General features: G+C 41.2%; 1 protein-coding gene and 1 long non-coding RNA gene across 2 annotated transcripts; one reads left to right on the forward strand and one right to left on the reverse strand.

Moving 5' to 3' along the window:
* The first annotated feature begins 1,240 nt into the window (after positions 1-1,240).
* Positions 1,241-30,475, forward strand: LOC140723850 (uncharacterized). The gene is made up of 2 exons (XM_073038409.1): positions 1,241-1,277; positions 26,343-30,475. Exon 2 carries the CDS (start codon positions 26,735-26,737, stop codon positions 28,190-28,192), a length of 1,458 nt encoding a protein of 485 aa, XP_072894510.1. The 5' UTR covers positions 1,241-1,277; positions 26,343-26,734; the 3' UTR covers positions 28,193-30,475.
* Positions 30,476-45,009: 14,534 nt separating this feature from the next.
* On the reverse strand, positions 45,010-47,073 carry LOC140723844 (uncharacterized). The gene is made up of 3 exons (XR_012097985.1): positions 46,961-47,073; positions 46,794-46,829; positions 45,010-45,098 (listed from the first exon to the last, which is right to left on the reverse strand). It is a non-coding gene; the product is annotated as an uncharacterized lncRNA (long non-coding RNA).
* Between the last annotated feature and the right edge of the window lie 25,016 nt (positions 47,074-72,089).

Consider the following 72,089-nt stretch of genomic DNA (forward strand, 5'->3'; position numbering starts at 1 on the left):
TTAAAATCTAACCCTGCCGCTCCCCCCTCACTCCCTCTGTGATGACAGTTTGCAACTATTCAAAACTCGGTCAGAGAAGAGATTTCCCTTGAATTTCAAGGAATTATATAAATCTAGAACACATCACAAGCCCTTCAGCCCACAATGTTGTGCCAACCAGAAACTGCCTACAATTACCCTACCGCATAGCCCTCTAATTTTTTTAGGGTCCATGTAACAATCTAGGAATCTCTTAAAATACCCTATTGTATCACACTCCAACACTGTCACCGGCAGTGCATTTCACACACCCACCACACTTTGTGTGGAAAAACTTACCTCTGACATATCCTTTGCAACTTCTTCCAAGCACCTTAAAACCATGCCCCCTTTTTTTAGCCATTTCAGATTAGCTTACTGTGGTTTTAACGTTCTTCAGAGCTCTGGACTAAGGTGGTTAAACTCCTTCTTCCCTGCTCTTTTCAAAGTTTTGTGTCATTTTCATTCATTTCAAAGGATTGTGCCTCAGACAGCTGGGTTGTTGCAATGCGCCTCCAAACTCTGACAGCAGACTAGAGAGTGAATTTCCAATGGAACAGAGTCAGAAATCAACGAATTGCCAGCCTGAGTCAGGGCTTTGGGGCTCCAGAAAGAGATAGGGTTTACGATTTACAAGGAGTAGGAAGAAGAGGAATCAGACCAGCAGGATGTGGCTACAAATGAAAGATCCGAAACATTTTGAAACTGGTCGATCGAAAAGCAAAAGGATGGTTAATTTCTGCAAAATACTGGTGGAAATTATCAGATCAGGCAGCAAGTGCAGAGAGGAATAAATAGACAACGTTTAGGCTGACCCCCTTTAGCATGTCTAGACTGTGTACTCCTCTGCTTACCTGCTGCCTGAACTGCAGAGTTCCTCCTGCATTTTGTGTGTGTGCGTTTTTATATTTCCAGCAACAGCAGAATCTCCTGTGTTTCCAAACTGCATTTGTAAGAATGTTCTCCTTCGGCATTAGACATGCGGAAAGGTTGCTGTTATTAAGTACATTGTTTATGGGAGCTGTATTTTTGCGTTAAAAGAGCTGCTGAGTTTTCTACACAATAAAAAACCTGAGGTATAGGCATGGAACCGGAGCTTGCAGAAACTTTTAATGGCACCGTGATTACCCAGAATGCTCAGCGTCACAATTTTCGCCGTCTCTGAAGCACCGATCGAATGCGCAGGCGTCAGGATTGCGGGCGGCTCCCGAATATCGCGCATGCGCAGTACACAAAAGGCCTCAGGATTTCGGCTCCAGGTAAGAAAGAAATCGTGGCGCGTTCTTTCAGCCCCGAATTCGGGGCAATTGCTCTGGACTCCGGACCACCGTAACCCTGGGACAGTTCTGTTCTTTTCCCTCTCTCTCAGCCCAACGATCCGTACACGAGCCCCGGGGAGCTTCCAGTTGATGAGGGAATGGGAACCGATGGATCTCTCAGACAGAGCTGAGCTCCAGCTTTCTGAATGCAAGGATTAGATAGATAGATAGATAGATAGATACTTTATTCATCCCCATGGGGAAATTCAACATTTTTTCCAATGTCCCGTACACTTGTTGTAGCAAAAACTCATTACATACAATACTTAACTCAGTAATAATATGATATGCATCTAAATCACTAACTCAAAAAGCATTAATAATAGCTTTAAAAAAAAAGTTCTTAAGTCCTGGCAGTTGAATTGTAAAGCCTAATGGCATTGGGGAGTATTGACCTCTTCATCCTGTCTGAGGAGCATTGCATCGACAGTAACCTGTCGCTGAAACTGCTTCTCTGTCTCTGGATGGTGCTATGTAGAGGATGTTCAGGGTTTTCCATAATTGACCGTAGCCTACTCAGCGCCCTTCGCTCAGCTACCGATGTTAAACTCTCCAGTACTTTGCCCACGACAGAGCCCGCCTTCCTTATCAGCTTATTAAGCTTATTAGGAACTCGGAGAAAGGGAACAACATCTTTTACATCACCAGTTGAGAAAATCACCTTTGTTCTACCTCCAATCACAAACAAGAGAAAATGTGCAAACATTGAAAATCCAAGCAACACATCCAAAATGCTGGAGGAACTCAGCATTAGTATTCTTTCCCATAGATGCTGTCTGGCCTGCTGAGTTCCTCCAGCATTTTATGTGTGTTGCTTGTTCTGAACTTTTCTACCGGTGAGAACATGTTTTGATCCATTCTGTCTGGGTACATAATGATATCAAACACTTTTGCCCTGGGCAACAAGTATCTTTCACAAAGCTGCCAGACTCCAGACAGTGCCCTTCCCTTCATATTCACTGGCATTGCCAACAATGAGTTCAACACCGTCAGGTGGAGGGTTCAGGGGAAATATTTATGTACAATACAGAAACCTATGAGTATTGTGGGGATGCAGAAGTTGCTGGAGAACTTGTAAGTGGGAGGAAGTGGAGTGATACTTGGAAATCTGACTTTTTAAATCATCATTTAGCAAGCAAATCAGATATGGATGGTGTGCAAAAGCTGGAGTGAGAAAATCCTTTATTATCCTCTGCAGTCCTGCTACACAGGCTGTGTGAGAGTGCAGATGAACTCAATCAAACCTAGAGGAGATCAAAGTTCTGATTAACAGTGTTTTTCTAGCTGTTAAAATAAATACTTCTCTATTTAAAATTCAGTGTACACATGTTGTCAGTGGGTAAAAATTGCACAGCACAAGATTTTTCGACATTACAAATTAGAGGGGACATTGGTGGGAAGGTGGGGAGTCCTCCAGTGTCCCTGATGCCCTCACCTACAAATTGTGCATCCAGCTGCAGCTTGTAGCCCTGCACGTTAGGGAGTTGAAACTTGAAATGCATGAATTCCAGATCATCCGGGAGTTGGAGGGGGTGATAGATATGACAAGAAGAGAGATGAGTTGCACCCAAGGTGCAGGACACAGGGAACTGCGTGACAGTCAGGAAGGGGATAGAGGTTAAATAGCCATCACAGAGTACTCTTCTGGCCATCCCCTGTAACAACAGGTAGAACACTTTAGAAACTGTTAAGGGGGATTACCTCACAGAGGAATGTCAAAGGGCTGATAGCTGATTTGCTTGTTAGGGAATTAAAACTAACAGAGGATTAAGATCCTGGTGGTAAGGCTTGCTCGTGCTAGTGTGTGCTGTGGGGTGGGGGGGGGGTTAAACTAAAGTGGAGTCAGAATGCCAGAACAGAGAGTGGAGAGGGTGAATTGAAATGACTGATTCCCTTCGTATATCTGAGGAGTAGAAATCTTTATGTTACTTCTCTATCTAAATGTGCAATGTGTAATATATAGTAATTATAGTAAGGACAGTCAATACAATTGTATCAGCATAAACTAATCAGTCTGATAACTTGGTGGAAGGAGCTGTCCCAGAGCCTGTAGGGCCTGGCTTTTATGTTGTGATACCGTTTCCCGGATGGTGGCAGCTGGAACAGTTTGTGGTTGGGGTGATCCTTCAGGCCTTTTTGCGCAACTGTCTTTGTAAATGTCCTGAATAGTGGAAAGTTCACATCTACATTTAAAGGTAAAATTTTGAGGGTACAGAATCTTTATGTTCCTGTTATATTATCAATGGATAATATAACCCGGTTACTTACGGTAGTATAATTCATTTGGCACAAAAAAAGAGAGGAAATGAGTGTGGCAGTTGCTTTGGATGCAGAAAAAGCATTTGATAGATTGGAATGGGATTTTTTATTTAAGGTATTGGAAAAATATGAGTTAGGAAAATCTTTTATACAATGGATTAAAACCTTAAATACTAATCCTCAAGCTAAAGTAGTTACAAATGGTCAGATTTCAACACCATTTTGCTTAACGAAGTCAACTGGACAAGGCTGCCCATTATCACCTGCTTTGTTTGTATTGGCAATAGAACCATTAGCTGAATTAATTAGAACAGAATTAGACATTGGGGGCTTTACAGTTGATCAAGAGGAATATAAGATTATTGTATTTGCTGATGATGTTTTGATTTCTTTAACAAATCCATTGCAATCTTTGCACAGATTATCTTTTAGATTGGAAGAATATGGGAAAGTATCAGGGTATAAAGTAAATTGGGATAAAAGTGAAATTTTATCCCTTACCAAAGGAAATTATAATCAATGTTGATTAGTAACTCAATTTTGATGGTCAATAAATGGGATAAAATATTTAGGTATTAGAGTTGATAATGATGTAAAAAAATTAGATAAACAAAATTATTTTCCATTATTAAAAAAAATAAAAGAGGATCTTGATAAATGGATGATGTTACCAATAACATTAATAGGTAGAGTTAATGCTGTAAAAATTAATATATTTCCTAGATTGCAATATTTATTTCGAACTTTACCATTACAATTTCCTCAGAAGTATTTTCAAGAACTGAATAAATATGTAAGGAAATTTCTTTGGAAAAGAAAGATGTCAAGAATATCATTGGAAAAATTGACATGTAAATTTGATTTAGGAGGGTTACAACTTCCAAATTTTAAAAAATTATTATAAAGCAAATCAACTTTGATTTATTGAGTCTTTTTTTGATGAAGAAAAACCGGCATGGATTTGAATAGAATTAGATAAGATAGGAGAAAACATACCAGAAGATTTTATATATAAATGGGAATCCAAATGGATACGGGGGAAAAAAATCTCCTATATTAAGACACTTGATTGATTTATGGAATAAGGTAAATATGGACAATGAGATAAAGAAATCCCTATTAGCAAAAAGAACTTTAATTCAAAATAGGCTTATTCCTTTTACAATGGATAATAAACTTTTACATAATTGGTTCCAAAAGGGGATTAAATATATAGATGATTGTTTTGAAGGAGGTATATTGATGTCGTTTGATCAATTAAAAAATAAATATAAAATATCAAATAACACTCTTTTCTGTTATTTTCAATTAAAGGCTTATTTACGAGAAAAGTCGGGTCAAACAATGTTGATGCCAAAATCTAGTGAAATAGAAATATTAATTCAAAAAGGAAAAATTTAAAAAATTACATCTTGTATGTATAATTTGATTCAAAAACAGAAAATTAAATCAGGAATTCATAAATCAAGACAAAAATGGGAATCTGATTTGAATGTTAAAATTGATGGAAAAATCTGGTCAAGATTATGTTCTGATAGTATGAGAAATACAATAAATGTTCAACTTAGATTAATACTGTTACGTATACAGGCAACAATAAATATAGATGAGATAGGCAAGGGTTTAACAACAAATAACATGTTTATTAAACACTGAAACAAACCCCCTCAAAAGTAAACAAACCCAAACGTAATCGGAACTCAGCTGCTGGGCAGCTGCTCAAACAGTTCTTAATAGCTTTGCAGTCCCAAACAGTCTTTAAAGCGGGGTTGAAAAAAAAAGTTCTTTAAAACGGTATGCCGAAAGAAAACAGTTCTTTAAAGCGATATGCCGAAAGTAAACAGTTCTTTAGAGCGATATGCCGAAAGTTCAAAAGCTCACAGTCCTTTTAAAAGGAGAGACTTTTAAAGGCGATTTAAATTCTCTTCCACGTCGTTGTCCTTCGATTCCCCGGCGTCGAACTTTCCCACGTCGAATTTTATTAAATATAACGGTTTAAAAGGTACTGACCTTCCTTCCACACTATTCTCAATCTCCCGCTATTTCCAGCGGAGACTAACACGAGAATAGTAAACGAAATCCTTCCGAATGAGGATCAAACAAGGTCGAACTTTTCCACCTTCGAAAATCGATTCTCCTCGATCTTTACCTTCCAAACTTTTGTTCACTCTCCATCAGCAAAGAAACCGTTGGCAGTGACCTTTTAAACTTTAGGCATTATATAAAACTTCATTTTTAACTAAGCTGCGTCATCACATTAAATCACGCAGTGTCATGAAGTCATCTTAGCAAATTCCGCCACGAACTGCCCCACCTGACAGGGTGGGTCTTCCTTTTATACCCTGTAGAAAAAACCTGTCACATGACCTCTACTGGCGGGAAAATGACATCACTCCACCATCACAAAACCATTACCTCATGTCCAGTATAACTTCAACCCCAGTCACGTGACAAGGGTACCACTGTCACGTGTCACGGGTACGTAACACCTCCCTCCAAAAAAAAAACATTTTTGGTCTGACAAGAACAAAAATTTTAACAATCACTTACAAGAAAAACAAATGTATAAATTATATAACATACACAATATACAATACAGTAGGAGTGTTACAATAAAAAAAACCACTCCAAAAAAAAATATTACATTGTACATTCAACATCGAGATAGACAATCAGCAACCACATTATCTTTACCTTTAATATGAGTTATCACAATATTGTACTCCTGTAACATCAAACTCCAATTTAACAATCTTCTGTTTTTGTTTTTCATCTTACTCAGAAAAACTAACGGATTATGATCAATGTAAACAATAAGTGGTTTTTGAGTTGTACCAACATATACCTCAAAATATTCTAAAGCCAAAACAAGAGATAACAATTCTTTCTCTATTGTTGAATAGTTTCTTTGATGCTTATTAAATTTCTTAGAAAAGTAAGCTACTGGATGATCAACCTCATCACCCTCATTCCTTTGCATCAATACTGCTCCCGCAGCTTCATCACTAGCATCTACAGCTAATGAAAAAGGTTTTTCAAAGTCAGGTGCCTTAAGCACAGGTTGTTGACATATCATTGTTTTCAATTTTTCAAATGCTTCCTGACAAGACACTGTCCACACAAACTTTACATTCTTCTGCAGAAGATTAGTTAATGGAAGGGCAACATTAGCAAAATTCTTACAAAATTTTCTATAATATCCTACCATTCCCAAAAATCTTCTGAGAGTTTTTTTCCCCGTCGGAGTGGGAATCTCTAAAATTGCCTGAACTTTTGCCTGAACAGGAGCTACCTTACCTTGACCTACAACATAACCAAGGTAAGTCACAGTGGCATGTCCAAATTCACTCTTGGCTAAATTAATAGTCAAGTTAGCTTTTGAAAGCTTTTCAAACAATTTCTCCACCGCAATTATGTGTGCTTCCCAAGTATCATTTCCTGTCACTAAATCATCAATATAAGCATCAGTATCTTTCAATCCCTGAATCACAGAATTAATCATCCTCTGGAAAGTACCTGGGGCATTCTTCATCCCAAATGGAAGAACATTATACTCATATAACCCAGATGGAGTTACAAATGCAGAAATCTCTCTACCTCTGTCCGTTAATGGAACACACCAATACCCTTTCAATAAATCAATCTTTGTAAGGAACTTTGCTTTCCCAACTTTATCTACACAATCATCTACTCTAGGAATTGGATATGCATCTGTTTTCGTTACAGCATTCACCTTCCTATAGTCCGTACAAAACCTAATACTACCATCAGGTTTTGGCACCATAACACATGGCGAACTCCAATTCGAGTTAGAATGTCTAATAATATCATTCTCTAACATGTATTCAATTTCTTTCTCAGCAAGTTCACATTTTTCCATGTTCATCCTATATGGATGTTGTTTAATAGGTTTGGCATCTCCAACATCTACATCATGTGAAGCTATAGTAGTCTTTCTCGGAACATCTGGAAACAAATCCTTATACTTAAAAATCAATTCCTTCATCTGTTGTTTCTGCTCTAGCTGTAAATGTGCTAATTTCTCATCCATATTTTCCAAAATGGTCGAATTAGGTAACCTAACAGAAACAATGTTAGATTTAGAATGAAAGTCAGATGAATCATCTATCATGTTCCCAGTTAAATCAAACTCATTCTCACTAACCACAACAGTCACAGTACCAGATTGTTTCTCAAAATATGGTTTAATCATATTTATGTGGCAAAGTTGTGTTGACCTTCTGCGATCTGGAGTTTTTATTACGTAATCCACATCATTGATTCTAGACACAATTTCATAAGGTCCATGAAATCTAGCTTGTAAAGGATTTGTCTGCACTGGGAAAAGAACCAACACCTTATCTCCAGGCTTAAACATCCTCATCCTAGCTTCCTTATCATACCAAGTTTTCATTTTCTCCTGAGCCAACTTTAAATTTTCCTTGGCTAAACTACAAGCTTTATGTAACCTGTCCTTAAATTTCAAAACATAGTCCAACAAATTAGTATGCACTTCCTTACTAATCCACTGTTCCTTCAATAAAGCTAAAGGTCCTCTAACTCTATGCCCAAACACAAGTTCAAATGGACTAAAACCTAAAGATTCCTGTACCGATTCCCTTACTGCAAATAAAAGTAAGTTTATACTCTCATCCCAGTCACTTTCATTTTCCACACAATATGTCCTAATCATATTCTTGAGAGTAGAATGAAACCTCTCCAAGGCACCTTGCGATTCTGGATGGTATGCAGACGAAGTGATTTGCTTAGCTCCCAATTTATAAACTATCTGTTGAAACAATCCAGACATAAAATTACTACCTTGATCAGTTTGTATTTCCTTAGGCAATCCAAAATAAGTAAAGAATTTTATAAGAGCCTTCGTCACAGTTTTAGCTTTTATATTCCTAAGTGGTACTGCCTCTGGAAACCTAGACGAAGTACACATGATAGTCAACAAATACTGATAACCAGTTTTTGTCTTTGGTAATGGACCAACACAATCTACAATAACCTTAGAAAACGGTTCACCAAATGCTGGAATAGGTTGTAATGGAGCTACTGGTGTAACCTGATTTGGTTTACCCACAATTTGACAAGTATGGCACGTCTTACAAAACATCGCCACATCTTTTCTTAGACCAGGCCAGTAAAAATGTTTTAAAATCTTGTCCACAGTTTTCCTTACCCCTTGATGTCCACCTAAAGGCACACTATGAGCTAAAGTCAAAATCTCATTCCGATAAACTTTAGGAACAACTACCTGATAAACAACATTCCATTCCTCACTTGCAGGAATTGTAGGCGACCTCCACTTCCTCATCAACACTCCTTTTTCCAAATAATATCCTACTGACACCTTCTCAATTTCACTACCTAGTAAAGCTTGTTCCCTCAATTTTATAATCTCAGGATCTCTATTCTGCTCTGCTATCATCTCCTTCCGAGACAGAGATAAATCTTCATAGTCAAACTTACTCCCAGAACCTTGTTCAAACAACGAAGGTAAGAAAGTCTCTGACACATCCTCAAAACTCACATCCTGAGTTGAACAGTCATGAGTAACAACCTCATTCTGCCCATCAATTTTTTTAGCCTTAGCTCTAGTCACAACACAGGAAGAATCTGTGTTAGAATTCATCTCTGGTTCCTCTGATTCCATTGTCAAATGCACTTCAGGAAAAACTTGTCCACCTGCCAAGTCATTACCTAACAATAAAGAAATACCCTTCATAGGTAAGCTATGCTGTAGTCCTACTTTAACAAATCCTGTAACTAACCCTGACTTTAAATTTACTTCATGTAAATGTACAGGCATAAAATCACTTCCAACACCTCTTATGTAATTTACCTCACCAGTATCACTCTCTTCATTAAACTTCAACACACTATCTAACATCAGTGATTGAGAAGCTCCAGTATCCCTAAGAATTTTTATTGGCACCAGAGTAGATCCTTCTTTCAAGGATACAAACCCTTCAGTTATAAAATGATCATATCCCTTTCTAACTTTGTCAGACTCTAACAAATCCTCATTTGTGTTTACCCTGTAACTTTCCAGGGTTTCCAACAATTTGAAACAGTTAGCTATTACATGGCCAGGCTTCTTACAATAGTTACAAATAAGACCAAACTGTCTTTCCTTCACAGGTTTTCCTTCCTCCTTACCTCTCTCATTAACCTCTGATTTAATTTCTAATTTACCTGGAGTCTCCATATTATTTTTCCTCTTGAAAATTCTACCCTGAGGAAATTTATTCTTATGGATTAAAACATACTCATCAGCTAATCTAGCACAGTCCTGCAATTTATCAGTATCCCTCTCATTTAAGTAGGTCCTTACTTCAACAGGAATGCTTCTTTTAAATCCCTCCATCAAAATCAGCTCTTTCAATGTCTCATAGTCCTCATTTACATTTTTAGAAGAAACCCATCTCTCAAAACACATATGCTTTGAGAATATTTGTTTTCACAATATCATAATCTAATGCTTGCGCAGCAGTTAAAGCTGTGTAAACCTGTTGTGCCTTGCCTTTAATCACACTCTGTAACAACACTGACCATTTATCTTTCGGCCACTCTGACATCCGAGCAATAGTTTCAAAATGTTGAAAATATCTTTCCACTTCTGTTTCACTAAATGGAGGGACCAATTTAATTTCTTGACTAGCAACAAACGGTTTTCTAGAATCAGAAGACTGATTCCCAGACCTTAAATTCTCCATTGCAGATTCAAACTCTCTCTTTTTCTGGTCAGATTCTAATTTATAACGCTCCAACTCTGCTTTACTTTGTTCCAACCTCATTTGTTCAATTTGCAACTGCATCTCCAGATTACTTATTGGAAACGATTCTAAAATCGATTCATCAAAACCACCCGAAGCCACAAAATATGATGCGATCTTTCTCTGTATTACAGCTTTTGATGTAGTCGCCAAAATACCTTTAAGTTGCAATCTCTTAGCAATCTCAGATACTTCAGTTTTTTTCGCCGTCGCTAACAAATCCGCGTCTGGCGAATCAAGAAACTCATCAATATTCATCGTTGCCGAATACCACTCACAAGCCAATCAAACAAAAAAAACCGAGCAAACCCCGTTACCAAAACACCGATTCAAAATTCAAAAAGCACTTTAAACTCAAACGATTCAATCCCGGACGAGCCCCCATAATTAATGTTACGTATTCAGGCAACAATAAATATAGATGAGATAGGCAAGGGTTTAACAACAAATAACACGTTTATTAAACACTGAAACAAACCCCCTCAAAAGTAAACAAACCCAAACGTAATCGGAACTCAGCTGCTGGGCAGCTGCTCAAACAGTTCTTAATAGCTTTGCAGTCCCAAACAGTCTTTAAAGCGGGGTTGAAAAAAAAAGTTCTTTAAAACGGTATGCCGAAAGAAAACAGTTCTTTAAAGCGATATGCCGAAAGTAAACAGTTCTTTAGAGCGATATGCCGAAAGTTCAAAAGCTCACAGTCCTTTTAAAAGGAGAGACTTTTAAAGGCGATTTAAATTCTCTTCCACGTCGTTGTCCTTCGATTCCCCGGCGTCGAACTTTCCCACGTCGAATTTTATTAAATATAACGGTTTAAAAGGTACTGACCTTCCTTCCACACTATTCTCAATCTCCCGCTATTTCCAGCGGAGACTAACACGAGAATAGTAAACGAAATCCTTCCGAATGAGGATCAAACAAGGTCGAACTTTTCCACCTTCGAAAATCGATTCTCCTCGATCTTTACCTTCCAAACTTTTGTTCACTCTCCATCAGCAAAGAAACCGTTGGCAGTGACCTTTTAAACTTTAGGCATTATATAAAACTTCATTTTTAACTAAGCTGCGTCATCACATTAAATCACGCAGTGTCATGAAGTCATCTTAGCAAATTCCGCCACGAACTGCCCCTCCTGACAGGGTGGGTCTTCCTTTTATACCCTGTAGAAAAAACCTGTCACATGACCTCTACTGGCGGGAAAATGACATCACTCCACCATCACAAAACCATTACCTCATGTCCAGTATAACTTCAACCCCAGTCACGTGACAAGGGTACCACTGTCACGTGTCACGGGTACGTAACACCTCCCTCCAAAAAAAAAACATTTTTGGTCTGACAAGAACAAAAATTTTAACAATCACTTACAAGAAAAACAAATGTATAAATTATATAACATACACAATATACAATACAGTAGGAGTGTTACAATAAAAAAAACCACTCCAAAAAAAAATATTACATTGTACATTCAACATCGAGATAGACAATCAGCAACCACATTATCTTTACCTTTAATATGAGTTATCACAATATTGTACTCCTGTAACATCAAACTCCAATTTAACAATCTTCTGTTTTTGTTTTTCATCTTACTCAGAAAAACTAACGGATTATGATCAGTGTAAACAATAAGTGGTTTTTGAGTTGTACCAACATATACCTCAAAATATTCTAAAGCCAAAACAAGAGATAACAATTCTTTCTCTATTGTTGAATAGTTTCTTTGATGCTTATTAAATTTCTTAGAAAAGTAAGCTACTGGATGATCAACCTCATCACCCTCATTCCTTTGCATCAATACTGCTCCCGCAGCTTCATCACTAGCATCTACAGCTAATGAAAAAGGTTTTTCAAAGTCAGGTGCCTTAAGCACAGGTTGTTGACATATCATTGTTTTCAATTTTTCAAATGCTTCCTGACAAGACACTGTCCACACAAACTTTACATTCTTCTGCAGAAGATTAGTTAATGGAAGGGCAACATTAGCAAAATTCTTACAAAATTTTCTATAATATCCTACCATTCCCAAAAATCTTCTGAGAGTTTTTTTCCCCGTCGGAGTGGGAATCTCTAAAATTGCCTGAACTTTTGCCTGAACAGGAGCTACCTTACCTTGACCTACAACATAACCAAGGTAAGTCACAGTGGCATGTCCAAATTCACTCTTGGCTAAATTAATAGTCAAGTTAGCTTTTGAAAGCTTTTCAAACAATTTCTCCACCGCAATTATGTGTGCTTCCCAAGTATCATTTCCTGTCACTAAATCATCAATATAAGCATCAGTATCTTTCAATCCCTGAATCACAGAATTAATCATCCTCTGGAAAGTACCTGGGGCATTCTTCATCCCAAATGGAAGAACATTATACTCATATAACCCAGATGGAGTTACAAATGCAGAAATCTCTCTACCTCTGTCCGTTAATGGAACACACCAATACCCTTTCAATAAATCAATCTTTGTAAGGAACTTTGCTTTCCCAACTTTATCTACACAATCATCTACTCTAGGAATTGGATATGCATCTGTTTTCGTTACAGCATTCACCTTCCTATAGTCCGTACAAAACCTAATACTACCATCAGGTTTTGGCACCATAACACATGGCGAACTCCAATTCGAGTTAGAATGTCTAATAATATCATTCTCTAACATGTATTCAATTTCTTTCTCAGCAAGTTCACATTTTTCCATGTTCATCCTATATGGATGTTGTTTAATAGGTTTGGCATCTCCAACATCTACATCATGTGAAGCTATAGTAGCCTTTCTCGGAACATCTGGAAACAAATCCTTATACTTAAAAATCAATTCCTTCATCTGTTGTTTCTGCTCTAGCTGTAAATGTGCTAATTTCTCATCCATATTTTCCAAAATGGTCGAATTAGGTAACCTAACAGAAACAATGTTAGATTTAGAATGAAAGTCAGATGAATCATCTATCATGTTCCCAGTTAAATCAAACTCATTCTCACTAACCACAACAGTCACAGTACCAGATTGTTTCTCAAAATATGGTTTAATCATATTTATGTGGCAAAGTTGTGTTGACCTTCTGCGATCTGGAGTTTTTATTACGTAATCCACATCATTGATTCTAGACACAATTTCATAAGGTCCATGAAATCTAGCTTGTAAAGGATTTGTCTGCACTGGGAAAAGAACCAACACCTTATCTCCAGGCTTAAACATCCTCATCCTAGCTTCCTTATCATACCAAGTTTTCATTTTCTCCTGAGCCAACTTTAAATTTTCCTTGGCTAAACTACAAGCTTTATGTAACCTGTCCTTAAATTTCAAAACATAGTCCAACAAATTAGTATGCACTTCCTTACTAATCCACTGTTCCTTCAATAAAGCTAAAGGTCCTCTAACTCTATGCCCAAACACAAGTTCAAATGGACTAAAACCTAAAGATTCCTGTACCGATTCCCTTACTGCAAATAAAAGTAAGTTTATACTCTCATCCCAGTCACTTTCATTTTCCACACAATATGTCCTAATCATATTCTTGAGAGTAGAATGAAACCTCTCCAAGGCACCTTGCGATTCTGGATGGTATGCAGACGAAGTGATTTGCTTAGCTCCCAATTTATAAACTATCTGTTGAAACAATCCAGACATAAAATTACTACCTTGATCAGTTTGTATTTCCTTAGGCAATCCAAAATAAGTAAAGAATTTTATAAGAGCCTTCGTCACAGTTTTAGCTTTTATATTCCTAAGTGGTACTGCCTCTGGAAACCTAGACGAAGTACACATGATAGTCAACAAATACTGATAACCAGTTTTTGTCTTTGGTAATGGACCAACACAATCTACAATAACCTTAGAAAACGGTTCACCAAATGCTGGAATAGGTTGTAATGGAGCTACTGGTGTAACCTGATTTGGTTTACCCACAATTTGACAAATATGGCACGTCTTACAAAACATCGCCACATCTTTTCTTAGACCAGGCCAGTAAAAATGTTTTAAAATCTTGTCCACAGTTTTCCTTACCCCTTGATGTCCACCTAAAGGCACACTATGAGCTAAAGTCAAAATCTCATTCCGATAAACTTTAGGAACAACTACCTGATAAACAACATTCCATTCCTCACTTGCAGGAATTGTAGGCGACCTCCACTTCCTCATCAACACTCCTTTTTCCAAATAATATCCTACTGACACCTTCTCAATTTCACTACCTAGTAAAGCTTGTTCCCTCAATTTTATAATCTCAGGATCTCTATTCTGCTCTGCTATCATCTCCTTCCGAGACAGAGATAAATCTTCATAGTCAAACTTACTCCCAGAACCTTGTTCAAACAACGAAGGTAAGAAAGTCTCTGACACATCCTCAAAACTCACATCCTGAGTTGAACAGTCATGAGTAACAACCTCATTCTGCCCATCAATTTTTTTAGCCTTAGCTCTAGTCACAACACAGGAAGAATCTGTGTTAGAATTCATCTCTGGTTCCTCTGATTCCATTGTCAAATGCACTTCAGGAAAAACTTGTCCACCTGCCAAGTCATTACCTAACAATAAAGAAATACCCTTCATAGGTAAGCTATGCTGTAGTCCTACTTTAACAAATCCTGTAACTAACCCTGACTTTAAATTTACTTCATGTAAATGTACAGGCATAAAATCACTTCCAACACCTCTTATGTAATTTACCTCACCAGTATCACTCTCTTCATTAAACTTCAACACACTATCTAACATCAGTGATTGAGAAGCTCCAGTATCCCTAAGAATTTTTATTGGCACCAGAGTAGATCCTTCTTTCAAGGATACAAACCCTTCAGTTATAAAATGATCATATCCCTTTCTAACTTTGTCAGACTCTAACAAATCCTCATTTGTGTTTACCAAACCCTGTAACTTTACAGGTGCTTCAGTATGTTGCACACAAGCATCTGGAACTGCTTCCTTCTCTTTCTTTTTCAATTTGAAACAGTTAGCTATTACATGGCCAGGCTTCTTACAATAGTTACAAATAAGACCAAACTGTCTTTCCTTCACAGGTTTTCCTTCCTCCTTACCTCTCTCATTAACCTCTGATTTAATTTCTAATTTACCTGGAGTCTCCATATTATTTTTCCTCTTGAAAATTCTACCCTGAGGAAATTTATTCTTATGGATTAAAACATACTCATCAGCTAATCTAGCACAGTCCTGCAATTTATCAGTATCCCTCTCATTTAAGTAGGTCCTTACTTCAACAGGAATGCTTCTTTTAAATCCCTCCATCAAAATCAGCTCTTTCAATGTCTCATAGTCCTCATTTACATTTTTAGAAGAAACCCATCTCTCAAAACACATATGCTTTGAGAATATTTGTTTTCACAATATCATAATCTAATGCTTGCGCAGCAGTTAAAGCTGTGTAAACCTGTTGTGCCTTGCCTTTAATCACACTCTGTAACAACACTGACCATTTATCTTTCGGCCACTCTGACATCCGAGCAATAGTTTCAAAATGTTGAAAATATCTTTCCACTTCTGTTTCACTAAATGGAGGGACCAATTTAATTTCTTGACTAGCAACAAACGGTTTTCTAGAATCAGAAGACTGATTCCCAGACCTTAAATTCTCCATTGCAGATTCAAACTCTCTCTTTTTCTGGTCAGATTCTAATTTATAACGCTCCAACTCTGCTTTACTTTGTTCCAACCTCATTTGTTCAATTTGCAACTGCATCTCCAGATTACTTATTGGAAACGATTCTAAAATCGATTCATCAAAACCACCCGAAGCCACAAAATATGATGCGATCTTTCTCTGTATTACAGCTTTTGATGTAGTCGCCAAAATACCTTTAAGTTGCAATCTCTTAGCAATCTCAGATACTTCAGTTTTTTTCGCCGTCGCTAACAAATCCGCGTCTGGCGAATCAAGAAACTCATCAATATTCATCGTTGCCGAATACCACTCACAAGCCAATCAAACAAAAAAAACCGAGCAAACCCCGTTACCAAAACAACGATTCAAAATTCAAAAAGCACTTTAAACTCAAACGATTCAATCCCGGACGAGCCCCCATAATTAATGTTACGTATTCAGGCAACAATAAATATAGATGAGATAGGCAAGGGTTTAACAACAAATAACACGTTATTAAACACTGAAACAAACCCCCTCAAAAGTAAACAAACCCAAACGTAATCGGAACTCAGCTGCTGGGCAGCTGCTCAAACAGTTCTTAATAGCTTTGCAGTCCCAAACAGTCTTTAAAGCGGGGTTGAAAAAAAAAGTTCTTTAAAACGGTATGCCGAAAGAAAACAGTTCTTTAAAGCGATATGCCGAAAGTAAACAGTTCTTTAGAGCGATATGCCAAAAGTTCAAAAGCTCACAGTCCTTTTAAAAGGAGAGACTTTTAAAGGCGATTTAAATTCTCTTCCTCGTCGTTGTCCTTCGATTCCCCGGCGTCGAACTTTCCCACGTCGAATTTTATTAAATATAACGGTTTAAAAGGTACTGACCTTCCTTCCACACTATTCTCAATCTCCCGCTATTTCCAGCGGAGACTAACACGAAATCCTTCCGAATGAGGATCAAACAAGGTCGAACTTTTCCACCTTCGAAAATCGATTCTCCTCGATCTTTACCTTCCAAACTTTTGTTCACTCTCCATCAGCAAAGAAACCGTTGGCAGTGACCTTTTAAACTTTAGGCATAATATAAAACTTCATTTTTAACTAAACTGCGTCATCACATTAAATCACGCAGTGTCATGAAGTCATCTTAGCAAATTCCGCCACGAACTGCCCCACCTGACAGGGTGGGTCTTCCTTTTATACCCTGTAGAAAAAACCTGTCACATGACCTCTACTGGCGGGAAAATGACATCACTCCACCATCACAAAACCATTACCTCATGTCCAGTATAACTTCAACCCCAGTCACGTGACAAGGGTACCACTGTCACGTGTCACGGGTACGTAACAATACAATATAATTTTTTACATCAATTATATATAACACCACAGAAAATAAATAGATTAAATTCAAATATGTCTGACCAATGTTTTCGATGTAATCAAGGAATTGGTACTTTTTTACATTCTACTTGGTCTTGTTTTAAAATTCAACCATTTTGGATAAATCTAAGACTTTTATTGGAACAAATTATTGGAGTACAACTCCCACATAGTCCAGTATTATTTTTATTAGGAGACATTGAAAGGACAATACTGAAACTTAAATTGAATAAGTGTCAGAAAAAATTTATAAAAATTGCATTGGCAGTAGCCAAAAAAGTTATCGCAGTTACTTGGAAATCTGATTTATATTTAACTGATTTAATCTGATTGTTGGAATAATGAAATACATAGTTGAATTCCACTTGAAAAAATTACATACAATCTAAGAAATGAATATGATATATTTTTGAAAATTTGGCTCCCATACCTACAAAAGATAGGATTAAATACATAGGTCCTTTGAAGATAAAATTATAAAGTAATTGGGGAAAGTAAAAATAAATATTAAAATTATTTTGAATTCCATGGAGCATGTGGGGATCCTCCGATATCCAGGCAATCTTTCTTTTTTTTTTCTTTCTTTAGATAAGGGTTAAGAGGGGGAGGGTTAAGGGGAGGGTTAATATCATTTTTCTCACTATTTTATCATCACATTTATTCTTTGTAATTTTCTAAAATTTTAATACATAGAAAAATACAACTTCACGTGGAAAATCTTCAAAAACAGCGAGTGTCTGAATTCAGATACTGAAAAGATTTTTTTTCTCACAAGCTTAATAATACGTTCTTTGTCTCTGAAACGGAGAAAACGCACAACAATATGTCTGTTTTTACCTTGATCCAAAAATTTTTAAGTGCCGATTCTGTGAGCCATTTTGATATCTGAAGGCTGTAAGCAAACCTCTGGAAATAAAGACTGAAGCATTTTTTGCGAAATAATCCAGTGTGTCGGCCAATTCTGATTTCTCTTTTAATCCAACAATTCGAATATTGTTCCGATGTGATCGAGCTTCAAATCAGCAATCGGATCGATGATCCGTTGTTGGGCTTTTTCCAAACGACAGGAAAGGTCTAAAGTACTTCGACTAACTTCTTTAAAATCAAGGCTCAAAGAGTCGACTTTTCCTTCGAATTTCTCTTTTAGTTGAGTTATCTCAATGCTGATATTGCTGATTTGAGATTTTAGTCTCTCTACCCGGGAGTGGGTTCCTCCGAGAATTCGTCAGTTTTCTTGATTTTCCCATTGCCCGGGTCCGTATTTCTTATGGCGCTTCTGAGAGTGGCCATAATTATATCTGATCCGACTGAATAAAGTTGAAATTTCTAAGTATAAATCGGAAAAGGGAGAGATTAAAGATGGACAAGAAGTGGCTGTGTTCGACCTGTCCATAGCTGGGAGGCGGAGTCCCCTAGAGGAACAAATGTGTAGGTAGATCACAGACCATGCCAAGAAACAAAGGTTGATATGGTAAGCGATTTTAACTTTCCAAATATTGACTGTGTCTCTCATCCTGCAAAAGGACTAGCTGGGGTAGAATTTGGCAAATGTGTCCTTAATCAGTATGTAGAATTCCCAACATAGAAGTGTGCAATATGCTATTAGGGAATGATCCAGGGCTAGTGACAGAAATTAGTGTATGGGAACACTTTGTATTTAGTGATCATAATGCCATGAGATTCCAAGTAAATATGGAAAAAGAGAGGTCTGGGACACAGGTTGAGATTCTAAATAGGAGAAAGGTCAATTTGGATGTTAAGAGAAAGGATCTGAGAAGTATGGGCTGGGTCAGGATGTTTTCTGTCAAAGGAGTACTTGGTAAATGGGAGTCCTTCAGCAGTTGAATTTTGAATCTGTGGAGTTTGTATGTGCCTGCAAAATTAAAAGTTGAAAGGTAACTGGTGCAGGGAACCTTGGTTTTCAAAAGATATGGTGGCCCCGGATATTTTATTCCTGTAAATGCCTCAGACTGGAAGGTGCAACCAAGACTCATTAATGACTACAAATCATAATTCAGTGCCCTGAGCATACCTGATCTTTATTTTAGTTATAACCATATAATGATTACAGCACGGAAACAGGCCATCTCGGCCCTTTTAGTCTGTGCCGAATGCTTACTCTCACTTAGTCCCACTGGCCCGCACTCAGCCCATAACCCTCCATCCCTTTCCTGTCCATATACCTATACAATTTTACTTTAAATGACAATACCGAATGTGCCTCTACCACTTCTACTAGAAGCTCGTTCCACTCTCTGAGTAAAGAGATTCCCCCTTGTGTTACCCTGAAACTTTTGCCCCCTGACTCTCAAATCATGTCCTCTTGCTTGAATTTGTCCTACTCTCAATGGAAAAAGCCTATCCACGTCAACTCAATCTATCCCCCTCATTATTTTAAATACCTCTATCAAGTCCCCCCTCAACCTTCTACGCTCCAAAGAATAAAGACCAAACTTGTTAAACCTTTCCCTGTAATTAGGTGCTGAAACCCAGGTAACATTCTAGTAAATCTTCTCTGTACTCTCTCTATTTTGTTAACATCTTTCCTATAATTTGGTGACCAGAACTGTACACAATACTCCAAATTTGGCCTTACCAATGCCTTGTACAACTTTAACTTTACATCCCAACTCCTATACTCAATGCTCTGATTTATAAAGGCCAGCATACCAAAAGCTTTCTTCACCACCCTATCCACATTCAGGGAACTATGCACCATTATTCCTAGATCACTCTGTTCTACTGCATTCTTCAATGCCCTACCATTTACCTTGTATGACCTATTTGGATTATTCCTACCAAAATGTAGCACCTCACACTTATCAGCATTAAACTCCATCTGCCGTTGTTCAGCCCACTCTTCTACCTGGCCTAAATCTCTCTGCATACTTTGAAAACTTACTTCATGCCACCTACCTTAGTATCATCTGCATACTTACTAATCCAATTTACCACCCCATCATCCAGATCATTAGTGTATATGACAAACAACATTGGACCCAATACAGATCCCTGAAGCACAGCACTAGTCACCGGCCTCCAACCTGACAAACAGTTATCCACCACTACTCTCTGGCATCTCCCATCCAGCCACTGTTGAATCCATTTTACTACTTCAATATTGATACCTAACGATTAAACCTTCTTAACTAACCTCCCGTGTGGGACATTGTCAAAGGCCTTACTGAAGTCCATATAGACAACATCCACTGCTTTACCCTCATCAACTTTCCTCGTAACCTCTTCAAAAAATTCAATAAGATTTGTCAAATATGACCTTCCACGCTCAAATCCATGCTGTCTATTCCTAATCAGACCCTGTCTATCCAGATCATTATATATACCATCTCTAAGAATACTTTCCATTAATTTACCCACCACTGACGTCAAACTGACAGGCTTATAATTGCTAGGTTTACTCTTGGAACAGTTTTTAAACAATGGAACCACATGAGCAATACGCCAATCCTCCGGCACCATCCCCGTTTCTAATAACATTTGAAATATTTCTGTCAGAGCCCCTATTGTTTCTACACTGACTTTCCTCAACGTCCCAGGGAATATCCTGTCAGGATTCGGAGATTGTTGTCTTCTGTTGGTTTCTAAAACTTTCCAATCGTTTTTGTACTATTATTTACCCTCCCTTTGGCATTTATGTTGGCTTTGGCTTCTCATTTCAGTCATGGTTGTGTCCTCCTACTTTCACTTCTTTGGGATGTATCGTTCACTCAGCTCCCGAATTGATCCAAGAAACTCCAGCCATTACTGCTCCATCGTCATTCCTACCAGTCTCCCCTTCCAATCAAGTTTGGCCAGCTTCTCTGTCATAGGGACATGGAGAAGTTCCATGCAACAGGCCATTTGGCCCATCCAGGCAATGCTGAAGATTTTTAAACTCTCTGATGCAACATCCTACACTGGGATCACAGCCCTTCATACCCCTACCATCCAGGTACCCATCCAAACTCCTCTTAAATGCTGAAATTGAGATGGCATGAACCACTTGTGCTGGCATCTCATTCCACACTCTCACAACCATTTCAGTGAAGGGTTTTTCCACATGTTCCCCTTGAATTTTCACCTTCCCCACTTCCCCATGACCTCTGGTTATCATCACATCCAACCTCAGTGGAAACAATTGCTTGCTTTTACCCTATCTGTACCCTCACAATTGTGTATGCTTTGAAGAAATCCTCAAAGCAATGCATAATTTCCTTGTTTATGTTTAGAACTGTTTTTAGGTGTATAAGATGATGAGGGGCATTGATCGTGTGGATAGGCAGAGGCTTTTTCCCAGGGCTGAAGTGGCTAACACGAGGGGACAGAATTTTAGGTTGCTTGAAAATGTGTGCCAAGGGGATGTCGGGGGTAACGTTTTTCACACAGAGAGTGGTGGGTGTGTGGAATGCACTGCCAGCAGCGGTGGTGGAAGCGAATACAATAGGGTCTTTTATGGCACCCTGAGACAGGTACATGGAGCTTAGAAAAATAGAGGTCTATGCGTTAGGGAAATTCCAGGCAGTTTCCAGAGTAGGTTACATGGTTGGCACAACTTTGTGGGCTGAAGGGCCTGTAATATGTTGTAGACTTCTATGTTCTATGTTAAACAGCGAAACATAGAAAACCTACAGCCTTTGGCCCACAAAGTTGAGCCGTACATGTGCCTAACTTAGAAATTACTAGGCTTACCTATAGCCCTCTATTTTACTAAGCTCCATGTACCTATCTAAAAGCCTCTTAATATACCCTATCGTATCCGCCTCCAGCACTGTTGTCGCACACACTCACCACTCTCTGAGTAAAAAACTTACCGCTGACATCTCCTCTGTACCGACTCCACAGCATCTTGAACCTGTGTCCTCTTGTGGCAGCTATTTCAGACCTGGCAAAAAGCCTCTGACTATCCACACGATCGATGCCTCTCATCATCTTGTACAACTCTATCAGGTCACCTCTCATCCTCCTTCGCTCCAAGGAGAAAAGGCCGAGTTCACTCAACCTGTTCTTATAAGGCATGCTCCCCAATCCTGGCAACATCCTTGTAAATCTCCTCTGCACCCTTTGTATGGCTTCAACATCCTTCCTGTAGTGAGGCGACCAGAACTGAGCACAGTACACCAAGTGGGGTCTGACCAGGGTGCTATATAGCTGCAACATTGCCTCTTGGCTCCCAAATTCAGTTCCATGATTGATGAAGGCCAATACACCATACACCTTCTTAACCACACAGTCAACCTGCGCAGCTGCTTTGAGTGTCCTATGGACTCCGACCCCAAGATCCCTCTGATCCTTCACACTGCCAAGGGTTTTACCATTAATACTATTTTCTGCCATCATATTTGACTTGCCAAAATAAACCACTTCACACTTCTCTGAGTTGAACTCCATCTGTCACTTCTCAGCCCAGTTTCGCATCCTATCAATGTCGCACTGTAACCTCTGACAGCCCTCCACACTATCCATAACACCTCCAACCTTTGTGTCATCAACAAACTTACTAACCCATCCCTCCACTTCCTCATCCAGGTTATTTATAAAAATCACAAAGAGTAGCGGTCCCAGAACAGATCCCCAAGGCTCTGCCTTGTGTCATTCATTGAAACAACATTGGCTGTCCTCCAATCCTTTTGTACATCCCCCCATCACCAAGGATAATTTAGTTATCTCTGCTAGGGATCCCGACAATTTCTGCACTTGCCTCCTGTAGGGTCCGAGGGAGCACCTTGTCATGCCCTGGAAATTTATCCACTCTCATCTGCCTCAGGGCAGCAAACATCTCCTGTTCTTTAATTTGTACAGGGACCAGGATTTTAATGCTGCTTTTCCAAACATACCCATAGACCCTGTGTCCATCTCCTGAGTAAATAGAGGTAAAAAAAATAAAGATCTTCTCCATCTGCTTTGGTTCCACACGTGGGTTGCCATTCCGGTCTTCCAGATTGCCTTGCAATCCTTCTGCTCTTACTCTATATCTGGAATCCCTGAGGATTATCCTCCATCTTTTCTGCGAGGGGAATCTCATGCCTTCTTTTAGCCATCCTGATTTATTTCTTATGTGTTCTCTTGCATTTCTTATACTCCGTAAGAACCTGTCTGCCTATCCCTGTTGTGCAACCCTATTTTGTCCTTCACCAGGGTCTCAAAATCTCTTGAAATCCAAGGTTCCCTACAGTTTCTATCTGTATCTTTTATTCTGACAAGCACATACCCACATTGTACTTTCAGAATTTCACTTTGAAGGCCTCCCACTTACCAAACACACCTTTGGCATAAAGCAGCCTGTCCCAGTCCACAGTTGCCAGATCCTAGTATCTTAATTCCAGGTGTTGATCCATGCCCTGAACACATCCGCCTTTCCTATCATGCTCCTTGCATTGAGATATACAGGGCTCAGCACATTCACTGCACCATGCTCAACGTTTTTTATTCCTGACCTTGTCTGAGGTCTGAACAACACCTGTCTCCACAACACCTCCACTATCTGTTCTGTTATTCAGGCATCCATTCCCCCTGAGACGTTAGTTTAACCCCCCCTTACCCCCACCCCCCACCATGCAGCTCTATCACCCCTTTGGGTTTCATCTCCCAGATCAATAAAAAGGAGGTGCATACCAGGTACAGGCAAATAGGAACAAATGGGGTACTTATGAAGTACAGTGAATTCAAGTGAACACTTATGAAGAAATAAAAGAAGGCAAAGAAAAAAGAGTTTGCCCCAGCAGAGAAGATGAAGGAGAATCCTCAGGGATTCTGCAGATATGTTCAGAGCAAAAAAATTGCAAGGGAAAAAATAAATACTCTGGAAGATCAGAATGGTAATCCATATGAAGAGACAAAATATATGGGGGATATTTTAAATATTATCTTTGCATCTGTATTTACTCAGGAGTTGGTCACAGAGTCTATAGAAGTGAGGCAAAGCAGCATCAACTTCATGGACCTTGTACAGTTTACAGAGGTGGAGGTGTTTGCCGTCTGAAGGTAAATTGCCATGGATAAATCCCCAGGGCCTGACAAGTTGTTACCTGGGACCCTGTGGAAGTCAAGTGCAGAAATTGTCAGGGCCCAAACACAGATATTTAAATCATCCTTAGTGACAGTTGAGGTACTGGAAGATTGGAGGACAACCAATGATGATCCGCTGTTCAAGAAAAGCTCTAAAAATAAACTAAGAAATTGTACTTTGGTGAGATTGACATCAGTAGGGGGAAAGTTATTGGAATGTGTGTGCAGGAACTGGATATGCAAGTATTTAGATAGATGTGGACTGATTAAGGACAGCCAGCATTGCTTTGTGCAAGGTAGGTCATGTCTAACCAATCTTACAGAGTCTCTCGAGGAAGTTATCAGGAAAGTTTATGAAGAAAAGGCGGTGGATGTTGTCTACATCGACTTTAGCAAAGCATTTGACAAAGCTTCATATGGGAGGTGGGTCAAGAAGGTTAAGTCACTCAACGTTCAAGATGGGATAGTAAATTGGATCTGACACTGTCTTTGGGAGAGGCTAGAGTGTGGTAGCAGATGATTGCCTCTCTGACTGGTGTGCCACAGGGATCAGTACTGGATCTAGTGTTGTTTGTCATCTATATCAGTAATCTGGATGTTAACATGGTCAGCTGGATCAGCAAATTTGTGGATGAAACCAAGATTGGGGTGTAGTGGACAATGAGGAAGACTACCATGGCTTGCTGATCTGGACCAGCTGGAAAAATGGGTTGAGAAATGGAAAATGGAATTTAATGCAGACGTGTGAGGTGTTTTACTTTGGTAGGACCTTCTTACACAGTGACTGGTCGGGCATGGAGGAGTGTTGTAGAGGAAAGGGATCTGGGAATACAGGTCTATATTTCACTGAAAGTGGTGTCACAGTTCGACAGGGACGGAAGGAAAGATTTTGGCACATTGACCTTCGTAAACCAAAGTACTGAGTACAGGAGATGGATGTTATGCTGACATTGTACAAGACATTGGTGAGACCTAGTTTGGAGTATTGTGTGCAGTTTTGGTCTCCAATCTACATGAAAGATGTAAAAGAGGTTGAAAAAGTTCAGAGAAAATTCGCAAAGATGTTGCCAGGTCTGGAGGAGATGGGTTAGAAGGAAAGATTGAACAGGGCAGGACTTTATTTCTTGGAATGGAGAAGATTAAGGGGAGATTTGATGGAGGTGTACCAACATTATGAAGGGTCTAGATAAGGTAAATGCAGGCTGGCTTTTACCACTGAGATGGTGTGGGACTACAACCAGAGGCCATGGGTTAAGGGTGAAAGGTGAAATGTTAAGGGGAACAAGAGGGGAAACTTCTTCCCGCAGACAGTTATCCAGGTGTGGAATGAGCAGCCAGCACAAGTGGTGCATGCGAGCTCAATTTCAGCATTTAAGAGTTTTGTATAGGTACCTGGATGTTAAGGGTATGGGAGTAGCCAGATTAAATAGTTCAACACAGACTAGATGGGCCAAAGGGCCTGTTTCTGTTGTACTTTTCCATGACTGTGACAAGAACATGAAATAATACTGATATTCATTCAATTCCTCTTAACTGCTGTGGAGACCAACCATTCATCTGGGCAGGGCATGTTAACATTGATTTAAAACTGGCACTTTACATTAACAGTACATGAAAGAAATTCTCAGCTGAACGTCAACAAAGGCTATTTCTGTGAGAGTGTTTCAGTTACTGTGGGGCCAGGCACCCATGCAGCTCAGTGGGAACAGGGAATAATACCAATGGAGAGAGTCAAACTGAGCCAGGTCACAGATTGGAGATGGCAGAAATGCCCGATTCTTGTAGAGACAGGAAGAGCATCAGAGAGATTGATGGTCATTCCAGATCCCATCACCGTGCCCAGTCGGAAGATGATTTTTCTCTCCAACTTGGGTGAAACTTCACTGTAACAGTGTGATACCAGATCACACCTTGACAACTCAAGTAATCTCATCTGAAATGTTGTCCTACACCCATTGATGGATTTTATAAATCTTTTTTCAGGTTAACAACAACAAGGAATTTATCTGTGGGAATCTTGAACACTGTTTTGCTGTCTCTGTCCATGTATTTAAGAAGTGGAGTGAGGGATTCACTCAATCATCCTTCCTGCTCAGACTGTGGGGAGGGATTCCCTCAATCATCTGACCGACTGGCACACCTGTCATTTTATACATGGGAGAGGCTGCTCACCTTTTCAGACTGTGGGGATTCAAGGTCATCTCATGAAGGTACATCAGCAAGTTCACACTGGGACAAGTCCATTCACCTGTTCTGTGGGTGAGAAGGGATTCAGTCAGTCATCCCACCCGTGGGCACACCAGTCAGTTCACACTGGGCAGAGGCTGGTCATCTGCTGAATTTGTGGGGAAGGATTCACTCGGTCATGTGACCTAATGACACACAAGCGAGTTCACACTGGGGAGCGGCCGTTCACCTGCTCAGGCTGTGGGAAGGGATTCATTTCCTCATCTCAACTGAAGGGACATCAACGAATTCACACTGGAGAGAGGCCGTTCACCTGCTCGGACTGTGGAAAGGGATTCATTTGGTCATCCCAACTGAAGGTACATCAGAGAGTTCACACTGGAGAGAGGCCATTCATCTGCTCAGTTTGTGATAAGGGATTCATTTTGTCATCTCACCTACTGAGACACCAGTCAGTTCACACTGGAGTGTGGCCATTCACCTGCTCGGTCTGTGGGAAAGGATTCACTTCGTCATGTCACCTACAGAAACACCAGTCAGTTCATTCTGGAGAGAGGCCATTTGCCTGCTCAGACTGTGGGAAGAGATTCACTCGGTCATCTGAACTGAAGGTACATCAGCGAGTTCACACCCGGGAGAGGCCGTTTGCCTGCTCAGACTGTGGGAAGGGATTCACTTTGTCATCTCAGCTACTGAGACACCAGTCAGTTCACACTGGGGAGTGGCCATTCATCTGCTCAGTCTGTGGGAAGGGATTCATTGAATCATCCTCCCTACAGGGACACCAGTCATTTCACACTGGGAAGTGGCGGTTCACCTGCTCAGACTGTGGGAAGGGATTCAATCGGTTATCTCACCTACTGCGACACCAGTCTGTTCACAGTGGGGAGAGGCCGTTCACCTGCTCAGAGTGTGGGAAAGGATTCAGTCAGTATTCCAACCTACAAGCACACTGGTCTGTTCACACTGGAGAGCGGGCATTCACCTGCTCAGACTGTGGGAAAGGATTCACTTCGTCATCTAAACTGAAGGTACATCAGCGAGTTCACACAGGGGAGAGGCCGTTCACCTGCTCAAACTGCGGGAAGGGATTCACACAGTTAGCTAGCCTACAAGTACACCAGTCAGTTCACACTGGAGAGAGGCCGTTCACCTGCTCAGAGTGTGGGAAGGGATTCACTCTGTCATCTCAACTGAAGGTACATCAGCGAGTTCACACCGGAGAGTGGCCATTCACCTGCTCCGACTGCGGGAAGGGATTCCCTCAGTCATGTCAACTGAAGGTACATCAGAGAATTCACACTGGAGTGAGGCCGTTCACCTGTTCAGACTGTGGGAAGGGATTCACTTTGTCATTTCAACTGAAGGTACATCAGAGAGTTCACACCGGAGAGAGGCCGTTCACCTGTTCAGACTGTGGAAAGGGATTCACTGAATCATCTCAACTGAAGGTACATCAGAGAGTTCACACTGGAGAGAGGCCGTTCACTTGCTCGGACTGTGGGAAGGGATTCTCTCTGTCATCTCGTCTACTGACACACCAGTCAGTTCACACCGGGGAGAGGCCGTTCACCTGCTCAGTGTGTGGGAAGGGATTCACTCGGTCCACCGACCTACAGAGACACCAGCGAGTTCACACCGGGTAGAGGCCGTTCACCTGCTGTGATTGTGGGAACCGAATCACTGAGTCAACTAACCTTGTGTAACTCTCGCTTCGGCTAGCAGCTTATTATAGGGGGTGATAGCCCTACAGGCCGGCCAAAAAGAAATCTCGTTTGGGTGGATGCTGTGTGATGTATCCCCTGTTACAGATCAGTACCCCGAAATAACAAACAATACACAATATGTGATTAAACAATTGAGCTTTAGAATGCTTACTTTGACTATAGGGTTAGTTGAGAAAATAAAGAAAGATAAAGGTCCCACTCTCTCCATTCACGTCTTCACATCTCTCCGTAGAAAAAGAGCACGAAAATCTCTCTTCCAGATTCACAAGAAAGAACATTTCTGTCATTGGATAGCCCTGCACTCCAAAACCCTGTTATCTCTCGTTGTAACCTAAACATTGCTGTTACAGAGAAACCATTACCTCAACAGTGAAACATCACAGAGAGGCCATTATGTGAGCAGTGAAACCTTACAGCATGTTACACATATGACATTCTCGCAGGTTCACACTGGGAGAAGGTTTCAATAAGCTGCATGCTGGATATTTGTCCATCACCGTTGCTGAATGCAATTTCGAGAGTGACTGTCGGTGCTGAACTCTGCAATTATTGCTGCTGCTCACCACACCCAGTTCTGCACCCTGGTCACTGGGCATATTCACCTTTAATGGTACTGGAGTTTGATATTCTGCAGAAGTGACAAATAAATCAATTCTATTTTGAACTTTTTCTTTGGTACTTAGTGAGTTCATAACACAACTAGTGTACAGTAGAGAGTCAGCTCAGGCCAGCTGGACCCTGCCAGGGATTCTGTTCCACGATAGGCCTTTTGAATCCTCCCCTTTTTTTCCCTTCCCGCTCCCCCTGTGGGATAGGTTCCAGTCACCACTCTGTGGGTGAAGAGGTTTCCCTTAAATTTTCTGTAGACTGAAGAAGTCAAACTGACTGCAGTTCTGTCTGAGATGTTCTTTGACTGTCAAATCTCTGGGCTGAGGAAGAATGACATTGGGAGCTAATCCCCTTATTCAGGGATCATTTCCACATTATGAGTCATTTTCGCTGCTTCTAAAGGGTTGTTAGAAAGCACCACTGTCCTCTAAACACTGAAAGCAGAATGGGAAACCATTACTTGGATGTTCAACGGAGCAGGGTCAGATACCAGAGGCGGGTCAGCACAGGGCAGAGTTTGGGGCTCTGGTCGTTGGTCTGGGTAAGAACGTATGATGAGGAGAAGGGAATCAGCAGCAGGGCGTGACAACGAATGACAGACTAGCAACATTTGGATGATAATTGGCAGAGAAAATAATTCGCTTGTCTGACTGATGACACAAACAATGCCTGTAGTGAGGTGCCCCATTGGTCGAGGCACCTGTGTGTGTTGAGAATGGTTATTTCCATTGAGGGAGTTGTCCCTGCTTGTTTATCCTGTTATGTTATATCTGGATGTTTATTTTAGATTATCCTATCTGCAATGATGTATTGATTATCATATTAATTGCGAGATTCTGTCCCTAACTGGATCAGGCTTGAATTTATGGTGCCTTAATGAAGTTGCTGTGGTCATTCATGAGTTTGTATTTTAAAGCAAGATTTTGGTGAATGATATTTGCCACTTGATTGTACCTGCATAAGTAATCAGATTCAGTTAAACTGCTGCAGAATCCCAGAATGTGTTGGATTGTGTCTGGTTTCTCTGCATTTTCTGCTTGTATTGCCTTGTTTGTTTGTATTGTATGTATTTTTTCTTTTTTTTTTCTTTTTCTTAATCATCTTGTCCTTTATTTCTGCAAGGAACCCCTATTTTTCCAGGAAGATGTCTCCAACTCTCAGTTAGGGGCTCGATGCTTCCTTGTCACCATCTAGTCTGCTCATATCATTGGGATGTCTCCCATGGAGGGTCATACTCATTGCACTGGTTAATGCTTTTTTCCCTATAAATGATTTATTTTTCTGAGTTAGCCTCTCATTTAAGTTTTCTGGTCTGTATTTCTTATCACAATTGCATTTACACACATGGAGCGTTCAATAATGTTTATTTTTGATAAAAAATATATACTTAAAAGTTGTATCTGACTGTTGTGTGATTTTTTTTCATGTGTGTTATTCCTCTTCCTCCTCCTGTCCAAGGTAATGTCAGTCTAAGTGGGTTTGAGTGTAAATAGTCTTTTCTAAACTTGTCATTTCAGTTCTTATTTATCTTTGTAAATTTTACTGATTGAAATGGGACCAAGGTATCTTCATTAAAAAAAGTCACTGTCAGTATTGATGAAAGTGTTTATTGCCTTTATTGTTTTTGTTAACTATTGAGCTCTGCTTGGCAGGTAGTGAGATTCTGTGGCTCTGTTGGTAATAAGTAAAATCATTAGAAAGACGTGGCATAGGGTTGGAATGTGTAGCATCTCTGTGGGTAGAATTAGAGAACAGCAAATGTAATAAAAATTCCCTGATGGGAATTGTACAGAGACCTCCTAACAGTAGTAAGTATGTGGTCCACAAGTTACAATGGGAGATAGAAAATGCTTGTCAAAAGGGCAATGTTGCAGTAGTCATGGGGGATTGTCATGCAGGTGATTGGGAAAATTAGGATGGTGTTTTGGTCTGAAGAGGAGTAATTCCTAGATGCCTACAAGATGCTTTTATAAAGCAGCTCATGTTTGAGACAACTTGGGGATCAACTATTCTGGATTGGGTATTGTAATGAACTGGAATTAATTAGGTCACTTAAGTTCAAAGAACCCTGAGGGGCAAGTAATTTTAATATGATCAAATTCACCCGACATTAGAGAAGGAGAAACTAAATTTGGATGTGGAATACAGAGAATTAGAGAGGCATGAGAGAAAAATTGGTCAAAATTGATTTGAAAGGAACACGGTGAAAACAGAGCAACAATGGCTGGAATTTCTGGAAGCAATTTGGAAGGCACAGGATATATACATCACAAAGCGGAGTTAGTATTCTAAAGGTAAGGTGACAGAACTGTGGCTGATGAGAGAAACCAAACACAACATGAAAACCACAGACAGGGCATGGAGCTAAAATGACTGGGAAGTTAGAGGATTGGGAAGCTTTTAAAAACAAACAGCATGCAACTAAAATAATTAAGAAGGAAAAGATGGAATACATAGTTGAGCTGGCCAGTAATATTAAAGAGGATACAAAATTTTTCTTCAGGTAGATATAGCATAAAAGAGAGGTGGAAGTGGATATCGGACCACTGAAAAATGATGCTGGAGAGGTAGTAATGGGGTGAGGGTGCAAGGTGATGAACTGAATAAGTCTTGTACATCACTCTTAGCTGTCAAAAAACTGTCAGGAATATGGAATACACAGATGTTAGTGGTCAGAATGTGTAAAGTTACGTTACTCGGGAGAAGGTTCTTGGGAAACAGATAGTCTGAAGGTAAGTAGGTCACCTGAACCAGATGGTGTACACCCCAGAGATCTGAAAGAGGTGGCTGAAGAGATGTGGAGGCAGTAGCAATGATCTTTTGAGAATCGTGAAAGAAATTATATCCTAAGTAGTTTTTTTTTCCCTTCACTACTCCCCCTCTCCCGGTTTCACCTATCACCTACCACTTCTTCCACCCCTTTCACCCCAACACTTCTTCCTCTGACTTTTTTCCTCCAGTCCTGATGAAGGGTCTTGGCCCGAAACGTCGTCTGTTTACTATTTCCCATATATGCTGCTTGGCCTCCGAGGTTCCACCAACATTTTAGACAATAGACAATAGATGCAGGAGTAGGCCATTCGGCCCTTTGAGCCAGCACTGCCATCCAATGCCATTGTGATCATCCACAATCAGTACCCCGTTCCTGTCTTCTCCTCATATCCCTTGACTCCGCTATCTTTAAGTGCTCTATCTAACTCTTTCTTGATAGCATCCAGAGAATTGGCCTCCACTGCCTTCTGAGGCAGAGCATTCCATAGAACCACAACTCCCCGAGTGAAAAACTTTTTCCTGAACTCCATTCTAAATTGCCTACCCCTTATTCTTAAACTGTGTCCTCTGGTTCTGGACTCCCCCCAACATCAGGAACATGTTTCCTGCCTCCAGTGTGTCCAATCCCTTACATCAACGATTTAGATGAAGGCATTGAGAATAACATCAGCAAATTTGCTGATGATACTAAGCTGGGTGGCAGTGTGACATGTGATGAGGATGTTAGGAGAATTCAGGGTGACTTGGATAGGCTGGGTGAGTGGGCAGATACTTGGCAGATGGCGTTTAATGTGAATAAGTGTGAGGTTATCCACTTTGGGAGTAAGAACAGGAAGGCAGATTATTATCTGAACAGTGTAAAGTTAGGTAAGGGAGAAATACAAAGAGATCTAGGAGTCCTTGTTCATCAGTCACTGAAGGTGAATGAGCAAGTGCAGCAGGCAGTGAAGAAGGCTAATGGAAAGTTGGTCTTTATTACAAAGGGAATTGAGTACAAGAGCAAGGAAATCCTCTTGCATTTGTACAGGGCCCTGGTGAGACCACACCTGGAGTATTGTGTACAGTTTTGGTCTCCAGGGTTAAGGAAGGACATCCTGGCTGTAGAGGAAGTGCAGCGTAGATTCACGAGGTTAATTCCTGGGATGTCTGGACTGTCTTACGCAGAGAGGTTAGAGAGACTGGGCTTGTACATGCTGGAATTAAGGAGATTGAGAGGGGATCTGATTGAAACATATAAGATTATTAAGGGATTGGACAAGATAGTGGCAAGAAATATGTTCCAGATGCTGGGAGAGTCCAGTACCAGAGGGTATGTTTTGAGAATAAGGGGTAGGTCATTTAGGACAGAGTTAAGGAAAAACTTCCTCTCCCAGAGAGTTGTGGGGGTCTGGAATGCACTGCCTCGGAAGGTAGTGGAGGCCAATTCTCTGGATGCTTTCAAGAAGGAGCTAGATAGATATCTTATAGATAGGGGAATCAAGGGATATGGGGACAAGGCAGGAACCAGGTGTTGATAGTAGATGATCAGCCATGATCTGAAAATGGTGGTGCAGGCTCGAAAGGCCGAATGGTCTACTACTGCACCTATTGTCTATTGTCTAATCTTATATGTTTCTATCTGATCCCCTCTCAACCTTTAAATTCCAGTGTACGCAAGCCCAGTCGCTCCAATCTTTCAACGTATGACAGTCACGCCATCCCGGGAATCAACCTCATGAACCTGCGCTGCACTCCCTCAATAGCAAGAATGTCCTTTCTAAAATTTGGAGACCAAAACTGAACACAATACTCCAGGTGTAGTCTCACCAGGGCCCTGTACATCTGCAGAAGGACCTCTTTGCTCCTACACTCAACAACCGTTGTTATGAAGGCCAACATGCCATTAGCTTTCTTCACTGCCTGCTGTACCTGTATGCTTACTTTCAGTGACTGATACCTAGGTCTTGTTGTACTTCCCCTTTTACTAATTTGACACCATTCAGATAGTAATCTGCCTTCCTGTTCTTGCCACCAAAGTGGATAACCTCACATTTATCCACATTAAACTGCATCTGCCATGCATCTGCCCACTCACCCAACCTGTCCATGTCAGGAGCGGACATGAAATGGACCCAAATGCAGGACGCAGGCTATGAAGTACTAGGGGTAGGACAGGATGGGGATGCCATGGCACGCATGGGGTAATGCAGGCAGGGCTGGATCCCGGAGGTCAGGCGAGGCAGGGGGATCCCAGAGTTTTTGGCAGGCGGGAGGATCCCAGAGTTCAGGCAGGGCAGGAAGATCCCAGAGTTCAGGCGGGGCAGGAGGATCCCAGAGTTCAGGCGGGGCAGGAGGATCCTAGAGTTCAGGCAGGCAGAAGAGACCTCAGGGCAGGCCACATAGATCCCGGGCAGGGCCGCCTCCCAGGCGGAAACACGGAGGCCTGGGCAAGGCGCGGGGCACAAGCCATCAGAGGTGAAGGCTAGGAAGGGACTGAACTACCTGTAGGTCAACGGCAACGGCCTGGCTTACCTAACGGGAGCAACAGACAGGAAGGGACAGAACCCCCAGAGGGATAACGGCGATGGCCTGGCCTAACCGATGGGGGTAAGGGCTGAAATGGTTGCCTCAAGAGGACAAAGGTTTAAGGTGCTGGGGAGCTAGTACCGAGGAGATGTCAGGGGTACGTTTTTCACTCAGAGAGTGGTGAGTGCGTAGAATGGGCTGCCGGCAACGGTGGTGGAGGCGGATACGATAGGGTCTTATGAGAGAATTTTGGATAGGTACATGGAGCTTAGAAAAATAGAGGGCTATGGATAAGCCGAGCAATTTCTAAGGCTGGGACATGTTTGGCACAACTTTGTGGGCCGAAAGGGCTGTAATGTTCTGTAGGTTTCCTATGTTTCTATGTTTTAAAAGCAGAACATTGATCTCAGAGTATAGTCTGCGTCTACTACCCGTTAATTTGAACATTGCATGTGACACCCACCTTCTAAATTCATGTACAATGTTTATCTATGTCATCTGATGGGCATTGACATTGTTGAAACACTTCTACGAACAGAGATTCTTACAAGCTAATTGATGCATCATCGGTCTCTCCACACGATAATGAAAAGTTGTAATTTGCTTTTCAGTGAAAGATCTGAATAGGAACAGTGGTTAAAGATGTCTGCTTGATATCTTTTGATTTTACTTTGAAGGGATTAGCATTTGTTGGAGTATGGTTTTGTTGTCTTGTAGTTCGCATTGTTTTTCAACCGAAATGACAACTTTGATATCGAATTCCATCTGATTTTTTAAAAATTTTATGTTTTCTTGATCTTTATGTTGGACGATGCAACATTGAACGTCCGTAACCATTAAAGGTTAACGCTTTCTGAAACCAACCTCCGTCCAATTGAACGCCCTCCCAAACTTTGCCCACACCCCGGGCTCTATTTGCACCTGTTATGGTAACAAAAACGTTCACGAAAATGAACGAGATAAATTAATCGATAAAGGAATGTAATTCATTTCCAGAGTTTGAATGTCATAATTTATTCATTCCACCTGTGAGTATTAAGCATAATAAAGAATATCTTTTACAAGTTATATAAGAAAAGGATAAACATCAACTTAAGTAGTTTCTGACCAAACACGGAGGTCCAATCAGCGGATTCCAGAGGTGCGATCAGCCTTGGGAGCAGAGGACATTGAGGAGATGATTCTCAGGGCGGCGAATCTGGTATAAAAAGGGAGTTTTGTGGGCATTCCAGAGACCCAGTCAGTGTTGGAACAGAGCTCTTTGAATTAAATAAAAGTATGGAATGGGCAAGCGTGATGGCATTGTCTTGTGTAGGCCCCCGGTGAGACTAGGGGCTTCATACTTTGTCTCATGAGGCGTGGATGAAATGAAACAGAAGCCAAAGAAATACATTAGAGAACTTGGTCGTGGTTGCCCATTGTACAAAGCAGGCAGGATGGTAGTGGAATGCTCCTCCTGTAGGATGTGGAAAATCATGGAACCTCAGGATCTCCCCGATGACTACACACGCGAGAAGAGCAGCCAACTCCAGCTCATGAAATACCGCATTAAGAATCTGGAGCTGGTGTTGGGTGAGCTTAGGACCATCCGGGAGACAGAGCATTTAATAGATAGAACTATTGGGCAGGTGGTTACACCCAGAGGGCAGAATTCGGGCAATCGATGTATGAACACCGAGAGAGGTAAAGGAAGAAGTGAGTAAGTGCAGGGTCTTTCTGTAGCCGTTTCCCTCAGCAACATGTAAACCCCTTCGGATACTGCTGAGGGCGATGACATAGCTGGGCACTGTGGTCGGCTCTGGACTAGTGTGTTACCTCCAGGATGTCTCCGGACGTTTGCAGAATGTTCTTGAAAATGAGCCAGAGGCCGCGGTACATGTTGGTACCAATGACATAGACAGGAGAGAGGTAGAGGCCTGGGCAGTAAGTTTAGAGAGTTAGGAGGGAGGCTGAAGAGCAGGTCCTCCAAGGTGGTAATTTCCGGATTAAACCCGGTGCCAGGAGCTGGGGAAGGTCACACAGGAATAGAGGCAGATGAATACGTGACTGAGGAGATGGTGCAGGGTTTCATATTCTCAGATCATTGGATTCCTCTCTGGGAAAGGAGTGGCCTTTACAAGTGTGACGCGAGGCATGTGAACTGGAAGGGAATCAATATCCTGGAAGGGAAGTTTGCTGACGCTGAATTGAAGAGGCAGAGGATGGGTCGGTTGCCGCACAAGGAATGACAGGTAATGAAGCACTGAGCCCGATGGTTGGAAATGTGACTATTTTAATGCAGGTCGAACCATAAACAGGGCAGGGCGGATGAACCTGGATCAATACGTTAAACTATGATATTTTGGCCATTACCAAATGTTGGATCTCTCGGGGCAGGAATGACTGTTGAGTGTTCCGGGAGTCAGATGTTTCAAAAGGGGCAGGGAGGGAGGAGAGGAGGCGGGACAGTGGTACTACTAATCAGGGCTATTCTCACGGCTGTAGAAAAGGTGGAAGTCATGAAGGAACTGTACACTGAGTCACTGTGAATGGAAGTCAGAAACAGGAATGGGAAAATAGCACTACTAGTTGTTTTTGTAGTTAACACCCCAACCCCGCAATCGTAACAGAAGCATTGAGGAACGGATGGGGAGGCAGATTCTGGAACGCTGCAATAATAATTGGGTTGTTGTGATGGGTGATCTTAACTTTCATAATATTGACAGTCATCTCCTTAGAGCAAGCAGTTTTGATGTAATGGAGTTTGCTAAGAGTATTCCGAAAGGTTTCCTGACACGATATGTAGGTAAACCAATTACAGGAGGGACTGTATCTGATCTGGTATTGGAAAATTAACGTCGTCTCGGTGGAAGAGCATTTTGGAGGTACTGATCGCAACTATATCTCCTTTACCATGGTGCATGAGCGAAATAGAAGCAGACAATTTGCGAAAACATTTAATTGGATTAGCGGGCGAAACATGATGTCATTAGACAAGATCATGGGAACATAAATTGGGAGCAGATGTTCTCAGGGAATTTCATGGCAGAAATGTGACAAATATTGAGGAATCATTTACATTGCGTTCTGCAATTGGTATCTTCCACCGAGGCAGGAAAGGATAATAGTGTAAAAGAGCCATAGCGTACAAAAGTTGTAGAAAATCTATTTAAGAAGAGAAGAAATGCTTCTGAAAGTTTCAAGAAGCTAGGTACTGTTTGAACTCTAGAAAATTATAAGGGTGCCAGGAAGGAACCCAAAAATGAAATTAGAAGAGCTAGAAGGAGCCACGAGAAGGCCTTGGCGAGCAGGATTAAGGAAAACCCTAGGCATTCTACAAGTATGTGAGGAGCAAGTCGATGAGCCTTGTGAGTATAGGACCAATCAGGAGCGAAAGTGGAAACATGCGCATGGAGCTGGAGGATCTAGCAGAGGCCCTTTAAGAATACTTTGCTTCAGTAGTTACCAGTGAAAACGACCTTGGCACTTGTGGGGAGGACTTACAGCGGACTGAAACGCTTGAGTGTATAAACATTAGGAAAGAGGATGCACTAGAAATTTTGAAGCTATTAAGTTAGATGAGTCGCTGGGACCGGATGAGTTGTACACCAGGCTACTGTGGGAACCGAGGGAGGGATTGCTGAGACACTGGCGATGATTTATCGTCAGCAGGAACGGGAGAGGAGCCATTGGATTGAAAGGTCGCAAACGTTGTTCATGCGTTCAAGAAAGAGAGAAGAGATCAGAAATTGTAGATCAACGAGTCTTGCTTCAGTGGTGGGCAAGTTATTAAAGAAGATACTGAAAGGCAGGATTTATGAGTATCTGGAGAGACATAATGTGCTTTAGCATCGTCAGCATAGCCTTTTCAAGGCCGGGTGCCTAATGAAACTGAATGAATTATTTTGAGGATGTAACAAAGCACATTGATAAAGGTAGAGCAGTGGATACTCTAAGGATTATAATGATTTCAGTAACACACTTGCTATCGTCCCCCATGCTAGGCTCATTCAGAAAGTAATGAGGCGTAGGATCAAGGAGACATTGCTTTGTGGATCCAGAATTAGCTTGCCAAAAAAGGGAAGGGACGGTTGTCCATGGTTCATTTTCTGCAAGGAGGGCGGTGCCCAGAAGTGTTCTGCAGTGATCTGTTCAGGAACCTCTCCTCTTTGTAATTATTGTAAATGACCTGGATGAGCAAGCTGAAGGGGGAAGCGGGGGTTAGCAAGTTTTCTGTGGATACAGAAGTTGGTGTTGTTGTGGATAGTCTGGAGGTTTGTCAGAGGTTACAGTGGGGCATTGATAGAATGCAGAACTGGGCTGGGAAGTGGAAGGTGGAGTTCAGCTCAGATGTGTGAAGCGGTTCATGAAGGTAGGTCAAATTTGAAGAAAACATACTATTAATCATAAGAGTTTTGGCCGCGTTGCGGATCAACGAGAGCTTGGGCTCCACCCCCACAGGACAGGCAAAGCTCCTGCGCATGTTGACAGTGTTAAGAAGGCGCATAGCGTGATGGTCCTCATCAGCCGTGGGACTAAGTGAATTGAAGAGCCTTGCGGTAATGTTACAGCAAGGGAAGACCATAGTTAGACCCCACGTGGAGTACTATGTTCAGTTCTGATCACCCCACTGCAGGAAAGATGTGTATACCGTGGGGAGAGTGTAGAGGAAGTTTACAAGGAGGTTGCCTGCTGTGGAGTGAATTCCTTATGAGCACAGGTTGAGTTAACTTGGTCTTCTCTCCGTGAAGCGAGGGAGGAGGAGAGGTGACCTGATGGAGGTGTAAAAGATGGTGAGAGGAATTGATCGTGTCGATAGCCAGAGGCTTTTTCTCACCCAGAGCTGAAATGGCTACCATGAGTTGGCATAGTTTTAAGGTGCTTAGAAGAAGGTAGACAGGAAATTTCAGAGGTATATTTTTCACACAGAGAGTGGTAGGTGAGTAGAAAACACTGCCAGCAAAGGTGGGAGATGCTGATCAAATAGGTTCCTTTAAGAGAGATAAATAGATGAAGCCGGGAAAATAGAGAGCCATGCGGTAGATAAATTCTCGGCAGTTTCCAGAGCAGTTTATATGATGGGTAATAGACTCTGTGCCAAAGACCATATAATGTGCGGTAGGTTTCCGAGGTTCTATGTTTTCATCAATACGTCCATTACTGGGAACAGAGCAATGGAAAATAACAATCTGAAAATCTGCATATTCATCATTCTGGATTGGAGAAAAGGACATGCTGTCAGTGTAATACATTTTATTTGATGTAAAATCAATACTGTCAATAGTAAAATCAGTTGTGCACTTGTTTATAAATTTGGCCTGCCAAATAAATCGAAGTTATTTCTTGTTGTATAAAAGGGATTGCAAATAAATGCCAATACCGATAGGAATATTGATTTCGTGTATATATTTGAGTGGCCAGATTTTAAGTGTGCAATGTAATCGCACTGACAGTGACATTAACTTTAAAATGGATTACAAGCATCACCAAAGTATGCTACCTCAATAGAAATGTGCAATTTAATTCAAAACCATCATATGGAATTCTTCCCTCATTTATTATGTTAGTTCCATAGCCTGTCACTAATATTTGATTACGGCACACTTTATTGTGCCTATATTGAACAATTCTACAACAGCGTACTTCACAGACAATAACATATAGAAAGTGCAAGCAAAACAGGGCACAGTTTGTTTTTTGGTCTTCATCGGTCTGATGTGAAGGATGTGAATAAGCCGTTGACAATTCGAGCTGCAGGTGACTTGGAAATCCTGAACTGTTGTCGTTCATTTCATCGTTGCTGTCAATCGAAGAGAAAACACGGAAAGCCAGATGCAGGCGAATCTAGGACTGGGGCTCTGTTCGAGAGAAAATGACTGGCGTCAAACTGAGCAAAAAAAATCACAGTTTCACCAAACAAGCAACACACACAAACTGCTGGTGGAACGCAGCAGGCCAGGCAGCATCTATAGGGAGAAGCAGTGTCTACGTTTCGGGCCAATACCCTTCGTCAGGACTAACTAAAAGGAGAGATAGTAAGAGATTCGAAAGTAGGAGGGGGAGGGGGGAAATGCGAAATGATAGGATTCCGGTGGGGTTGGGGTGAAGCTGAGAGCCGGAAAGGTGATTGGCAAAAGGTATACTGAGCTGGAGAAGGGAAAGGATCATGGGACGGGAGGCCTAGGGAGAAAGAAAAGGGGAGGGGTGCACCAGAGGGAGATGGAGAACAGGCAGAATGATGGGCAAAAAGAGAGAAAAAAAGCGGGGGGGGGGGATCTAAATATATCAGGGTTGGGGTAAGAAGGGGAGGAAGGGTATTAACTGAAGTTAGAGAAGTCAATGTTCATGCCATCAGGTTGGATGCTACCCAGCGTTATATAAGGTGTTGTTCCTCCAACCTGAGAGTGGCTTCATCTTGACAATATGACAATGGATAGACATATCAGATTGGGATTTGTCTATCTGATATCTGATATATCTATCAATGGCCTCCTCTACTGTCCATTCACATTCTGATATGTCCATCCATGGCCTCCTCTACTGTCAATATGAATCCACACTCAGCTTGGAGGAACAACATCTCATATACCGGCTGGGTAGCCACCAACCTGATGGCATGAAAATTGACTTTTCCCAACTTCCGTTAATGCCCCTCCCCCCTTTCGTACCCCATCCCTGATATATTTAGTTTTTCTTTGCCCCCTTATTTTCCTCTCTTTCTGCCCATCACTCTGCCTGTTCTCCATGTCCCTCTGGTGCTCCCCTCCCCATTTTTTTCTCCGTAGGCCTCCCGTTCCATGATCCTTGCCCTTCTCCAGCTCTGTATACCTTTTGCCAATCACCTTTCCAGCTCTCAGCTTCACCCCACCCCCTCTGGTCTGCTCCTATTATTTCCCATTTTACCCTCCCCCCTCCTACTTTCAAGTCTCTTACTACCTTTCCTTTCAGTTAGTCCTGACGAAGTGTCTCGGCCCGAAACGTTGACAGTGCTTCTCCCTATAGATGCTGCCTGGCCTGCTGCGTTCCACCAGCATTTTGTGTGTGTTGCTTGAATTTCCAACATCTGCAGATTTCCTCGTGTTCAGCAAACAAATTAATGTTTAACGAAGAGCACATTGGGAGAATGTTCAATGTGGAGTGAAAACAAATAATTTCTTTGAAATAGCCAATGTTGGCAATAGGCAGTCTGCAATATTTCTGGTTTGTACAACCAGTCCGCTTCAACTTTTAAAAGTAGTATATTAAAAGAACATGTGCAGTGTGCAAATTCACATAGTTCGCTTTAAGCTCGGAAGTCATGTTTTGCACACATGGAAACAGAGCTTCTTGTAAGCCTCTGACGGAAACTTGATGTATTTTTGGAAACAGAGTGTTAAGCGGACACAAAAATACATCAGAAAATACAATGCAATCAATGAATATATATGTCTGGTTACTGTGAATAGGCTAGAAGAAAAGAAAGAACTCGTCTTGTTTGTTCTGAACAATATCGGCAATAGAGGGTTGCAGAATATCAGGACAACCACTGTCCGTCACATTCACACAGTCTAAGGAATAAATTATGGCACTCACAGCATCATTGCGATCGTCAGGAACCAGATCAGGTAGCGATTATATATAAAACATTATTTCTGCCGATTGACGTTGTGCAACAAATTACTTGGGATGTTGAACTATTTTCTCATACTCCAAACTTGCTCATTTATTTCATATTTAAAGGACTATAATTCAAAGTGATTTAAAAGAGGGGAATCAGTCATGTATTAAATTGACTACAGGCTTTAATAACACGTTTCTTGTTACGCAAGATCCTCACAAAATCACGAGATTGTTCAATCACATCAATACAAACATGGTACGACAATTTTATTTGCCGGTTTATGATCACAGACAGATTGAACTAAAGTACGGCAAAATGAAAATAAGTGTACCGACCGTGAATATTGCAAAACAAACCTTCAGGGTCTTGTGGAGCATGACATGTACTATATAGATCACCGTTGTTGTAATATTCGACTTCATTAATGGAATGACTGGATCCAGTAACTAAAATTCAATGAAATAGATATTCAAGACATTTACTTGGTATTTTTCTTGTTTTTGTAATGAACACATCATTCAATCATCACATCAATGACAGTATCATCTTTACCATACATGGCATAATCGTTGAATACTGTTCAATAGAAGGTCAAAGGAAGATGTGTGTTCCGCCTTGAATTGATAATAAAACAATCGATACGTGTATATGGAATCGATTTTATAGCTAACTCGTGTGTGTAGTGCTTTTTGAAACGCTATCGTTGACGAATGAAGGTAACTACGGCAATCCTGCTGGAGGAGAATGAGGTAATATATAGATGGAAACAAAGATAGATTGATAAAGTAATACGATGAAAGGGTACTTATCACGGGTTTCCTTTAAGTGGGGACAGTTAATGTTACCGGTTACAGTTCAGTCGATATTTTAAGTAGAAATAAAGTAAGCTAAAGTGACTGAAGCCGTCATCCAGTTAGCAGAACATGTTCAGATGGAGAATGAGTTCACGTTTCTAGTTAATGTCGTCGTACTAGAATGTGAGCAGGTATGTCCCTGGAAAGTTTGGAAGAGTGAGCCATAGTTCGTGGTGGGTAAATTATTCGAGAGGATAGTCTGTGAAATAATTTACCTGCTTAAATCACGCTTAGAATATCACGCTCACTTCTGGTCAGCTCATTTTTAGAAAGGCATGAATCCTCAGAGACGGTGTAGAAGAGATTTAACAGAATGATGCCCGAAGTAGGGCGCACAGTTTTTAATTACAGATTGTTCGGTGTAGAGTGCTCCTCCTCAGAGTCTTTAATCTGATTAAAGGAGGGAGCTACCTTTAATCTGATTCGAAGAAATAATGCAGTGTTGTCAGTGGTAATTTTGCTAGGGATGAAAGCGTGGAACGCCCTTTCGAGGCTGATATTGGAGATAGATATATTAGGGCCATTTAGGAAACTTTTTATGTGGCCATGTGTGGTCAATTGCTTTCTGTGAAAGCAACTAAAGAATGTGTAGGATGGGAGAGCAAAATTGATCCCGTGTAGGTTAACAGGTCGGCACAACATCGTGAGCGTAATCAACCGTACTGTGCCATGTTGCTCCATGTTCAGTGTTCTCTGTTCCACATTCTATTGCCGAACAGAGAAAAGTTTAGAAAGAAGGCTCTTCGAAATTGCTGAAAAAAGTGCTAGTTGTTTCAGAAAAGAAAAAAGGGAATGCCTCTAATACTCTGAAGTACTGGAGACTATATCAGCAGATGCTGGCAGAGTATGCTTCAGATTTGTATTATTCATTGAGGTTCCAGACAATGATCGTGAGTGATATCATAGCACTCCAGACTCCAGACTGAGATAGCTGAAACCTGGTTCACAGCATCCCTCACAATTCATATCTAATGTGCTATGGAACAATGGATATGCATTTTCATCGTCTATTTGCGGCATCTATTTATGCCCTCGAAGCTTATGACTTAATTTCCCACGTGCTATAAGGTTTCCTTGCCTCTCATCCGGTGTCGCCAATCACCTACCAACCTACCCTCCTTTCCCATGCTCCAGCTCCTTATTTTGGCTTCTGTAACTCCTTTACAGAGCCAATAAAATGTTTTGGGTCGAAACGTTGACGGTTCATTCTCCACCATAGGTGCACCTTGATCTGCTGAGTTCCAGTAGAATATTGTGTGCTTTGCTCGAGATTTTCAGCATCCCCAGGATCTCTTGTGTTTATTGTATGACACCCCATTATTATTTTTGTTACAATTTCATTTCTGAGGTAACTACACAGCCATGAGTTTTTGTTATTTCTTGATTTTGATAACAATATTGGATGAATTGAGACGGTATCAATTTGTACATCGCGGATTCTGTGTCATAATACACACCTGAATCTTGCATCTCAGAAAAATTCTGGAATGGTGGAATATTCTCAATTTCCTCATAAATTGTTTGGTAAAAGTCAGCAGGTAATCCTTGGCCACTCATTAGTGTACCTAATGAAGAGGGAGTTGAGATGAACATCTGCATCAACGAATTTGTACGCGAACATTAGGATTAAACTAAAATTAATTAAAATGATCTTAGTCAAGGTGAAGAGTCAGTGAACGTGATCGTTGAATCGGACTCATGTGTGCATTATGACCCTGGCCAATCAACCGAATAAATTTGACATCAGAAAGACAAAGGGAAAGGTACAGAAGAACGAGTATATTTCCGATCATTGTTTCATAATGAATACACGTCACATTTGAATCGATGACGAGTTTAATATTATTATTAGATAGATGTAGATGCCATCAGTATGGCAGCGGATGAAGACAGGATGGAAATTCACACCTCACTTCAGCACATGACAGAGAATGTTTGGCTGTGTCAACGAAATTTAAAAACATTGTGAATATAGAATGATAAAATGATAAGAAGATAAAGAATGGGGAAAAATGCATTCTCTTACTTCTATTGGGAGAACCGAATCAGAATATTCGAGGATACACAACAGATTCTTGAAATTTATACTTCCAGATGTTCAGCGTATGGATGTATTACAGTGAAATAAACAGTAAAGCAGCTAATTTCCAAATCAGAGTTAACCTTGAATTTCCATTACTACATAATGAAAATTAATAATAAATCCACGAAAAATAAGGGACAGTGAAAGCCACCATTATAAATATCTCACGGAAGTCAAATTAATTTCGAACTAAAGCGGTGAGAACATATTTAAGTTAGTCATTTTTGCACAAAAATACTTTATTCGGAATACACCAACAAACTGAAAACGTCACAATAAAAAGTCGTTGTAAAGATTTGTTCTCACCACTGATTGCTGATCGTCTCCATGCTATCGTGAGAAGTATTAATAACTCAATGATGAATATAATTACAAGAGTTATGCAGACAGTAACCATGATGGATGGGGTCCAGCTTCCAAAATCTTAAAACGAAACGTAAAAACATATATTTCGATAAACGAAAAACAAACACTATAGATCCAATGCAATGAAATTTTGAGCGATGTTTAATGAATTTAATCATATATTCAGTTATCACAATTTTTGAAAGTTATATCCCTATACATTTCATGAGAGAAAGAGCGGAGCGGAGACACAAAGTCTCTTTCACAATAAAGCCGGATATGTCAGAAGTATTTCCCAGAGCAATAAACGTTCTCTCTAGCCACTTGATATCAGATCAGGATAAACACCCCAAGCAACGTTGTGTTCCAATTCGATTTTCCAGCACATTGCTGGATTGGAATTGCAAGAGGGAAAGTGAGTTTAATTTTATGAAAACATTTTCAGGAGGAAAAATATTTCAACGTACTTCTTCTTGCATTTTTTTTCTTACCCGCCTCTAAACAGCAGAGATTTAGCTAATAATTAGCTAATAATTTAAAAGATAGAGTCACTCTTGGCCCTCCACACCTTTCCTTTCTTACACCACCCTCCACATTACCCTCAGCTGTGGCGAGGAGGGTGGGCCACATGGGTTAGGAGGGAACTGTGGGAGGGGAGTGAGTGTTGACATTGTGGGAGAGGGTGAGGAGGGAATGTTGTGGGAGGGGAGTGATCTAACACAATTAACTCAACCCATAGGAAACGCAATGGTCCAGAAAATGTTGGTAAGCTGCCGATTATAATCGCTGGCAGTCTGTATGTAACTAGCAGCTGTGCATTTTTTTCCATTCCAAATATGCATTTATAGGCCAGGTCCACATAGCCATGTTGGTCTTTATGAAGTCAGAGCAATACAGAGGAAATGGGATCTCATAGCCTTAATATTTCTTCCGCAAACGGGTGCATGGAGGGTTCAAAAATAAGTGAGCACTTGCACTCTTTCAGAACGTCACCAAATCCTGAATATTATTTCGGGTCCAAAATATTATTCAACTATACTGCCGTTGAGCACACATTACATGCTGCGCCGTCGCAGGATAACTAACTACTCATCAGGCCATGCACTCTTAGCGCTGATATCATCAGGAAGAATGTACCGGAGCCATGGGTTCACACAACTGGGCTCAGGAATAGTTATTATCTATCAACCGCTATTATCCTGCCAGGGTGCGTAATTTCAATTATTCAAGTGGTGAACAGATTCCACAATCTATATTTACTTTCAAGGGTTACATAACTTTTGTTCTCAGTATTAACTTTTACTGATCCATTTGTTCACATTTTTTATGATTTTGCATTTGCGTACTTCGTTGACTTTCGTTATTTGTTATTTTTCCGCGCTTGTTTTTGTGAATTTCTTTACAATTTCTGTTATATTTCTATGGATGTACACTGAATGCCGTAGGAAAATGAATCTCAAGGCAGTATATGACGATATGTGGATATCTGATAACAAATTTCCTTTTAACTTTAATCTTTACTATCTGCAAACATCAAAACTTTCTCAAGACTATCAAATGTGCAACTAGTTGAGTCACAAAAAAGTTTGAACGGAAGTGGAGTTCATGTTTTTAAGAATTCTGCAGATTCCTGCTTAAAATAATTGGCGAGAAGATCGGGATCCCATGCAGTTTCTAAAGCATCCATGGTGAACTTAGCATTTAGGCGATACGAATAATCAATTCTTGATATCTGCAGCATAAATGCGATATTTAAGCGTCAAAAATCCGTACCTGAATTGTTGCGTTCAGTAAGAGTCACTCTGGAACCTGTGTACATATTGAAAAGAAATTTCAACAAAAGCATCTCTATTTGTGTTTATAATTTGATATTTCTAATTACGAAATTAACAAATCATTTGAAGAGAAATTGGAAATGTCAGACAAAGCACAAAGCTTACCAGAACAAAGAACGATGACATCTTCTTTGTGATCACAGTCGTGTTGACCAAATGATGAGGATCGACAGCTGGACAGAGAAGATTCACTTCCGGTGCATTTTACTTCATCAAGCCAGACAGCACCGGCTACCCGGATCATTTTAACATCTTCTGGAGCCAAGAGAGCAAGGCCACACCCTAGCTGTCTGCAGACTACATTGGCATCGGCCAGATCCCAAGAGTCGTCACACACCGTGCCCCAACTGTTATTGAACAGTATCTCAGGATTTCCGGAGCTGTTGTGACTGCCGCCAACAAGACGCAATGGGACATCTAGGTGTGAAGTAATAAAATGAAAATTTATTTAATAATTAGTCTGGGAATCTGAAGTCGGTCAGAGGGAAAATAGATTAATTATAGAACGCAAGGACGCCATCCGGCCTACCATTTGTTAATCCAATACTATGCAAATTATACCACCTCTCTTCTACCTCATATAATCGATATCGCTCAAATAGTTACACTTGCCTACTCCAGCGGAAAGCCTTTTAAAGATGATAATTGTAAATATTTCTTATATCACTCCTCAAAGCCCGTTCCAAGCAAAATCATTCTCAATTTGGGAATAAAGGTTTTTCTCTAACACTTCATTTAAGCCGTCGTTTGTCACCTTAAATGCGTCCGTTAATATTTGGTATGTTTTACAATGTTTCAGACTCTCTACCTGACCTGTCTCACCTAATATTATGCATCTATTAGGACTAATTTTAGGTCCGCAGAATGAGTTTGAAGTGCTTCCGTCCGTTCATGTCCAGGCAGACTCCGAGTACGTCTCTTTTATAGCCCCCACATGCTTCTTGAAATGCGATATATCCACAAACACATTTTGCAGTCAATTCACTGTTGAACGACCACGCAACATATCTTATTCTTACTATCAGTGTCCAATTAATGCAGGCAAGTCACAGACCTTCCTCTTCAACTCATACCTCATCACGAAATGCTCAAACACACGATGAAGACACTATCAGCCACTTTTTTTTTCTGTCTTTAGTTCGTACCAGCGAAGAAAATAGTCGAATACAGCTCATGCATATTTTTCAACTCCAACCATAAATTGCGGGCTTTGAACATACGTCGTCCTATGTTCTCTGTAGTTAACCACTTGTGTTATTTTGGTAATGTAACACAGAATGCCTTGATGTTTCCTTTCCTCATATTTCCAACCAAATAGTTATCTCTTTCCATTGATCGCAGCCTTTATTCTTCTCTCTATATTGCCCAACAGCCCGACCGCATTTATGCATCCTGCGATTTACATATACTTACTTCATTTATTTTGACCAAACCAACAATGTCTCTCGCTTTTGAATAACCCCATTACTTCCATCGTTCACTTCCCTCCTTCCCAGGTAATAGCGATTCCCAAGTCCGTCCAGCTGGTCATAAGGCAATTCCTGCATATCATTTATAATCTTGCCAGATAACAAATGCTCCTAATTAATTCCAGTTAACTCCCTTTATCTTCTGTCTGGGAATGGAATTTTTCCGAAGACACTCCCGTTTGGCAGTGCTCAACAGGGTCACGGGAAACCAGGATTTTAGTCAATGCGGGCACAATTTCATTGAGGGCAAAAGGTACGAAATTATAGCGACATTTATACAAGGTTTTCTGATTTCAGCAAAGGCGTTTTCGAATTTGTTACCTTCTGAAGGGAAAGAGGAGAATGTGTTTTCTTGCAAGCAGGCTTTTTCAGTGAATCCTTCCGTCATGTTGGTTTCTGTTGGCAAAACAAATATTTTGACGATTTTATACATAAAGATGTAAAACATAAATAGATATAAGACTCGCTTATTTACCCTCACATACAACTCCTCCGTCATCCGAATGGTCACACTGGTGTTTTCCCCACGGTTGTGACTCGCACTGCCAAATGGTCGATTCGTGTGTAGTACATTCAATCTCATCCAACCATATAGGTCCAAGTCCCTTTCCAAATTGATCTGAGTCAGGATAAATATTTTGTATTGGTCCACATTTTATTTGTTTGCAGATTACGTCTGCAGATTTGGCATCCAGTTTCGTGGAGCACACTGTTCCCCAGGTCCCGTTGTACCACACTTCAATTCTTCCTTCGCATCGACTACCTCCGTCCTGCAGGCGCAACTTTTTGTGCTCTGATAAGGATGCATTTGAAACAAAGGTTTTCGAAAATTAGAATACAATGGTAATCGCGTTTTTTCTACTACAGCAAAAGAAATTAGCCCTGTGTGTGTGTGTGTCTATATGTGGTGTGTAGAGCTAGGACAATCAAATAAAATGAACACATTCAGTAGGACGTGATAGATTAGCAAAATTCAGCGAAACCAGGAAGCACGGAGTGATATATTATGCTGAATTACTGAAAGGAAGAGAAGGGGTTAGTGACGGAAAATTGAGGAATAGTGGACTGATACTGGAATCTCATCGGGTTCACCAACAATTGAGAAAGGTAAATATTTGAATTCATTTAGGGAAGAAGTTGAACATCAAGGAGAAACTGTCCATCCTCTGTCCTTAACGAAAAGTATGAATTGAATCATTGGAAATAAGTGGACCGATACAAACCGTCACTTGCTCTTCAGGGCAAAAGCGGTACGTGGTTAAATGTGTTGACTGTACCTCAGTACCTTATTCTTAAGACCGCACCTACTAAATCCAGACTAATAGGAGACTGTGATGAAATAAAGGCGGAATTACAATATTATTCTATCCCCGATTCGATAACAGTATTTGAAACAGATTTTAGAATTGATCTTTAAAAAAACATTATTTAGATATATATACCAGGCATTGTCTTCAGAGATTCTAATGTGATCACCTACACTATTTAATCACATGCAAAACTCGCGTGTTATGAATTCGGAAAAGCGGACCTCACATGAGCCTCTGGCTTTTTGCCACTTTACTTCATTATGTCACAAGTACACTGATTGTGTTATCTGACATTTATTCTTTCCTGCGGCACTAAAACTCAATAGAATATTCGTCTTCTCTGGACACATTACAACCTTCCAGTCTCAGTATCAAATTTCTAACGTTGGGTTTGCTAGTTGATTTTGTTTCGAAGGGGTTCTTTTACTTCAGAGATTTTTGTACCAATTGCTTTAATAAGTGGGAATGAGAGGTAAAGAAACATGGGGAGAAAGAAACAATGGAAATTGGAAAAAAAAAACATCAATGGTATGCTTTTGAATCCAATTAGTATTTTTTTTGTATTTTATTACGTGGAATTTGGGTTTTCCAGTTTGATAAATTATATTATTCTGTCTCTCCTGATTTGGATTGCTATGTTACTTCTCGTTGCCAGCTGGCCCTGCTTACTTGTATGTTCACAGCTATTTACTCCTGCTTTGCTCAGTAATTGAATTTCCTCAGGAGATCGGGCATTTAAGAATCGCTTGTGTATTTTAGTCAGACGCACTTTTCTATGGGTCGAAGGATTTTGGATTCAACAGTTGAATCTATCTTTTGTAAGAACGCCTCGCAGTGCAGTCTTTCTCACAGCTCCTTCAGTAGTGTAACGATTTGGTGAACAATCAGTCAACCATCAAAGTATATCGACGCAGAGACTGGTGATTATTTATTTTCTTGAGTAAAGAAAACGGGGAAACACTGGAGCGAGGGCAGAAGAGTTATTAGGCAGAATCAATACTGAACTCAGGATGATTAATGTTATGACATTAGTAATGGGAAATATAAACATTCCAGATACGGAGGGAATAAGTTGATTGTTTCTGCGTAGGTGTGCTCTCACGCATTATCAACATTTAGACAGTTCATCCTGGCCCAATGGTCTCCTTTCCTGCTTTACATTATTTATTACATCTCCTTAGTCACTGCGTGCTGCAAAAACAAAGAAAAATAAGTTTAAACAAATTGAAATTTTCTTTACCAGAGCAAGTCAATGTCACAGCTTCTTTTTGACTGCAGTCATGTTCGCCCCATGGTGCTGATGGACATTCCCAGAGAAATGTTTCGTTACCCGAGCATCTCACTTCATCTAACAAAACTGGGAGAGAGCGTCTTCCGCAGTAAACGTGAGTTTTATCCTCCAAAGCATATCCACAACCCAGTTGTCTGCAGACCACGTTAGCGTCAACCAGATCCCAGGAGTCATCGCAAACCACGCCCCAAGATCCACGGTAATAAACCTCTAGCTGACCAGCACATGGATCGTCACTTCCGGAGAGCCGTAACTGCAAGTGGCCTATCGAACAGTAACATGGAACGTAAATCAATATATTGGAAATTAGAAACATCACCGGTCTGTCGTTTCTAAAGATGATTCTGGAATTATTATCATTACTCTTAAAAAGAGCTATGCCGTGATGTAACAATTATACTGGAATTTGAAAATTTTTGAAATCTAAGCATAAGATGTAAAAGTTTGGAAGAATAGAACATATTGAGAAGCGTAGAGTTGCTTCTCTCATTAAGGATGGAACTCAGCGGCTGTTATTTGGACGTTTTACCACATCCGCTGCCTTTCCATTTTCCTGCCTTTTGCCCAAACGAGGAAACTACAAACCAGTGAGACTGATTTCAGTGTTTGGAAATATATTGAAATCTATTATCAATGAGAATGCAGAAAATAAAAAAAAATGTCTGACAAATGTACTAGCCTGACAAATCTGGTGTAATTATTTTGAAGAAATAATAAGCAGGATAGACAGAGGAGAATGGGTTGATTTTGTGTTACTTGGATCTTGAAACGGTCATCGTCAACTTGCCACACATGTGGCTGCTTAACGAGTTAGAGCCCCTTGTATTAAAGGAAATATCCTAGGATGGATCGAACAGTCACTGATTGGCAGTATGCAAAGATTGGGAATGAAGGGAAAGTTTTCTTGCCGGCCGCCGGTGACACGTGGTATTTTTAGTGATCTGTGTTTGGATCAATTCCTTTACGTTCTATGTCAATGATTTGGATGATTTTGTTGATGACTTTGTTCAGAGGTTTGCAAACAATACTTAGGTTGCTGGCAGGTCGGTTAGATTTGAGGAGGTGGTAGGCCACAGAATTACAAATATAGTTTAGGAGACTGGACAAAAAATGACAGATGCAATACAGTTCTGGGTAGAGTATGGTCATGCTCTTTGGTAGAAAAAAAATTAAAGGTTTGACTGTTTCCTAACTGGAGAGAAAATACAAAAATAAATGAAGCGCAAAGGGGCTTGGGAGCCCTTGTGCTGGATTCTCCGATCGACAGTGAGCTTGTGGATATTAAGGCAAGTGCAATGGAGGTAATTTTGAAATTATATGAAGCTCTGGTGAGACCTCGCTAGTAATACTCTGTGCAGGTTTGGCCATTTATCTCAGAATGGATCTGCTGAAAATGGAGTGGGTCAGAGGAGGTTCACTAGAATGTCTTTTCATAAGAAGAGCGTTTGATGGCTCTGGGTTGTGTTCACTGGAATTCAGAAGAATGAGGGGTGACGTCATTGAAACCTATCGGATGATGAAAGGCTTTGACAGAGTGGATATGCAGAACATGTTTCCTGTGTTGTTCACGTCTGAGACCAAAGGACACTGCCTGAGAATATAGGACAATACAGCTGTGTCATTGTTGATTATCAGCGAGGAGGAGATTTTGTTTTCGATCCTACCTGGTGTCCCCGATGAGGAAGTCAATAATCCAGTTGCAGAGGGAGGAACAGAGACCCGGGTTATTGATCTTGTTTATTAGTTCTGGGAATTTAGTACAAAAATAAATCTATTATCAATGTACGTATATGTCAGCAAAAACGACGCTGAAATTCGCCAATTTAGTAAATTGCTTTCCACTTCTTTTTGTAGGATTTCTCTTCAGTAGAATTGATTTTCCTATATTAAGCTCTGATGTAGCTTGTTAATATACTTTCTACTACAAACCTTTCGAAGTTTGTTAAATACCATGCCGAATCTTCGAAATCTCCCAGGAGACTTGGGGCTTTGCTGTGCTTTCGCTGTAATTTCAGTTAAGTGTTGCGTCTAGGACAGGTTCTCCGAAATTATAACAGGGGGTAATTTAAATTGATGACCCTCTCCGCATCTGATGCTCTGTTGAGGCCTGACTCATGGACTGCTGGTTTCCTCCTCCTGAACTCAATACCTCCAATTTGTCAGGCTGACGTTGAGGAGGAGGTTGGTGCCGTGGTACCACTCCTCCTGATTTTTAATATCCATTTAAAATTCTGTTGTTTCACCAACTTTGTTTCGGCGTTCGTCAGTTGTGTCGCCAGCAAATTTGACTATGGCAGAAGTGTAGTTTAAAGCGAATGAAACACGAAGCTGTTCTCACAAACTTTTGGATCACCAGTGCTGATGGAGATTTTAGACTAGACCTTGTTGTCATTCAGAACATATTGTCTGGGTCAATTGTATAAGTAGTTATTGGGGTACCGACTTCAACTTTCTGATCAGTTGTAAGGGGATGGTGGCATTTTATGCTGAGCTGCAGTGAGGAAACAAACCTGTAATGTGTGTATCTTTGCTGTCCCGATGTCCCCGGATTGTATGAAGTGCCAACGAGATGACATCTTTAGTGGACCTATTGCTCCGGTAGGCAAATTTGCGATGTCATGGTCCTTTCTGTCAAACCCCACTTTCCTATTTACCTCCGGAATTGGGCCTCAGTCCCCTCGTTTAACTTCCAATCATTCTGAGATTCCACTAACTACACACTCCTGCTTTCCATCAGAAAATGCAGGATAAAGACAACAAGGAGCTGCCAGTTCGTTGTCGACTCCGGTGTGAGTAACCTCGTTCCATTGTTCTAAGGACCGTCAGTTCTAAGTCTAACATCGGTCCTGGATTCTCTACAAACCCAGGACTCCGGGTAAAGACTCTCCTGGATACCGATTCCATGTTCGCTACGTCAATAACGCCTCCCGAATCTGTCTCCGCGCCCGTGTTCCTCACTTGGGTATGTCCATCGACACGCTGTGTAACACGGACATGTCTCCTCTGAGGCAGAAGTTGATATGTTCCATTAAATTCTCAAAACACTTCCTCATTGTTGCTGTCATTGTAACTGACCGATAGTTCTTCAGGCAGATCATCAGGTTCTCATAAGAAATCGGTATGTGAAATTTACTTGTACCTCTATCAGACTGTCGAAACAAGATGCTAAAGATCTTCCTGAGCACGCCAGGCAGTTGATCAGCTCGGGATTGAACTACTTGGCCAGATATCCCTTCTAGTCCGGATGCTTTTGGTGAGTTTGCCCTCATGAACGCTAATTGCATGTCAGCCTCACAGACTTAAATCACAGAATTATCGGGGGCTTCGGGAATTCTTGATGTCTCCTCCACGTTTTGACAGTCAAAGCGGGCATAAAATGGATTAAGCCCATCTGGAAGCGAAGCTTTTTGTTGACTACGTCGCTTGATTTTACTTTGTGCAAACCCTGCCAAACTTGTCAAGCTTCCTTCATGGATTTCAGCAAGGCATTTAGAAAGGTACACTAAGCAAGGCTTAATGAGAAAATAAGGAGACAGGGGATCCAAGGGGACATTGCTTTGTGGATTCAGAACTGGCTTGCCCACAGAAGGCAAAGACTGGTTGTAGATGATTCCTATTCTGCATGGAAGTCGGTGACCAGGTGTGACTGACGGATCTGTTCTTGGACACATACTCTTCGTGATTTTTATAAATGCTCTGGAGGAGGAAGTGGAGAGATGGGTTAGTAGTTTGCCGATGAGCCAAAGTTTGGGAGTGTTGTGGATTGTGTAGAGGGCTGTCGGAGGGCACAGTGGGACACTGATATGATGCAAAACTGGATTGAGAAGTGGCAGATGGGGTACAACCTAGATAAATGTGAGATGGTTCATTTTGGTACGTAGATCAAATACAATAGCAGAATATACAGAGTATTAATTTTAAGACTCTTAGCAGGGCGGAGAATCACAGGGTTCTTGGGGTCCCTGTCCATTCGACAATCAAGCTGCTGGACAGTTTGTCTCTGTGGTTAAGTAAGATTATGGTGCATTTGGCGTTCATAAATCGTGGGACTGAGTTTAGGAGCCGAAAGGTAATGTTGTAGCTATATAGGAAGCTGGTCGTACCCCACTTGGAGTACTTTTCTCAGCTCTGGTCGCCCCACTACAGGAAGGATGTGAAAGGCATAGATGTTGCCTAGATTGGGGAGCATCCCTTATGAGAATAGATTGAGTGATCTCGGCTTTTTTCCCTTGGAGCGCCGAAGGATGAGTGGTGACAGGATTGAGATGTATATGATTATGAGAGGATTTTGTTTTCCCAGAGCTGAAATGGCTAGCACGGGAGGGCACACTTTTAAGGTAATTCGAAGTAGGTACAGAGGAGATGACATGGGTAAGTTTTTTTTAACGTCGAGTGTGGTGACTGTGTGGAATGGGTTGCCGGCGACGATGGTAGAGGAGGATATGGTAGCATCTTTCAACATTCTCCTGGACAGGTACAATTAGCTCAGAAAAATAGAGCACTGTAGGTAATTAACCCTAGGTAATTTCTAGGGTAAGGATATGTTAGGCACTGCTTTGTGGGCCGAAGAGGCTGTATTACGCTGTAGCTCTTCTATGTTTCTATGATTCATGCCTATTGTGGAAATGTCCTTCTCCCCTTACATTTCTTCGTGGGCATAGTCCCATGGCCACTTGTAACTTTCCTGCTCACCGGTCTTGTATTCCTCTTATCCGGCCCTCGCCAATTTGCGAATCTCATGTTTCATCTAATTTTTCGCTTTGCGAAAGATTCTGAGTGATTTAGTACGTCCACACTGGTCTATAATTAATTATATGAAGTATGTAAGAGCCATGGTGTTTTCATTCAGATCCATAGATAAGTTCTTGAACTCAGCTCAGTCCTCCAAAGATAAACATCTCATAGCTGTTGCTTTTGCCTCCCGCGACGTCCCCTTTTCTGTCCAAATAGATAGCGCTTATCTGCTTGTCTGCAGGTACGAGAAGGGTGACTGCTAAATCCGATTTACCGAAATCCGTTCTGGTCATGGAACGACATTTTCCACAGTTATATATCCGAATATACAAACTACACGAACGACAAATTAAGAATTGCTCAGGTAGATCGCAGGAAGATTCTGGCAGCGATGACAACAGATGAGAAAAGGCTGAAGTTTCTGGTCCGGATAGGCAGGACAGATATGTCCCGCAAAGTAAGAAATACTCAAATGGCAGGAGTAGGCAACTGTGTCTTACAAAGGAACTTATGGAATGCGTAAAATCCAAGGAAGTGATATATGAAGTAGCAAAATTGAGTCAGAAATTGGATGATTGGGAAGATCGTAAATTCCAAAAATAGGCATCCAAAAAAAACTCTAATGGAAACATGAAATATGAGAGCAGAACAGCCAATAATATAAAAAAGGATAGCGAAAGTTGTTGTTTCCTTTCAGTTGTCTGAAGTGGGAAAGGGAGATGAACGCTCATATTGGACCACGGGAAAATGACGCTGTGAGGTGGGAATTTGAGACAAAAATAGCAGATGAGCTTAATATTTATTTTGCATCTGGGGTGTAATGTGATGGCACCAGCAGTGTACTAGCAACCAGTGAGCGTCCGTTGGCAGGAAAGAGTGCTATTTCAAACGAAAAATGCTTGGCAAACACAAAGGTCTGAAGGTAGCTGAAGCAACTGGACGAAATTGACTAAATCCCGGAATTCTGAGAGAGTATGCTGAAGAGAAAACAGATGTATTGGTCGTGACCTTACAAGAATCATTTCATTCTGGTATGGTCCTGGAGGACGGGATGATTGTAAATATCACTCTAAGAAAGGAGGAAGGGAAAGGAGAGAGAATTATAGTCCCGTTTACCGATCCACAGTGGTTTGGAAAGTGTTGGATTCTATTATATATGATGGTGTCCCAAGGTACTTGGAGAATAATGATAACATAAGTCAATGTCAGCATGTTTTGTGCTGAAGTAAATCTTGTCTGATATACATGTTAGAGTTCTTCGAAGAAGTAATAAGCAGAGTGGACAAAGGTGAGGCAGTGGATATCATTTACCTGGACTTTCCACGTCGTTTAATAAGGTGCCACGCATAAGGTTGCTTAACAAGATTAAATCCTATGGCGTTTAGGAAAGGAACGGAGACGGATAACGGAATGGCTGATAGGCAAGAAGCATGGAGTGGGAATGGAAGCGGCCCTTTCTGCTTAGTTGCCAGTGACGCACGGTGCTCCTCAGGGGTCAGTATTGGGACCGCTGCTTTTCACATTGCTTTCAGTGATTCAGATAATGGATTTGATGATCAAAGCTTGCTGATATTACGAAGAAATGTGCAGTGGTAGGTAGTGCTGAGAGTGCAAAGTGCCGGCAGCAGGATTTAAGCAAATTGGAAGAATGGGCAGAGAAAATTGCAGATGGATTACAGTGTAGAGAAATGTATGATAACGCATTTCGATAAAAAAAAGGAGCAATATGCGGACTATTATCTAACTGGGGAGAAGTTTCAAACATCAGAGGTGCAAGGGAATTAAGAGTACACGTGAAAGACTACCAGAGGTTAATTTAGAGCTTCAGTCTGTGGGAGCAAAAGACGAATGTAATGTTGACATTTCTCTCAAGTGGAATAGAATATAAAAGCAAGGAAATAATATAGTACACTAGACAGACGGCACTTGGAGTGTTCTCAGCAGTTTTAGCCCTGTCTCTCTGAAAGGGTGTGCTGTTATTGCAAAGAGTGCAGAGGAGATTTTCGATGATGATTCCGGGAAGGAAGGTGTTAAGACATGAGGTTTGTCCGGCAGGTGGATCTATACTAACAGGTGTCACATTGAAATCTACTGAGTGTTGAGGGGACAAGATAGGGTGGGTGTGGAGAGGGTGTTTCCTATGGTGTGGGTATCCAGAAGTAGATGACGCAGCCTCAGTTTTGAGGGGCGTCCGTTTAAAAGAAGGGTACAGAGGAATATGTTCAGCCATCTAGAAGTAAATATTTGTAATGATATGCCACAGACGGTGGTGGAGGCCAAGTCGGTACGGACAGTTAGGGCGGAAGCTCATCGTTACTTGATCAGACAGAATATCAAAAGATATCGCCTGAAGGCAGGTGTTTGGTGTAGATTGGAATCCGAGATCAACCTTGATAGCTGCGTCGCAGATTCGATGGGCTGAATGGCCTAATTCTGGTTCTATGTCTTTTTTATGCGATAGCATCAAATTTGCTCACAACCTGCTGCAGCTTTCAGGATGAACCTATCAAAACTCAAAGTGCAGCAAAATATCACTGATGGAACAAATATTACATTCAAAAGTCAGTGTAGTGACGGCGACAGGTACTAAGTCAGACAAACAGGAAGAAGTCTATCGATCACACTACATGAAAATTCAGCTAGAAGGTAAGACACACTTTCGCTAGATTCAACTCATGAAGACGGAAAAGGACAGCATTTCCGTTACAATGGTGTTGAACGATGAAATGCAATCGCCAAACGTCAGCTGACGTGGGTATTGCTACCACTTGATGTGCGGACCTCGGTAAGTCTGATGCAATTCGCATACTGTGTGACATCGCTTGTTATTGAACTATGTCACATCTCCAGTCAGGTTGATCGTAAAAAGGGTTCTCAATTTAATTGTACAATTGGCAGATTGCGTCCTGCGTTGTCAATGGGTAGCATGTATCTGGGCATGGAGAATATCAGTAATACAATTGTACTTGTCACATAGGCTGCACTGAGCTACAAGCCAGTTAAGAGTCTATGCATTGTAGCGATATATTTCGTTTCCTCTTTCTGTCACTCCCACGCCCTGTCTACCGCAATGGAATATCATTGATTTTGCAAGGACGTTTCAGTTTAGGTAGCTGCGTGCGTAAAAAAGACAATATGTGCATTATTCATGATATTTACAACGGATTTTCCTATCAACGTGTCACTCGTTCGTATTTCATTTTCCCTTTGTATACCGATTGATATTCATCACATTTATGTCCATGGCAAGTATTGCTTTTATATAAAAGAATAGCACTGAATGCACCTGTCTGTATACAAACAAACTATTTCATCCCATACATTGACACATCAAGACTAGAGTTTCAGAGAAAATCTACGGAATATGTCAAACAATTAATGTTGGTTCAAAATTAATATCACAAAATTGATCTCTTTCAGACACTCCTGGTGACTAGACAATCAGATGCACAAAAATAAAATAATAATTCCATGAAATTTGTTATTAGTGCACGGAGAAAAATATCACCAAATTACTTCATTAAAAGTTGTAGCGAAAAATATTAGAAGTAAAAGACAATTACTTCCGTCGTACTTGAATGTTTATTTGAGTCCTTATCCGTAATGGTTCCGATCAGAAAAAAATGTCAGGCGTCAGTACCATCACTTTCTTTTGCACTTTCTTGCAAATTTCTTTTTTCAAATTCCCCCTCCAGAATCTCTTCCTTGCGCAACTGAATGCTCAATTTCCATCTTTTGGAACATAGAACAAAGAACATAGATGTGCCCAGCCTATAACCCACTCTATAAACTGCATATAAATGCCCTAACACATAGCACTCTACTTTTCTGAACTCAAAGTATCTATTTAAGAGTCTCTTAAAAGACCCTATTCTATCCGCATCCATCACTGACAGTGCACTTCATGCACCCATCACACTTTGTAAAAACATACCCCTTACATCCCCTCTATATTTACTTCCAAGAACCTTAAAACAGTGCCCTGTTGTAGTACCATTTCACTCCTATGAAATGACCAAAATATAATTCCTATAATCTTTGTATGTATCTCTATCAGGTAGAGCCATAGAACCATAGGACCATAGAACAGTACGGTACAGTACAGGCCCTTCAGCCTTCATGTTGTGCTGACCCATATAATCTATGAAAAAAGTACTAAACCCACACTAACCCATAACCCACAATTTTTCTTTCATCCATTTGCCTGTCCAAGAGGCTCTTAAATACCCCTACTGTTTCAGCCTCCACCATCATCCCTGGCAAGTCATTGCAGGCACTCACAACCCTCTGTGTAAAAACACTTACCCCTGATGTCCCTCCCAAACTTCCCTCCGTTAATTTTGTACCTATGCCCACTGGTATTTACTATTTCTGCCCTGGGAAACAGGTGCTGACTATCCACCCTATCTATGCCTCTCATAATCTTGTAGACCTCTATCAAGTCCCCTCTCATTCTTCTACGCTCCAAAGACAAAAGTCCTAGCTCTGCTAACCTTGCTTCATATGACTTGTTCTCCAATCCAGGGAACATCCTGGTAAATCTCCTCTGCACACTCCACATCCACACAGCTTCCACATCCTTCCTATAATGAGGTGACCAGAATTGAACACAATACTCTAAGTGCGGTCTCACCAGAGATTTGTAGAATTGCAACATGACCTCTCTACTCTTGAACTCAGTCCCCCTGTTAATGAAGCCTAGCAACCCATAGGCATTCTTAACTGCCCTATCAAACTGTGCAGCGTCCTTGAGGGATGAACGAATTAGAACCCCATGGTCCCTTTGTTGATCCACACTCTTTAGTAACTGACCATTAATCCTGTACTCAGTTTTCTCATTTGTCGTTCTAAAATGCTTCACCTCACAATTGTCCGGATTGAAATCCATCTGCCATTTTTATGCCCAACTCTGCAGCCTATCTATATCATCTTGTAACATTCGACCACCTACAGCGCTATCTACAACTCCTCCCATCTTCGTGTCAGCTGGAAAATTACTCATCCATCCTTCCGCTTCTACATCCAGGTCATTTATAAAAATCACAAATAGCAGGGGTCCCAGGACAGATCCCTGCGGCACTCCATTAGTCACCGACCTCCAGGCAGAATACTTTCCATCCACAGCTACCCTCTGTTTTCTTCCTTTAAGCCATTTTTTTTATCTAAACAACCAAGGTTCCACTTATCCTGTGCCTCATGACTTTCTGGATGAGTCTCTCATGAGGGACCCTGTCAAATGCTTTGCTGTAGTCCATGTAGACCCCACCCACTGCGCTACCCTCATCAATTTCTTCTGTTACCTCTTCAGAAAACTCACTCAGGCTCGTGAGGCACGATCTTCCCTTCAGAAAGCCATTTTTACTATACGGTAACCTCTTATCCTCCGTCACTCCAAGAAGAAAAAAATCAGGGTTCACTCAACCCACTCTCATAAGGCACGCTCTGCAATCAAGGCAAAATCCTCGTAAATCCCCTTTGCACCCTGCCTACAGTACCCGCATTTTCTCTGTAGTAAGCTGTCCAAGTGGGGTCTGACCAAGCTGTAACATTACCTCACGGCTCTCGATTGTGCCATTGCTATAACTTAAATCATCATATATTTTGACCTGAATGGAAGTCTGAATTTGGAAAGGATAAACAAGGAGACTAGCAATAATACAGAGGGAATAAGGGAGGTATGTGGGGGGGGGGGGGGTGAGGGGAAGAGAGAGAGAGCGTGAGAGCGAGAGAGATAGAGAGAGAGAGAGAGAGAGAGAGAGAGAGAGAGAGAGAGAGAGAGGGGGGGGGGGGGAGAGAGAGAGAGAATGCAGGTAGAACCCTTGGTATTTAATTGTAATCAATAGCAAAATTGTCGAACTGCCAGGACGATCCCGTTCAGTACATATCCCAAATTACGGATAAATCGTTGAAAACATCTGTAGCAATTTCGTAGTTCTAGCGAAGCAGAATTAATGCTCATCTTCTATGCGAGGTTTGCACATTTAGTCCAAATAAATACATTTTTATTCATTCGTGCACAGTTTTCTATGCACCTTCTCAACTTGTACTAGCTACTAGGTTAATTGAGTGCAATAAATTCTTTCGTATGTTTTAGGAGCGGGGCTGCCGTAGGAGCTGTGGGTGGGTATATAAATTGGAAACCCTGCAAGAGGGGATATGATTATCAACGCCGATTTGAGTAAACAAATGGAGATATAAATATCGGCAAGTCTCAGTGTTTCTAGATTTATCTAAATATAATTAATAGCAACACGATATTACAAATTAAAATTTCCACTTTTCCATGCTATTCACCTGAACACAGGACGCCAACGCCGATGATGTCGAAGGAAGACCGATTCAATATGGATGTCCTGCAATTTTGAAGATGCGATTCGCTTCCTTCACACTGAAGGTCGGTCACCCACACGGGCCTGTCTTTCCCTCTGTGCCCAGAGGCGATGTAGGAGGATGTGGCCACACCGCAACGCAATTGATTACAGACAACGTTGGTTTCATTGATATTCCAGAAGTTATCCTGAATTCTGCTCCATCTGCCGTTATCATAAACCTCCAGCTGGCCGTCGCAGCGGCTTCCCCCTTCGGTCAGCCGCAGAGACCAAATGTCATCTACAATATGGATGGGATTGTGTAAAACTGTTAATAATTAGCCAATGTATCCCAGATATGTTCAGCTATTAGCGGCAAAAATTAGTTTATACACCGATTTCCTACACGGCAATCACTCAAGAAGCCATTTAACCACTCTTCTCAATCCGCAGGATAACAAAAGACACACACATAGCGGTCCCAGGTATTATTCTTACTCGCCGAACATAAAGGAAGCTATTTATTTATTTTTTAATATCAGTCATCGTTTTTTTTTCAACGGTTTATAATATGAGTTAACTCACCTGAAAATATTACATCTTTATTTTTACAGATTTTAAAATGTCACTAAAAATTACTATCTTGACACCAATTGACATAATTCTCTGCACTTTGAAATATTTTCTCCCCATATTTTAGATTTATTCACTGTGTACCCAAGGTCTGGATAATGACAATAAAACAGTTCAAATTGCAAACACAGATTGTTGCCTCAAAAATTTAGATTCGTGACATAGTTTTGTCGGAAAATTTTGGATACATTCCATTGTTATTTTTTCTTATTTTTGTCTCTGTTATGGATATCTCTACGACCAAAGAATGGTTTCATTCAGACAAACGCTTCAACAACTCACCGGTGCAGATCAGGCTGGCGTCATCTCCATGCGAACAGCTGATCTGACTCCACGCTGAGACTTGACAATCAGCTAATCGGGACTCATTGCCCAAACAAATGTAGTCATCCTTCCACATTGACCCGTTTCCTGTGCCAAAGTATGCATCTCTGGGAGTTGCCTTTACTGCACCACACTGTAGCTGTTCACAGACCACGGCAGCATCTTCCAAGCTGAAGTACTCATCACAAAGTGTTCCCCACTGGTCCCCGTGCCGAACTTCCACCCGGCCGGAACATCTGTTGTCCCCATCAACGAGTCGTGCTTCATGATTCCCTGTTTTATTCATAAAAGAAGTCAGTTAATTAATCGCAACATAAACTAATTGAAAGAACTTGCACACGATAGGACCGCCATTCAGTGCGTCTGCTCGGCAGAGCCTTGCGAAAATAACACCGTATAGAACTATGCAGACATGTTATTTTTTAAACCGCAATCATTTCTCAAATGCATTTTTTAAGTGTTGTGAATAATCTGCTTATACCACGACAGGAATCTCGCGTTATTGAAGGATATTTAACAGCATGAATAACATAGTTTCAAACATTGGGCCATGCAGGTGAAGAAGGGTTTCCTTGTCTGATTTCTATACAGTACTCCTGATTCTGTTGATCGTTCAGTTTCATGCCCATCACTCTAAATGTTATATTCTGTCCAAGTTGAAAATACCATTATTCAGCACCATATTCGACCCATGCAGTTCTTGCCCACTCAATGGCCGATATGCATATGTATTATATTTATTTATTTTCTTATTTATATGTTATATTTGAGGATGCTTCATGCATTCAAATATTGAGCACACACATGGGACATTTTAGAATTTATTTTTCGTTATTGACGATTAAATTGATGCTTGTGATGTATATTTGCTTTGCACTTTTCCATTATCTGTTTCCATGTTTGCGAATTTCACTGACGACTCATTTATTAGGTTCATAAGCAACTTTCAAGCTGTTAATCACGTTAGGTCCCAACAAATGTCCGCTGATGATTATAAACTATGTGAATTCACAAACTATCTGTCGTTGAACTAACAGCTATATAGTTGATATTTTATTTATTTTTCTGCTTTTTAAAATCATTTTACAGCCAATATTTCTAAATTTCTAGCAGTAAAATCCGACGCTATTGCAACAAGTTACCTCGCTATAATCATTTGCTTCAAAGTTGTGCGGCAAAAACAATAGTTTGTATTTATCTACAGTTCCGCACCAATTCATCTGTGTCGTTCCATTCAGAAGAAAGGAGAATTGTTTCGGGCAATATTCAATAATCCATCAACGTATCACTATTGAAATAAATCATATTTAATTAAAAAACCCCAAATCACAATGAGGAACATTAATACAGTGCAAAATTAAGCATACAATGACAATATGTTACAAAGAAAGAGAATTTTTTAAAAAGCACCTAAATTGAAGACAAGTAAACTTAGTATCCTCTCCAAGCCCCACAACACAAAAAAAAAACTCCAGACCAACCACAACACAATATAGAGAATATAAATCAGGACAATCAAACTCCCAGACTGTGAATACACTTAGCAACAGAGGATAATAATGCCTACTACCAGAAAAAAAAGGGAGCTGAAAGCAAGGGACCGAAAAAGAAAAAAAACCCTAGTCAAAAGGAAGGTTATGAAAGTACTCGATAAAAGGTCCCCAGACCTTATGGAACTTTAGATCCGAATTAAGAACTGAATAGTGAATTTTTTCGAGGTCCAAGCAGGCCATAATGTCATTAAGCCATTGAGCATGAGTGGGCGGGGCAACATCTCTCCATCTAAGGAGGATCAAGCGTCTAGCCAGGAGAGAGGCAAAGGATAATATTCGGCATTTGGTCGGACTCAGACGTAAATCTGTCTCGCCCCAGAAACCAAACAAAGCAATTAAGGGGTTTGGTTCTAGGTGCTGATTCAGAATATATGATAACGTAGTGAAGACATCTTTCCAAAATTTCTCCAAGCTAGGACAGAACCAGTACATATGAATGAGAGAGGCCTCGCCCCTCTTGCATTTACCACAGAGCGGACTAATGTTAGGGTAGAATCGAGATAGTTTAGATTTAGACATATGGGCTCTATGAACAATCTTAAACTGTAAAAGGCAATGGCGAGCATAAAGAGAGGTTGAGTTAACCGATTTGAGAATCGAGTCCCAGCTCTCATCAGATAAGGAGGTATTTAAATCCTGCTCCCAGGCCATTTTAATTTTATCCACAGGGGCCCGTCGTAAGGCTGCTAATTTATCTCGAATGATTGATATTAAACCTTTACCTAGTGGATTAATGGAAAGAAATAAGTCCATAGCATTTTTTGCAGGCATTTCAGGAAAGTTAGGAATTAAAGGAGCAATAAAGCGTCTAATTTGGAGATATCTAAAAAAATGAGCATTGGGCAGATTGAACTTAACAGAGAGCTGCTGAAAAGAAGTGAAGCGATTATTAATGAAAAGATCTTCAAAATGTCTAATGCCCTTCCTATACCAAACATGGAATGCTGAATCGTACGTAGTAGGTAAAAAAAAAGGTGATTATGTACGACAGGGCTGGAAACGGAAAAACCCTGGAAACCATAGCATTTCCTAAACTGAGCCCATATACGCAAAGTGTGTCTAACAAGAGGATTAGCTATTAATCCGGACAGACTACTAGGGAGTGCAGAGATAGATAATTCTAGTGGAGCTCAACTCCATTGCCACCCAATTAGGGCAAAGTGTTATGTTTTATTGTACCAGTTATATACTGAAATGCAGAGATTGGCAAGAATCTTGTTAATGTCTTAACTATCACCGTATTTCTGTGGAGCTCTGGAATTCATATATATTTCTTTCATATTTGTTTAGTGTTTGACATTATAAAAAGCCTATATATATATATATATATATATATATATATATATATATATATATATACACACACATACACCCAATTTGTGTACGTGCTCATCACATGAATGGGGGAAGGAAGTCAAGGAAGTTGCCCAGTACATGAAAGGAGCAGGTACACAAATTACCGTAGGTGTGACACACTTGGGGTGATTGATAAAATCGTGGCCTAAGGTGGACGGTCGATTTCAGAAAAACTAGCCATTTTCCATTATCTGAAACAAAAATACCGCAAGAGTTTTAATTTCAAAATTTCTGCATAATCACTCAAAGAGTTGAACTGCAAGTTTATGTACCGAGAGCAGTATAACTTTAGGCCTTCTAACATAGGCCACTAACTTATCAATCACCGCTCGTACAGCTCCGGCAGCTAAAAGATTGGCGTTGCACCCCTGCTGCAGCCGTCCGGCAGAGCTCGGGCCCGGTCCTTTCCCAATGCAACCGGCCCCCAATTTACAAAAATCCGCCGGGATCAGACCCCACTCACCCCCGTTCGAGTCGGAGATGCCCCAACAGCTACAGTCGGCACTGCGCATGCGTTTAACAGGAGGTTTTCCGCAGCACCACCGGTGGCCGGAGGTCTGCACATCGTCGCCAGTGGCCGGAGGTCCGTACAGCGACACCAACGGCCGGAGGTCCGTACAGCGACACCAGCGGCCGGAGGTCCGCATATCGCCACTGGTGGCCAGCGGTCCCTGCAGCGCCTCCTGTGATCGGAGGCGTGAGGGACAACGGAGAGGCAAATCACAAACGCGGCAAAGTCTGCAGATAATACACACAAAATGCTGGTGGGACACAGCAGTCCAGACAGCATCTATAAGGAGAAGCACTGTCGACGTTTCGGCCAGAAATGTCGACAGTGCTTCTCCTTATAGATGCTGCCTGGCCTGCTGTGTCCCACCAGCATTCTGAGTGTGTTGTTTGAATTTCCAGCATCTGCAGATTTCCTCGTGGTTGCTCTTTAAAGTCTGCAAATGCAGGAAATCCAGAGCAACACAAACAAAATGCTGGCGGAACTCAGCAGATCCGGCAGCATCTATCGAAAAGAGTCAACAGTCGTGAGACGTCAGAGAGGAAAAGAGGGAGTGGGAGGGAAGGAGATTTGTTCACTGGAAGGAGAAATCGATATTCATGCCATCAGGTTATGGGGGGGGGGGCGCTACCCAGACGGAATATAAGGTGCAGATCCTGGACCTTGAGGGTGGCCTTAACTTGGCACAAGAGGAGGGGATGCGTTGACACGCCGGGTCGGGAATGGGAATCGGAATGAAAATGTTTGGACACCGGGAAGTCCCGCTGGGAACGGATAGTTCAAAGGTCAGTTTATTATCAAAGCAGGTATCCATAAACAACTCATGCGTTTTTTTTTCCAGAGAACCACAAAACAAAGAGCATGAAAGTCTTTCAGAGAGAAAAATCAAACTCCCACCCCACCCCCCGCATCAAAAAGAACGGCATCCCGATCATCGACCCCCAAAGCCCACCCCTCCCGCACAAAAGGGAACAATAACATCGATCCGACCCCCCAAAATACAACCCTACCCCGCACTACTGCGGGGGAGCCGGTGTCACCAGTGTAGAGGCGGCCGCATCGGGAGCAGCGGACACAATAGGCGACCCCGGAAGATTCACAGGTGAAGTGTCGCCTCACCTGGAAGGATGTTTGGACAACGGAGAGAGTTCGGCCGTCCGGCCCTTTCACTGTGACACCCCGAACTCCACATCAAATACGTCCAAACGAATCTGGGCGAACTTTAATGTCCAATAAATATAATTCCTCTCAGCGATCAGCTGTCTGAATGAATGACTGACTTTAAAGAGGATGCGGTATCTATTATCCACATTGTCAGGGTGTTGAGTTTACCAGGAGACAAAGACTGCAGGGACGAGAGATTTTCTGTTGACTAATACACTGTGTGTGGACCCCACTGGCAATTCTGGTGTTGTGACCCGAATCGAGACAAACACCACGCTGCCCACTCCACCAACAACACGGCACAGCCGGACACATAACAGGGACTTTACATCTCACAGCACTGGATTCAGAGATGAAACCCGTGATTAATGTTGTTGTCCCACTGAAATCATCAGAAACGTCCATTCAGGTGTTTTCAAATGGGAGCGCTCCGCCGCAGGTGACGTCACACAGCTCCGCCCCCCCCCCCCACGCGACTGACGTCACACGGGGGCTCCTCACACCGGGATCTGCCCTCGCGTGCGCGGTGTTTATGTCACCCGCGCGCTGGAGAGCTCGAGCTTTATCGGTTTAACGGCTGAGCTACCAATCACGTGACCATCCCCTCCCCCACCGCTGAAAAACAAAGCTTCAAGCTTTGAGGAGGGAGAGGGGGGATTTTACGTTTCTCTGCAGCATCTGTGGGTCACTGCTCTACGTGTATGTGTAGCTTCATCTTTCACCCGTACAGACAAGGCAGTGAGATCCAGATCTGTCACTTCCTCTCATGGTGGGTGGACAATGTTCTTTTTCTGCAATATTTTCAGCATGTTTCATTCCACTGTTTTACCTGCTGAAGTGCAGCCGATGTTTCTGGATGTGTGACCCATTTATGTGAGAATTTAGCCTTTTGATTTATCTCAGCTTCTCATAAATGTGTACAGTTCAGCGAAGCTTCACTCCAGAATTTCCAAAGCAACAACCCAGTCAGTCAAATAGTTCCACACAATTAAAATAGTTTATTACATTTTTGTACTACTTATATAATTTAACTATTTAATATGTATATTCTTATTTTAAATCACAATTGTCAATATCTATTGTTATGAGTTAGGTTCTACTGCTGCCGCAGAGACAACAAATTTCATTACATATGCTGGTGCTATTAAACCCGATTCTGATATTGATATTGGAGACCCACCACCGGTCACCTGATCCCAGTTACCGCAGATTGTAATGTGAGATTGAAGCCTTTTCCATTTATTTGCATTCCTCAGAAAAGGCAACAGTTAAGTTTCCTTCTGTGATTCCAAAGCAGAAGCTCAGTCTGTCTAATCTTTCCACACAATTAAAATGGGGATATTGTTATTATCATCATGTACTGAGCTACAGTGAAAATCTTGCCTGACGTACCAGCCACACAGATCAATACAATACGACAGTACATTGAGTTGATATACGACAAGACAATAACTGTAACAAAGCATTATGGCTGCAGAGAAATTGCAGTGCAGATAGACATATGGTGCAGTGTCATGTCAAGTTACATTGTGAGGTCGAGTCCATTTTATCATTCATTTGGCTTATAACCACAGACAGGAAGCCGACCTTGAGCCTTCTGGTATGCACTTTAAGGCTTTTGTATAGCTTCCTTGAAGGGAGAGCAGGTTGGCTGCAAGAATGTCCAGGTTGTGAGGATCTTTGAGTTCTTATCCTGCTTTTCCGAGGCAGGGGAAGTGTAGGAAGAGTCCATGGAGGGGAGGCTTGTTTCTCTGATGTTCTCTGTTCTCCAAAGCTCTCTGCAGTTCCTTGCAGTCATGGCCAGAGCAGTAGCCATACCAAGGCGTGAAGTATCAACAAGAAGCTCAGAGACCTCGGCCTTCACCGTGTCTTGTGTAGCTGGATCCTGGACTTCCTGTCAGATCGCCAGCAGGTGCTAAGTGTGGACTCCCTCACTTCTGTCTCTCTGACCCTCAGCACACATACCCCTCAGGGTTGTCTCCTTGGCCCCTCCTTTACTCTCTGTGCACCCATGACTTGTGTCGCCACTCACAGCTCCAATCTGCAAATTAAATTTGTTGACGACACTACATTGATTGGCCTAATCTCAAATAATAACTTTCAATCAATCTTCTGACAAGGCTCGGTCCAAACAAACTTTTCGCCCTTCTTCAGGAGATTAGTTAGCGGAAGAGCGATACCAGCAATGTTCTTAAAGAACTTACGATAATATCCAACCATTCCCAGAAACCTTCCAAGAGCCTTGTAACCAGTCGGAATAGAAAATTCAGAAAATTGTCTGGACTTTTGCCTGAACAGGAACCAATTTGCCTTGACCTACAACATTGCCAAGATAGGTCACAGTGGCATGGCCAAAGTCACTCTTAGGTAAGTTAACTGTAAGGCTGGCCTGGGAAAGCCTGTCAAACAGCTTTTCTACTGCAGAGATATGCTCTTCCCTAGTGTCACTCCCTGTGACTACGTCATTAGTACAGGTATCTGTGTGTTCCAACCCTCGAATTACAGAATCAATCATTCTCCGAAATGTTCCTAGACCATTTTTCATTCCAAATGGCAAAACATTGTATTCGTACAACCCAGGTGTCACAAACACAGAAATTTCTCTACCTCTGTCCGTCAATGGAACACACCTATACCCTTTCAGCAGCTCAATCTTTGTAAGAAATTTAGCTTTTCCAGCCTTATTGATGTAATCATCCAACCTAGGGATAGGATATGCATCTGTTTTTGTTACTGCATTTATCTTTCCATAATCAGTGCAAAATATAGCAGTGTTATGCATATATAGGTGTAAATATATATTTCCCAAACTTAGGTGGTAAATGATGCAGTCTTACGCTGGTCTGGTAATGATATTCAGTTCCGTTCACGGGATTGAACTGAGTGAGAGATTTGGCATCCAAACAGGTGTCGTCGACTCTCTTCCGATGTCCTCCAAATCTTTTAATTTAGTCAAACGTGACCAGCTAAAGAGCACCGTCTTCAAGTGACAATCTACCAACCCAGGCAAGGGTTTCTAGCAGATTTCACAGGGTTCGCTCTTACATGCACTAATAGTCACAGACTGATTCCTCTTAACTGATCCTCAACCCCACCCTCATGGGCATTTAAAACTTCAGTGACAACACTTCCCACTAGCCTTTGTGTGTCTGCCTGTCCTAAAAAACAAACAGCAACTCTCCTTTAAATACCATTGTGCTGAACACCAGCTGTCCATCATGCAGGCCCTCCGCTCTATCTGTCTCTGTAACAAGCTGCTTTTGCTCGTCTCTCTCTCTCTCTCTCTCTTACAGACATGGTTCTTAGAGGCACAGTCCATAATCACAGCTCTAATAATATAATTGTTCAGCATATATTCAATTTCTTGCTAAGCCAATTTACATTGTTCTACCTTCATGCAATATGGGTGTTGTTTAATCGGTTTGGCTGGTCCGAAATCTACGTCGTGTACTGAGACCGTGGTTTGCTTGGGAACATTGGGAAATAAATCTTTAAACTTCAGAATTAATTCCTTCAGCTGTTGTTGTTGCTTTGGCTGCAGATGAGCCAACTTGTTATCAATGTTTTCTTGAACAACCGAGTTCATTAGCCTAACTGGGACCATGTTTGGCTTGTGAAAAGTCTCAGATGAGTCAATTGTTTCATTCTCAGGGTTGCCAGATTCATATGTTTTGATAACAACACCCACAGATGGTGCCTGCTTGTAAAAACAAGTCTGTATCATATTATGTGTACCACCTGTGTTGGTTTATGTCGGTCGGATGTCTTAATAACATAATTCACATCATTAACTTGAGAGACTGTTTCATACGGTCCACTGAATTTCGCCTTAACTGGATTCATCCACATTGGAAATAAGGCAAGCACCTTACCCCCCACCTGGTATTTTCTTTCACAAGCCTGCTTATCAAACCAAAACTTCATTTTGCTTTCAGAAATCTATAAGTTTTGTCTTGCAAGGCTACAGGACTGGTGTAGTTTGTTTTTGAACTTCAAAACATAGTCTAAGAAGTTAACATGTACATCCCATCAATCCACTGTTCCTTTAACAAGGTCAAAGGTCCCCTCACGCAGTGACCAAATACAAATTCAAATGGACTAAAGCCCAGTGATTCCTGTACTGACTCTCTTACTGTGAACAAACAAAATATATTCCTTCATCCCAGTATTTTCCACTTTCAACACAGTATGTCTTATTCATTGTTTTCAGGGTGGAATGAAATCTATCTAAAGCCCCTTGTGATTCCGGATGGTATGCAGATGATGTAATTCATTTAGCTCCCAGTTCATAAACCACCTGCTGGAATAAACCAGATGTAGAATTACTTCCTTGATCAGACTGGACTGCTTTAGGCAAACCAAATAGAGTAAAAATCTTAGTAAGAGCCTTCGTCACAGTTTGAGCTTTAATATTCCTGAGAGGTATTGCCTCTGGGAATCTGGATGAGGTACTCATAATAGTTAGCAAATACCGATGGCCAGCTTTAGTCTTTGGCAATGGGCCAATACAATCCACTATAACTTTGGAAAAGGGTTCACCAAATGCAGGTATAAGCTGGAGTGGGGCCACTGGTGTGTCCTGAT

The sequence above is a fragment of the Hemitrygon akajei genome, unplaced genomic scaffold (assembly GCF_048418815.1).
Source record: "Hemitrygon akajei unplaced genomic scaffold, sHemAka1.3 Scf000140, whole genome shotgun sequence".
Taxonomy (NCBI): Eukaryota; Metazoa; Chordata; class Chondrichthyes; order Myliobatiformes; family Dasyatidae; genus Hemitrygon; species Hemitrygon akajei.

Excerpts from the sequence above, each read along its gene's own strand:
- LOC140723850 (XM_073038409.1), top strand. The coding sequence starts at position 26,735 with ATGACACACAAGCGAGTTCACACTGGGGAGCGGCCGTTCACCTGCTCA.